Source organism: Quercus robur, chromosome 2, assembly GCF_932294415.1.
Source record: "Quercus robur chromosome 2, dhQueRobu3.1, whole genome shotgun sequence".
NCBI classification, from domain to species: Eukaryota; Viridiplantae; Streptophyta; class Magnoliopsida; order Fagales; family Fagaceae; genus Quercus; species Quercus robur.
In genome coordinates, this window is record NC_065535.1 from 35,335,450 (window position 1) to 35,402,624 (window position 67,175).

The 67,175-nt window shown below is 36.4% G+C and overlaps 3 protein-coding genes and 1 pseudogene across 4 annotated transcripts in view; 1 reads left to right on the forward strand and 3 right to left on the reverse strand.

The window, feature by feature from the left end:
- Positions 1 to 3,600: 3,600 nt before the first annotated feature.
- On the reverse strand, positions 3,601 to 6,984 carry LOC126713509 (GDSL esterase/lipase At1g29670-like). The gene is made up of 5 exons (XM_050413266.1): positions 6,479 to 6,984; positions 5,750 to 5,983; positions 5,289 to 5,541; positions 4,014 to 4,064; positions 3,601 to 3,858 (listed from the first exon to the last, which is right to left on the reverse strand). The coding sequence occupies exons 1-5, from the start codon at positions 6,887 to 6,889 to the stop codon at positions 3,677 to 3,679; spliced, it is 1,131 nt and encodes a 376-aa protein (XP_050269223.1). The 5' UTR covers positions 6,890 to 6,984; the 3' UTR covers positions 3,601 to 3,676.
- Positions 6,985 to 28,661: 21,677 nt separating this feature from the next.
- LOC126713503 (protein NRT1/ PTR FAMILY 5.10-like) lies at positions 28,662 to 35,469 on the reverse strand. 2 transcript variants are annotated; one of them, XM_050413261.1, is made up of 4 exons: positions 35,167 to 35,469; positions 34,856 to 35,073; positions 30,517 to 31,064; positions 28,662 to 29,562 (listed from the first exon to the last, which is right to left on the reverse strand). In XM_050413261.1, the coding sequence occupies exons 1-4, from the start codon at positions 35,429 to 35,431 to the stop codon at positions 28,746 to 28,748; spliced, it is 1,848 nt and encodes a 615-aa protein (XP_050269218.1). In that variant the 5' UTR covers positions 35,432 to 35,469; the 3' UTR covers positions 28,662 to 28,745. The 2 variants fall into 2 exon arrangements, with proteins under 2 accessions (XP_050269218.1, XP_050269219.1); XM_050413262.1 differs by lacking the exon at positions 35,167 to 35,469 and adding an exon at positions 34,608 to 34,743 and having other exon boundaries at positions 34,856 to 35,004.
- Positions 35,470 to 53,976: 18,507 nt separating this feature from the next.
- Positions 53,977 to 64,415, reverse strand: LOC126713507 (protein NRT1/ PTR FAMILY 5.10-like; annotated as a pseudogene).
- A 2,443-nt stretch (positions 64,416 to 66,858) lies between these two features.
- LOC126698256 (uncharacterized) overlaps positions 66,859 to 67,175 on the forward strand; it is a 558-nt gene continuing 241 nt past the window's right edge. Inside the window, exon 1 of the mRNA XM_050395363.1 lies at positions 66,859 to 67,175. This exon is cut by the window's right edge and continues 241 nt beyond it. Coding sequence (XP_050251320.1) covers positions 66,859 to 67,175 — 317 coding nt within the window.

The following is a 67,175-nucleotide window of genomic DNA, read 5'->3' on the forward strand; positions in this document are numbered from 1 at the left end:
GCCATGAACAACAAGGTTGAATATAAGGCTTTATTGGTAAGGATGGCTATGGTTCAAAGAATGGGAGGAAAAATAGTGGAGGTATTTTCATATTCAAGGCTAGTTGTAGGCTAGGTAGTGGGGGAATTGGAGGCCTTGGATTTGAGAATGCAAGAGTACCTGAACCAGGCTAGGCACTTGCAATCAAGATTTGACTCTTTTTCCTTATAGCAAATCTCCAAAAGTAGAAATACGCATGCTGATTCCCTTGTCACTCTTGTAACCTCCTCGGTGCAGAGTTTACCTCGGGTTATCCTGTTTGAGGATCTATGTAAGATTACTAAGATGAAAAGGGAGAAGGTCCAGGCATATCAAATTATGGTAGGACCTAGTTGGATGGATCCTATTGTTCTGTTCCTTAAGGATGACATCTTGCCTAAGGAGAAGGTGGAGGCTGATAAAGTGCGAAGAAATGCTCCTCAATTTTGGCTATTCGAGGACCAAAAGTTGTACAAGCGCTCTTTTTCTGGGCCATATTTGCTATGCATCCACCCTGAAGCAGTAGAGCCACTCCTAAAAGAACTACATGAAGAGATTTGTGGAAATCATACAGAAGGCAAATCCTTGTCTCACAGGGCCCTTACTTAGGGATATTAGTAGCCCAATATGCAGAAAGAAGCACAAGACTACGTGAAGAAGTGTGATCAATGTCAGAGATTTGCTCCAAATATTCATCAGCTTGAGGGCGTTTTTAACCCTTTGTCTAGCCCCAAGCCTTTTGCTCAGTGGGGCTTGGACATTGTAGGACCTTTCCCCAAAGTACTAGGAAACAGGAAATGGCTTTTGATCTGCACTGATTACTTTACCAAGTGGGTTGAAGCTGAGCCACTAGTAAACATTAAGGATGTGGATGCCAAGAGGTTTGTGTGGAAGAACATTGTCACTCGGTTCGGGATTCCTCATACCCTCATCTTAGACAATGAACTTCAATTTGATAGCAAGACTTTCAGAAGATACTGTTGTGAATTGGGTATCAAGAATAGGTACTCCACTCCGATTTATCCACGAGGGAATTGACAAGCCGAGGTTGTCAATAAGGTTATAGTAAACTGACTTAAGAAGAGGTTGGATGATGCAAAGGGCAAATGGGTGGAAGAGCTTCCATATGTTCTATGAACATATCGGATTACCCCTCATAGGTTAACTAGGAAGACACCCTTTTCAATGACTTATAGGGCCAAGACTGTGATTTCTCTGGAAACTGGATTCCCAACACTAAGGAAAAGCTTGTTTACTCCAAACAACAATGACAACTTACTACAAAGGAGCTTGGATTTGGTTAAAGAGCGGAGAGAAAATGCCATGGTTCAGCTAACGTACTATCAGCAAAAGCTCAAACAGGGATATGACTTAAGCGTAATGTTAAGACTCATAGCCCTTGGGGACTTGGTATTAAGAAAAGTTGTAGGTACTACAAAAAATCCAACATGGGGAAAGTTAGGGTCCAATTGGGAAGGGCCGTACCGTATCACTTCGATGGCTGGCATAAGCGCATATTTCCTAGAAGATCTAGATGAGAATGTTGTACCACGCCCCTAGAATGTAAATAACTTGTGAATGTACTATTATTAATGAAAATGTACTATTATTAATGTTGTACCACAAACTTGTTGCTGTAAAGAAAATATTCAAGAGGTTCTTGAAGTCGATCTGAGGTTCATGTTGTACCATGGTGAGTCATCTGTGAAGCATCCAAATAATTGAAGAATTATGAGGTTTTGAAGTAATGAAAGGTTTTTACTAAGTTGTCTACAGGTCAATATATTCTAAGAAAAGGTTATTCATGAGATTGTAAAACTTCTCTTAATTACAGTGGATTGCTTTGTTGGGACCTTGGAGTGTTCTCCATCAATTTTTCACATTGTCACTATATCACTGTCTCTTTAGAGATTAATTTTGTGTGATTGGTGATGCCTTATTTTACATGTCTAAATTATTTACATGTGAATTAGAAATTGACATAATTGGATTAATTAAAAACTTGGTTAATTCGCCTTTAAATCAACTAGAATCTAAAACTTAGCAAATGCTAATGAGAGAGGATAGAGTTTGGGGAGAAAAGAAAGAGAGAAATCACCCTTTGTTTGAAAAAATTTGCCTAGCCCAATGCTAGTGCTCTATGGAAAATTATATACCTAAACCATTTTATGATCCAATCTAAAACACAAAATTTTGCCACCCAAATCCCATTCCATTCTCAAAACTTTCTCTTCTATTCATCTTTTTCTCAGGAGTTAAACCTCTCTCTCTCTCTCTCTCTCTCCTATAGATTATAGCCACCAACCAGTCATAGGCCAATCACTAAGATGTACAATAAGGTAATTAGGTAAATCTCTTTTGTCTCTTAAAAAAAATGTTTGGAGTTTGAGGGCATATGTAATGTGGAAATTGTTACTTAAGAGTTTATCTTTGGCCATTGGGTGCAGCTCTCTTTGTTTGGAAACCATACAAACATAAAGATCCAGAACTAGCAACCAAGAACAAGGGAAGAGGATGAAAAACCTAAAATTACAAGCATAGTTGTCAGTATTGTATGATACACAGTACGTATCGTATCGTGTGTAAAAAATTATGTATCGTATTGGCATATCGTAAGTTCTCATGAATCATACAATACAGTATGCGTATCGTATAAATCGTATCGTATCGTAAAATCGTACGTATCGTAAGTTCTTATGAATCATACAATACAGTGTGTATATCGTATGAATCGTATCGTATCGTAAAATCATATCTATAGTACGATACATAGACAAATGCTTTAAAATAAGATTTTTTTTGTTAAAATTTGTACTTTTATTTGAATCTAACAAATTGTTAGACTTGTTTTTAACACACAATTATTAGTTTACTTAATTTTACCTACTAAAATAACATATTTATAAGTTTTTTTCCCCTCTCTCTTACAATTAGACTACACAGTACACACTTACCTTTCACTTTAATATTAAAATTTTTTAAAATTTTTATTTTTTATTTTTATCATTATTGTTACAAGTCCAAGAAACTAGAATGCCAAAAAAAAAAAAAACTATAAAAAAATTATTAAAATAAAAAGAACAAGAAGAGATAGTAAATGTTAATGATGAATGACGATGAAGAAAATTTTAATAAAGAAATAAATTTGCAAAATTATAAACATGATGATAGCGTAGACTTAGATGGAGTTGACTAAGTAATTTGATGAATATGATGAAAATAAATTATTATTTTTGGGCCATTTGTAATATATTATCACTTTTGAATTTAAGTAATTTGAATATGTATGTTATGAACAAATGCTAGTTTGATTTATTTAGTTAGCTTATTAAATATTATTACATAAGTGATGAATAAATTAGTTCTTAGTTAAATATATTCAAAATTTATAATGAATATACCATTTATATATATATATATATATGTATATTTATAAATTTTTATAAATTTTATTAAGTGTTTGTGTATATTATGATACACGATATGATACAATACACGATACGAAAAAATTAAAAATTGATTCACAATTTGATTCACGTTTTGACAACTATGATTACAGGTCACTGAAGTACAGCCTATATATTGTAGTGAACCACTATAGGTTTCTAATCCAGGAACTTGGAACCTAGACTAGCCAACACAGACGAAGATAAGGAGCTTAAAGTTCTGCAAGTTGTTTAACATTTATGGGATAAACCTCACTTCCAAGATTAGAAGCATAGGCCTTAGTTGCTATTTGAATATTCACAGCTTCAGATGGATGTAAGCCATCAAAGTACACGTGAGTATTCCTGTCTGCACACACTTGGCCACCTCTTTCACATGAAACTCCAGTTCCACCTGCAATCATTTGATGCACTTATGCATTAAAGAACTTTCATTCAATGAAACTTGCAGAAAAATAGAACCTTCATAAATCAATCAGCCAAAAAGAAGAGAGAGAGAGAGAGAGAGAGAGAGAGAGAGAGAGAGAGAGAGAGAGAGAGAGGTAGAACCTTGCTCTGCTGACTTCACTTCACAACAAGCATTGGTTGTGTCGCTGAAGCCTGTAATCAATGAAATGGAATTAGTACAAATGCTTCCAATTGATGAGGTAAATGACATGGGTTTGAAATAGTTCTAGATAATTTGCAGTGTGATGGCTTCAAGGATCTTGCAAACCAAATGAAATTAGAGCCAAATTCATTTGAATAAAATGTAAAGTGCGATCTATGCATGCGACAAACAAGGTCATGCTTATAATGTAACGCAATGGAGACGTTACATTATAAATTTGTAAGTACACATGTACAGACGTTCCGTACACAATGGAGACATTCTTGTTAATTACAATACATGTACACAGGCTTTTTTTTTAATATTCATTTTGCCTACCTTCTCTTTATTGCTTTGTTTGATTGTATCCTCTCTCTTCTCCTCTTATTTTCGTGATTTTTATCCTTAAAAATCATGGGAGTACACCAAGACAATTGAACACAATTTTTCTATTTTATATAGTAACTAATTTTATTATAAATATTAAAATATGTTTCTAATATTATAACATATTTAACTATATAAAATGGGTCCAAATTATACTTTTTTTAGAATGTAGATCTTTATGAGATCCACGGCTAGAAAGACACTACTATCCATATATTTCTATTCTTTTGTAGAAAAAATAGTACAAGTTATTTTAGACTGAATATATATATATATATATATATATATTTACATATATATATTTTTTGTTCATTTCAGTCTTTTAAGTTTTAGATTTGTTCAATTAAGGCCCTTTAGTCAACTTTTGTTAAAATTTTTTGAAAAAAAAAATCTGAAAAGTATTTTTCAATCATTAGTTGAATTTTTTTAATTTAAAAAATTGAAGTAAAATTTTAAAAATTGAAAAATTAATCACAATATAAAACAAAAGTTGATGGAAAAGCCTTAATTGAATAAACTTGAAGAAATTGAAATGAATGAAAGCAAAGTTAAAAGACTAAACTAAAATATGAAGAAACTTAGAGGGTCAATTTTGCATTTGTAGCCTATATAATATTTAGAAAAATTGTAATATAGCCTAATTTAAAAAGTCATAAACATAGGAGAGTTCATGGTAGGCAGCCCAACCCCCAATTTTTATTAGAGAGGCTAATTTCTAAACTTGAACTTATGACCTATCGCTTTTTGGGAAAGGCACTTGCCATCGTACCAAGACCCGACCTCTTGTAATATAGCCTAATTTGTGAATACAATTATATTATGTAACACGAAGAAGGTATAGTGTTTACCTTTGGAGGTTGGATTGTCAATGATATCCTTTACAATGTCATATGTGTTGACAACAACAAAATTGGAACCAGGCATTCGAAGCTTTATGTCTTCCACCAGAGACTTCAAGTGAATGTTGTAGACAGCAGCCGCTACTTTCAAAGCTTGTGAGCAGGGACCGCAGTTAGGCTGGTTCAAATTAACCATTGGACTGGACCCAATTGGATATGTTGTTGTAAGAACAAATTTCCGAGCTCCCAAATTGTACAAATTCTGTATCAATGAAAAAAATTCGTGGTTCATCAATTACAAAATTTACTGATAAAGTAAAATGTCCAAGATGAAACAGTCTTAATTCATTCTAAGATACAAAATTTGTTACAAGAAAATAGAGTTTGTTGATACTTTTCTTATTTAACAAATATTCTGAGATATATAGAAGTCTCTAGCTTACTATATACTTGATTTAAAAAGTCTATACCTCGAGTTGCTTAGATAGAGAGGATATGAGATAGCTAGTGAAGCGTTCAAGACCAACTGTGAGGAAGGTTTTCCTCAAGAAATAGTTGAAAACGTAATCATTCCCCCCAATTCCAATGACAAATATGTAGTTGGGGAGAGATTCACTGCTTTTGCACCCCAGCTGAGCTTCTAAATCTGGCAGGGTCACCTCCTCAAAATTCTTGATTTGTTGATTCATACTAGTCGCATTGCCCTGAAATGCAATTCCATGTATGTCAGCTTCAATTAGTTATTATTTGCATTTTGTTAGTCTATCAGCTCTTTGTTTTTGGAAAAATTAACAGTGTAATCCTTGCTTCATTCCCTTTTCTTTTATTTATTTTTCCTTAAATGAACGAGGACATTGATCATATATAATACTTGTAATATTTGTATTGCTTAAACAATACATAATATTTTTACAACAAATTCTAAATGATAAGCTCTTACCCGCTATTATTAGTTGATAATAAAATAATTTCAATAATAAAAAAGTATATACATATATATATATATATATATATATATATAAAGAGGTGGATCTACAAAAACACGTGAACCTTGATAATGGAGGAAGAGAAACGGACTTCAAGCTTGATGAGGAGAAAAAAACAGAAAGGGAAGAAGAGAGAGAGAAGTAGAGAACATTCAATGATGATAAGAATGATGATAATCATAAAAAGTAAAAAGAAGAATGGTTTTGGCTTACCGCAACTGAACCGGTATCATCTAATATACCTGCAGAACCAGAGGCATGGTTGACCCCCTCAACAATTCTACTTCCCTTGGTTGCTGGGTCCATAAATGGAGGTATTAAGGAAGGAAGCTTAAGCTGTTCACCAAGAAGGTCCACCACATTTTTCCCATTTGTGAATCTCCCAGATGAACCGTTAGGAAAATCTATTCCATAAGGCAAATAGTCAGCCTTAGACTTTGTATCCAAGAAGTTGTTGTTCCCATTGTCCACCAGAGAGCTTCCAAACACAAACATCCCTTTGATCTCACCATCCCTAAGATTCTCTGATGATGAGAACCTACAAAGAGACTTGCATCGATGGGTAAAACAAGCAAGGATAAGGAAATACAAAATCACAAGTTCCAAATGTGTTTTCACAGTCATGGTTGTAAATATGGCTTTGCTTTGTCTTTTCCGTGGGTATCCGTTGAGGTGACCCGGTTTGGGATGGCTTATTTTGGTTGGGGATGGAATGGCCAATTTATATGGAAGAATGGTGGCTTATTTTGGTTGAGGTGACACGGTTTGGGATGGCTTATTTTGGTTCTTATGTCATAGCTGACATGACATAAGAACCATACCAAATACTTCAATATAACTGATGACAAGTCAATTTGTAAAGTTATGTAATAAAAATAGTAGTATTTCTAGCAATACACATTTTTGAGTCATATATAAGACTAAATTATAAGTTATATCCTCTAATTATGACTTTTTATATTCAATTATTCCATTATTTTTAGTATTTTGACTTTTATTTTTTATTTTTTTTAAATTGATGATACACGGCCAGAATGGGCATTTGCCTTGTTAGAGTACATTTTTTTACACCTAATTTTATTTGAGTACCACTTATTCATTTTCAAATACCACTGATAAGTTATTGGGTTTTTCCAAATATTTTTTGTTCTATTATTATGTTAATCACAAATATTTCATATCTCATTATCTAAATTGGGTCATGATATAAACTATCACAAAAGCCCAAAAACTCATATTTTATCCAATTTTATTATAATTATTTAGCTAAACCCAAAACTGGCCCTATGAACCCAATAGACACATTCTATTCTATTTAAAGCCCAAGAATACTTATATTTGGAAATATTTGAAAAGCCCATGATTCAAGTCCATGGCAAAACAATTTTATTAACGGAATTCAAATCCATAATCAAAACTCATGATTTAAACCCATGGCAATTTATTTATCCAAAACCCAATTCACATTAACAATATCAAAGCCCAATTTTCATTGGCAACATCAAAGCCCAATTTTCATAGATAATATCAAAACTCAGTTCTCACTAGTAATATTTAAAACCCAATTCTCATTGGCAATATCAAAAACCCAACCTACGTTGGCACTATTAAAAGCCCAAGCTAATTACTTGACACTATTTTATCAAAAGCCAAGGTTATTAATACTTGGCAAAATACTATATCATAATTGTTTCACTTAAAAGTCCAATAATGAACAATACTTTAGATTCTTAAACCTGTTACTATAATATTACAAGCTCATGGAATTTATGAATTATTTATTTTCAAAACCCATAGCAATCTTCTTATAAAAGCCCATGGAAAGCCCCTTTTCCTCTCCCTTTTGTGTGTGTGTGTTTGTTTCTTAAAAAAAAAGAAAAAACAAAAAGCCCATGGAAAGTTATGATTATTTATCTTAGACCCATGACATTTATTTATTTCATATCATATTATAAACTCATGTTCATTATCTATCTTACATTACAACATTCATAATATTTATTTCCAAAATTCATGGTAATTATTCATCCTACATGTCCATTATGATTATCTGTAGAAAAACTCATGAGAATATCACATTATTCCATTATAGTGGATATTGCCTCTATTTAAAACCCATGGTAAATATTATTCTCAAGAAAATATTGGAGGTCATTATTTAAAAAGCCCCAAAGAAAATATCATTTATAAAGTAATCCATAGCAAAAATTATGAGAAACTATACAAGTTGTTATTTAAAGCCCATGGAAATTAATACCCAAAACCTATCATAAATATTTATTAAAGCTCATGGATTCATTTTATTTCTACTAAAACTAAAACCCATGTGGAATAAAAAATTCATGGCAATATATGATAGCTTGGTTCATTTTGTAGGGCTCACAATGAGAAAGCCAAATGATAGGCCCAAGTGGAGAGAACCACCAAGTCAGAGGCCCATCAAAATACTCAGCCCTCATGGCCAAGCCTAACATGAAATCTCAACCAAAACAGCCTATGTGTGCAAACTGACCTCGTTGGAGAACTCCATTCAATTCTGCCTTCTGCTGGAGGTCATCTCAAGAAGCAACCAAGCTCCCAAACCAAATTAGGAGCTGGCCACCTGTCCCATTGCCAACTCTGACGTGAACAGTACCAGAGACTAACACCTAAAGGCTAATGGGCAATAAATACCCTTCTTCTCCAATTTTTGGTCACAACTCAAGGAAGCCATAACCAAGACCCTCAAGCTCATGAAATCCTCAACCAAGTAGTTTATTTTATTATTAAAAATGTATGTAATTGGTTCATGAACCAAACCCATGAATCCTAAAGGGGAAAATTTGGGAACATGTGGTTTGGAGGGCATAAAGGGATCTCCAGCGAAACCCTTTGAAGTGGACTTAAACTTTGACACCTGGCTTGGAGTGTTGAATCCTACTTCCTAGGGTCTAAATCTCAGTTGCAGCACTAGGATTCTTCCTTAATACTTGCCTTAATCTCATTGGCTGAACACAATCTCAGCAAGCTTAGCATTTAATGCAAAATTACCCCAAATACTACCCATGTGTGACATTGCCCAAAGAAGCAAAACAACCCTAAAAGCAAATCTCCTATTTTTAGGCCAAATCTAGGTTATTAATTCAACTGTCCTGCTCCCCTGAATCAAACCTACGTTTTTTTTTTTGGATTTTAGCTAATTAATGCTTCTCTAAACTCCATTATAAAAGCATAAGCACCTCAGCCCACAAACAGACAGCTATTCCCTCTGAAACTTTCTGATTTGTTTGCCATTTTGCTTGTAATTCAGCTCTCCTCAAGCCTACTACTCACTAAAGCCTTAACCTCAGTATTAATTCCATCACACTCACTCAAAATAGCCCACATTGCCTCATTCATGCCTTATGCACACATACTCACCAAAATCTTAGTTTCATACTTGCTGCACTGAGCTGGGATCTCTCTCTCCCTTCATACCATGCAAATAACTCATTTTTCATCACTATGCAGCCACTAATATTTACTTATTGTTTTACTATGGGAGGCTATAATGTATTTAAAACTTTTTTGGAATTTTTTCTTCATATTAATGTAATGATGGCTAAGAGTACTGTGGACCCTATTAAACAAAATACACAAGAATTTCCTAAAGTTAATACTTTATTAAATTTATTTAATAATTGACTATAAATTACCCTACCGCTAGATGACTGATTTGAACTATGATACTGTAAAAGGACTAATAATATAACAAACTAACAATAATAACTTGTTTATTGGGTTTTATTGTTGTCTTCTTGTCAGGGTGCAGCCTCTATCTCTTGCTTGGGCGGGCTTACACGACACTGAAATCCTTTGGGCTTTATTTCAAGAGCTCATCGTTGAGTTTCGGCTTGGCTACCTCATATTCTATTTGGGAACATCAAAATTTTACCCCCAACATTTTGGCGACTTCACTGGGGAGCCAACCATAGTGAAAGTCTATCATGCCCTCAAGGTTGCATAATAGCCAACAAGAAGCAAGTCAACATGATGTATATTCATATGTGTGTGTATATATATGTATGTATGTATGTATGTATGTATATGTAAGTGAACACTCTATTTTCTTTCCTTCAAAAAAAAAAACATTTTTTTTTTCAAAAAAAACCAAAGAACACAGCAGCTACAGCTGGAGGTGTTCTTTGCCATGAATAGTGCAATATCTTCGCATGAACGGTTAGGAAAAACATGTGCATGCATAAAAAAAGTAATAATGGACAACCTCTTTTATACAGAAAATTTCTTTTAGGCATGAACCTTTTACAAAACAATATCCATAGTTAACTAGTCATAGTTATGCAAAAAAAAAAAGAAAAAAAAAAGGGCATAGTAGCTACGGTTGGAGGTGTCCTCTGCTATGAACAGTGCAATATCTTCACATCAACAGTTAGGAAAAACATATGCACACATAAAAAAGTAACAATGGGCAACCCCTTTTATGCAGAAAATTTCTTTTAGGCATGAACCTTTTACAAAACAATGACCATAATTAACTAGTCCTTCTTTCGCATGTAATATTGGTGCTTACAATTGAATGACCTTTTGCACAAGTAATAACAACACTTATAACTGAACAAATCACAACTAAATAACTTTTTCTATAGTTGAATGAGTTCAGATACATGAATAGTAACAGTGCCTACCACTAGGAGAGTTTTTTTTCCTCCTGTTACATGGAAAAAAAAAAGTCTTTATAACTAGAGAGTCTCAAAACATGTAGTAACACATTAGATACATATTACATCCCAACAGAGTTGCCCACTAGAAAAATAAACTAAAGCATGAGTAGCCTAATCTGATAAGCTGTCAAAGGTTTCCGTGGAGGAGGAGCCACCGTTGGTGGGTAAGGACAACATGATGGAATTCTTTTGACTTGTCAAAAGGGATAGTTCCGTTGACTTTGCTGCAATTTCTTTCTCTAAATCTACAATCTTCCCTGCAAGCTCAGCCAACTTCATCTCACCATCACGAATGATGCAGGAGGCAACATATAGAGCTGGTTCTTGAGGTTGGTCCTATTATTGCACTTACAAGATTCCATATGATTTATTCAACCATGGCCTACCATGTCTTGCTTGGATCGCCATGGCTCCACAAATTTAAGCTTGTATCACCACTGACATGCAAAGGGGAGACTCAATGGTAAGCCTATAAACATCCCAGCTAATCTCACTCCATTTGAACCATCTAAAGCTCACTATAATGAAACTAGTCTCTATGATGAACTTATCTCATATGGGGAAAATTCTATCACAAGCCTCATTGGAACTCCATTGCCAAATTGAAAGGACATCAAGGATGATTCCAAAATAAGTTTGAAAGAAATTTTTTGATCCAAAAGAAAGTACAAAGAGGAATCCAATAGCAAATCACAGCCACAATGTGAACAAACTTGGCTACTAAATGTAAGCATATATTGTTACTTAACATGACACGTAAGGCTTAGTTGCCTCAAACAAAAGGTTCCTAGGCCAAACAAAGCTAGTAGAATACTTATAGCTGTATTCAAAAGAGAACGCATCTAAAGGAAGAAAAATTCTTATCCAACGGTATAGCTGAACCATTTATAGAACCTCTAGCAATACCCAACCTATCTTTTCCATCTAACAAAGAATGCATTGATGTCCTCGCTTGGAAGTACAATATGATGCTCCATTCAGATCCGTATTTGGTGATACATGCTCTCAATGTCAAACCATGGAGAGACTTATCATGGCATATGGACTCTCCACTGCTGTACTCATGTCATCATGCTACCGGACTGCCATCAGTTCACTGATATATGGCTGGAGCCATGAACTTTTAAGATGAGTCACCATATCACTATCTTTAAATTTATATTGAATATATGTTACTCTACTATACTCATATCACTCAGTACAAATTACTTTAATATTATATCACATTCATCATTCAATTAAAACTATCATGTTAAATATATATTACATTATCTTTACCATTATTGCAACCATTGATCGAAAATTATTATGTGAAACATATTGTTTGTTTCAACCATTGTTATGCTTCTTATACTTTGGAATTTGTCTATTTTGTAGGCATGAAACCCCTGATCATAACTCCTTGCAACTAAAATCATCAATATTATCCTAATCGCTAAAAGAAATCCTTCTTGTACCAACCGCTAAACCAAGTAGATTGGCGGTCATCCCTTAAAGAAGCTTTGTTGCCATTGAAGCCATGGCAACCCCACGCATATTCAAGACCATGATGATGATTTCAAAAACACTTGGGGGCTTTGATCTAAAGTGCCTAATCAATCTGACATCCCTACATCCAGGGACATTCGTCTTGAAAAAGAAGTCTATAACAACAGCTATTATTGTCTAGCCATGGTAGAAGGCAAAAATCTCATGAAACCTATCAATGGCAAATGGTTGGAGCTATATTATACTTAACTCAATAATCATATTTTCTACAAAGTGCTCTGGAAATAGAGAATAGGCGTTATCTTTACTCTAAGACATGAATATCTTACATTTATTTCAAAACTATAAATATTTTAAGATACATTTTTACATAGATATTTGTATTTCAAACTTACTTGCAAGGACAAACCTTTTGCAACTTGACATTTTCAAAATAAATTGTTTAACTTCCATGACTGTATTTTGGCTCAATTATATCAATCTTTCAATGATCAAAACACTTTTCATATTTCAAACCTTTACATATTCAAAATTGAAGATAGCCTTTATGGTTGGGACTCTTCAAAAATAAAATGGTCATAGCAAGTGATTTCAAAAATAGATATTACCTTTATGACCATACTTTAATTTTTTGAGCATAAGAATTGTAATTTTTTGACAATCAAAATATCTTGACAAAAGAAAATTATGGCTAAATAAAACACAGTCTACATGGCTGAACCGAGTTCAAGTTATAAAACACAACATGCATGACTAGAACCAATTTTCAAAACATCACATATAATACAACATTTACGGCTATATAGGTTTACAACATACTTCACATTACATAGTGATTACATTATGTAGTAATTACATCAAAATATATCACAAAAGTAAATTTTTGAATAGAAAAAAAAAAGGCACATGAGAAAATATAAAGGTCTACTCACCGCTAAAAAAAAAACCGTATGATCTCATCCCTTTGATTAAAGGATAAAGTTCAGTCATCATCAACGCAATATTCTCCTTAGATCAACTATCTCCATCATCACAAATAGTACATGATTCAATGGCACAATAAATATGACTGCAGCTAGAGCAATAGTCCTCTCATAACAACACCGATCTTGCATCTAACCATGAAGTCGGAATGTTTCTTTACAATATCTCCAAATACACTTGACGATCAATCTTTTTAAGAGCAATGACAACAAATTTTCCGTGCACCGCCATAAAGTAAGAGACCCTAGTTAAATATCTAGCGGTAACAACAAAAGAGCAAATGAACAGCATCAAGCCATAATTCCTTCTAGCATGTATGAGCAATTCCAGATCATACTTGGAGATTTTTTATTCTAAGGAACATCATGAAGATATGGCAGAATCACAGTTGGAACTCTTCAAAAGCAATCTCTCAAGCCGTAACAGAATCAGTAAAGCTTTTGTCAATTTCCAGTATGTCTTCAACGACAAAACCTAAAGTGAAAATGCATCAACAGTAAATATACATGATAAGAAAGAGGGAAGGGGCATAAAATTACCAAAGTCTGTATCTGTATATCCTCAAATCCATCATCATACTTCCTTAGTGTTGAGGACTCTTTTTTCGACCCACATGGCATTACTTCATTGGCAACCCATGCCACATCAACATATTTTTTAGTTTTTGGGTAAATCTATTTAAAACCCAAAATAAACTCATATCTCATTCAACTACATGGATTGAGCTCACATGGCCCGTGAGATCCTTACTCCAAGAGGCGGATTCATGGTCTGATTTCATTTTCATTAATTGGGATCATAACCCATGACATCATCAACATCAACATATGGATCGGGCTTAAGCAATGAATCAAAACTCATGGTCCATATTACCTCTCTTACACTCATGGAAAACGGCTTCTTCAACAAGAGCCCATATTTACACAAAATGACAACAAAACCCGGTACGTCATCTCATCTTCGGCTTATGATCTAAGCTCATAAGCCTCTTTGGGGAAACTTTGGGAGTCATGATTTGGAGGGCCAAGAGGTATGTTCAGTAAAACTCCAGCGGTTTAAAGTTGATAAAAAAGACATGTTGCTTGGCGTGTCTTCTCCAACTCCCTTAACTCTGACGAGTCTGTGTGTAGCGGGTAACATATGGTAAGCATCTCTTATCACATAACACTTTAGATGTTAAAATTTCTCATTGCTCTTTTCCTAAAACTTAATATTCATCATGTGACAAATATTCAATATCTCCAGCTATCTAACTGCTAAGAAAATAACTACGCATTCAATTCCCAGCTATTCCTATACAAATTTAGAAACTTCATTATTTTATTTTACATAAACTACATTACTTCTTTAAGCTAAAATCCAACTCAATCACATGGCCTAATCTCATTGGCTATCTTTAATCTCCAACTATATACAAAATATTCATGATATCTCTAATTCTCAGCTGCTGTCTGCCACAATCAAACCATATATTTCTTTTCCAACTACTAGAGCAAAGCATTAAACACTCTTCTTGCTCACCAAGATTATGTCACAACACAATGAGACTTTAACTATATCTTTAAAGCTTCATTAACTTTCAACCAATCCTTCTATTACTTACTAGAAATGTATTGTAATGGAACCTTGATCCAAAAACACAGACACCCAAAAAAGGGAATATTTCCAGCTAAACCCCAACAGTGTACTCAGCACTTGACACCTGGCTGGAAGTGATATCATCAGCCATTTAATGCTGAAATCCCTGTAACCACCTGCTATATCCAAAATAGCAAGATACCCTTTAAAGAGATCTTACCATATTTCAGCCAAATCCATGAAATGACCTCTCCAACAGTCTGAAATCACCTAACTGACCTCATTTGCTTTTGCCCAAAGCAAATTGCTATCTTATGACAGCTGTGACAGCTAACCCAGCAGCCTGAGCATTACTGATTTTTCCATATTTGGCTAAAACCAAAACCAACTAAAGTAACTATCTTTTTTCTTGCCAAAATACTCCAAAGTCACCAAGGTGCGTACTAATTTGATAGTACAGACATAAATAACCTAAATTTACGACAATCTCAAGCTAGAATTATGATTTTAGACAACCTTAATTACCTCGTGTGTGTGTGTGCGCGCGCTAGCTAGTACAACTGCAATCACATGGTCGACATGTTGTTTATTATTGCACTTCATTGTTGATTGTATTATAGGCTCATCTAATGGTTGCCTGTAATTAACAAGGCCTTTAAATGAAAGGGGACAAAGCTTAAACCATTGCATTGAAGCGGATTTGGGTCTCTTGTGGAACAAATTAACGAAGTGGTGCTGGACCATTTGGGAATAGAATTTAAGTATTACAAAATACAAAAAAAAAAGCTTAATAAAATAATTATTCCTATGCATATATTTTTGGTGATAATATATATATATATGAATAGAACCATAATTTATATTACACAATCTGGTATATCATAATATGATAATGTAATGGAATCATATTGGATTCAAATCATATTGTTCTCGAAAACCTTGGTTGGCTATTGCAACTTCATAATGGGTCAGCTTTGATAGGACTGAAAGTGAGCATCTTTTGTATGTGTTTAATTTTCAAGACTTTTCTTTGTTAAACGATCTGATTTTTTTTTTTTTTTTTTTAGAAGGATCTGAATCTAATTTAATTCTCCCTTTTTTTGGTTATTACTTTTTTTTTTTTTTTTTTTTTTTTTTGGGGAGGGGAAACAATAGTAGATTTTATTAATTAAGAAACATGATATACAATAGGGAAGAGAAAGAGGGACATATGACCCCCTTTTTCTCTTTTGCAACACTAGCATACGCTAGAATAGCACGATTACATCATAAACAAAGAAAGAAAAGAAACAAAGAAAAAAAATTCAAAAACCAAACTATTGTAAGAAAAACGAGTCTTCTCTTGAATGCCCAGAAAACCTGAAAAACTACCAAACAACATCTTCTTGATATACATGGACATTAAAAAAAAGAGGTTTTTTTTTTTTTTTTTTTTTTCATGCTCGGCATGGCTGCCCTGCAACCTCCATCGATCCTATAGTTGACACAACACCTTACTCATTCTCCACAATTCTATGTTTCTTTTTTTTTATAACACCCGTAGCCTCCTTAATCAAATTTTCTGCTTGCTTCCTTTTATGCCTAGGTTCCACATCAACAATTGAAGAATTAATAAGAATCTAAGATCTTGTGGTAAGCCTCTTACAATTCTTCATTGTTTTTGGGCTTCCAATTGTAGACTCCTCCACGGACTCAACTTTTTTTGGGCTATACAAAGATTGACTCACACCTTTATCTTGATTATCAATTCTTTTGGGCTGGCCCTTACCAGTTTTCTTGTTTCCATGCACGTTACCACAACTAACCTTAAAACCTATCTCTGATCCCTCAAAACCTGATGGAGATATTTGCTTACCTTGTTTCCCCATTAAGTCACGATTGAGGATGACAGTATCCTCATCCATGACTACCACCTCAATCAAAGTAGAGGAAATCATGCTATCAGTTGGAGTCACTTTTGAATTTGAAAAATCTGAATCAATTTGATAGTGCCACTGTGGTTCATTCCCTTGATTCTTGGCCTCCACATTTATGGGTTTTGATGGTTCAATAACTAGTCCTAGCATGATTATAGAGTCAGGCAGTAACGCACTTGGAGAGGATATTATTGAATCTTTATGAAATAAATGCTGTTGCGCAATTGTCGGGCTTTCCATTCCAATTTCCTGAAACTTCACCATTTCCTTATCTGTATTCATGCTCCGTTTAGGCCTAGCTATCATCGGCGCAATATCAGTTTGGACGTTTGGCTTTCCTTGTCGACGTGGGCTTTGCTGGTCAGTTCTTGAAGTCTCTGCTCTGCCCCGAAATCCTGCTTTCATCCATTCCCCGTATGGTCTGTTTTCAGTATCATGTGTACTCACTTTTCGACATTCCTTTAATTCATGCCCAATTCTTCCACAAGTGAAACACCACCCTACCAACCGCTCATATCGAAACACAACTCAGACTTCATCTCCCTCCGGGCTAACGACCAGTCCCCCCTTCGTCAAGGTTTGTCCAACGGAATCTCAAATTTATATGTAGTAAAATTATAGTATTATATAATCTTTAGCTTCACTCTTTTTGGATTGGACCACAAGCACTAAACAATTTGTCAGTGGAATTGTAGGGATCTGCGTAGTTAACGGTTACAGCCACAAGCCCAGCTCATTTATTGAGGTTTTGAAGTTACAGAGCTACTTCATAATCTTTCAAGATGAGTAAGTAGGACATTTTCTATTTTTGGCACAGCTAGGGAGTGGACCACAAATATCAATATGTTATTATTAGCAGGATCTTAAGGTAGGGCATACAACACGTATATCTTTCTTCTTATCATACTGTCAATTTATCATGCTTTACGAACCTAAATCAGAAGCTTGAAAGTCGAAAGGTTTTTAATTTGGAACTTCTTAATGTAAAGTGTAATTAATGATGCCCAAAAAACAAGCAAGAGGGAGACAAAGTGGCACTTTCAGGCCCCAGATAATTTCCCACAACTCGAGGTCTGTAGAGAGTAGAGACAAGACAAGTGCTACCCATACCCATACGTACAGGCAGTGGGTAGGGAGGTAGGTTTTACAGCCAAATCATTGGCCAAAATAAGCATTTGTTCCTTTCGCCCAAAACAAATAGTAAAATGTCCCTATTTTGAAACTATTTAACTATATGTTCCTATTTTAAACTTAATTTTCTAAAAATCGAATTTCAATGAAAAACTCAATTTTTAGAAAATTGAGTTATAGGCAAAAAACTTTATTAAAAAAAAATTACATGGAACTCGAGTTCCATGTAACATTTTGTAAGTAACTTGATTTTCATTAAATCGAGTTTTTCATTGAAACTCATTTTTTTTTTTTTTAATCGAGTTTCAAAAACAGGGGCATTTTGGTAGATAGTTTTAGAATAAGAGCATTTTGCTACCTATTTTGGGTGAAAAGGGCAAATATCTTGTGCAAATACCAAGTCCAACCACAAGCAAAAATTGAACCAGGTAGCGGTCCCATGACTTCCCATTTTGGCCACACCTATCCTATGCAAATACCAAGTCCAACCACAAGCAAAAATTAAACCAAGTAGCAGTCCCATGACTTCCCAAAGAAATAGATTGCAAATTTTTTTTTTGGGGGGGGGGGGGGGGGGGGGCTGAAGATGTTGGAAATCAAAGACTCTAATGCCTAGATTATATGATTTTCCAAAAAATGGCAAATCAAAATCTCAAAACCAAATTAAAAGTCTAAAAGACGAATACATGTATAAACTGAACACAACCTCTCCAACCATTCACAACAATTAGAAACACACTCATCATGTGCTGCTAATAATACATCTACAGTACTTCTTAAACCAGTGGGCATAAGTGATGGAACTTGGATTAGAGGACAAGAGAGCTCGTACAATTTATATGAAGTTTTCAAAAAAAGCTTCATTTTCATTTACCCAAAAGTTTCCTAGGAGATCAAATAAGGCTTTTGGGGGGTCTTTTATGTGTTTTCATGACTTGGTTATGAGTGTTTGTTGTTCTTTCCTAGTTGAACTAAAGTTTTTATATATGAATTATTCTTTTGACATTGACCTGCATCGGATTTATATATATATATATATGATAGGAATACTAAAGATTTTTTTTTTTTTTTTTTTTGGTATTTCAATAATCCCCCATTTGTGTGTTATCCAATATATCTCTTTGGATATAATAGCAAATAGAACTTAATAGTTTAGAGTGGCCAAAATTGGCAAATGCCCCTTTCATATAAATTTTCCAGCATTTTGCCCATTTTCCAACTAATTAGGGAAATGTCCTTATTTTAAAACTCGATTTTCTAAAAATCGAGTTCCAAATGTAAAACTCGATTTTTGGAACATCGAGTTATAGCAAACGTGGACTTTGAGAATTTTTTTTTTTTTTTTGAAACTCGAGTTCCATGTGAAGTACTTGAGTTCCTAGAACTCAAGTTCCATTTAAACTTTTTCAAGGAACACGAGTTCCATGAACTCGAGTACTTCACATGGAACTCGAGTTCCTTTTTTTTTTTTTAATTTTCAATTCGCTATAACTTGGTTGTCCAAAAATTGAGTTTTAAATTGAAACTCGATTTTTAGAAAATTGAGTTTCAAAACAGTGGCATTTCTCTAATTAGTTTGGAAAATGGAGCAAAATGCTGGAAAGTTTATGTGAAAGGGGCATTTGCCATTTTTCTCTAGTTCAGAGTAATTAACTATACAAAATGTTTTGTAGCATAATTTTGTCAAATACCACACTTTCTTAGCAATCGAATGTATATATATTGTGATTGAATTGTCAACCTTAAGAATATGTTCTGGATTCTCTGAAAGAAGTGGATATAAATCTTTTGATATTTTCGGTTGCTCCTATCTTAATGAAGAAGTTTTTAAATGTGTTCATTGATTGGTTAGATTGGAGAGGTTAATTTGACATGGAGGAAATTTTTGAACCGTGTGAACTTTATACTGTTGAGAACAAGAAAAATCTTAGGATTTTTGTTTTTGTTTTATTTATTTTATGGTTGAAAATTTTAAGTACTTTTTTTTTTTTTTTTTTGGGGATAGTTACTATATACTATTAACCCCCGTAGCTTGAACCTTCTCCTACACCCTAAACCCCCAAGTATTTTGTGTATAAGAAGGTGTTAATTAAGCTACAAGACTCTTAGCAAATCTTAAATACTTAAAGCTTGATACACTCAAAGAATCACATTAATTGATTGAAGGTTTTTTTTTTTTTTTTTTTTTTTTTTTTTTTTACAAGATAGAATTTCTACTTTAGCATAATCTAAGTGTATATGTGTGTAAAACTCCTTCCTAGAGATTTGAACCTCTGCCTTTGCCCTCTACACCCTATAAGCATTTATACTTGTGGAGTGACCACCGCACCAAGGGTGCGCATTGGTATTGATTGAAGTTCTATTTTGCTAATCACAATGTAATATTCATGTTATTACTGTTGTTGTCACACAAAGAATGACATTTATGTTGCTTTGTTGTTATTACTGTTGAGCATATTTTTGTTGTTGTCACACAGAGAATGAAATTTATTTTGCTTCGTTGTTATTACTGTTGAGCATATTTTTGATGAAGTGTCTCATTTGTGAAATTTGATTGTAATTAGTTTACCATTTTTGTTGAATAGAATGACATGACTATTTCTTTTTGTTATTGTTTTAATGCAAGAGAGTTCCACTGACCCAACCAATAACATAATGAAAACTTCAAAAGAAAAATAAAAATTACAAATAAAAATTGTTAAAATCTGTTAGGTTCTAAAGTTTAGGACTTTATGTATTTAGAACTCTAATTTGTATTGTTTGCAAACCATGATCAAAACAATGTGTTTAGAAGTGTTTAAAGCTAGCTCAAAGTTGTATGTCAATGTAAAGTTGGAATCGAGTGTAAAGCAGAAAGTAGTGTGGCTTTCGGCCTGGCTCGATCGATCGAAGCTTAGGCTCGACCGATCGAACGTCGGCCAGATTGCTTTTCTGCAGAATTTTTCCAACTCAGCCCTAGTTGTTTTAAAACGTTTTTAGGGTTTCTTATTTGTCCTAAGTATAAAAGGCAAACCCTAGCCACGTTTTAGTGTTGCTCATATTGCGGTTTGTGTAAATCTCTTGTGAGATCTAGAGGAGTTTTCCTTTACACAAACTAAGGGTTTTCAAGGAGGAGATATTCTCTACACCTTGATGATCAAAACAGTTGCTGCCATTAAAGCTTAAAGAATACACAAGCAGGGGTGCTTGTAGCTGGTGGGAATCCAAAGAAAGAAGGAGTTCGTGGATTCGGAGCTTGCACGTGGTCGTGTCAGTAAGTTCTACTGGTTGGTAGCATTAGGAAGTCGAGCGGGGGTGCTTGTAAGTCCTTTTGTATGAACTTCGATTCTTTCTGATAGTGGATTCAAGTTTACCTTGAGGATAACTAGGTCAAATCCTCCCCAGGTTTTTACCGGTTTGGTTTCCTGAGTGATCATATCGTGTGTTATTTATTTTCTGCTGCTTTGCATGATTTGATATTTATTATTGTGATAACCTAGACTTGTTTAATTGGACTAAGTAACAACTTGGCTAATTTCCTAGGTTTAATCTATTGTTTAAGGGGTCTAAAAACTATTAGGTGGTATCAGAGTGGGTAGCTCTTTTTGTTTTTGATCCCTTGATCTCTGAGCTGATCCTTGACCCCTGTTGTCATGGAACACGGACACTCTCTAGTTATTCCTCCTCACTTTGATGGGAATAATTATGCTTACTAGAAAGTAAGGATGAAAGCTTTCCTGAAATCCATTGATGAGAGGGTGTGGAATTCCGTTGAATACGGATGGGAGAAGCCCACTACTCCTGTTAGTGAGTGGCAAACTTCTCAGAAAGAAGCAGCTTCGTTTAATAGCAAGGCTATGAATGCGATTTTCAATGCTGTTTCTATGGAGGAATTTAAGAGAATCTCGAATGTTGAGATCGCTCATACTGCTTGGAATATCCTCCAGACTGTGCATGAAGGCACAAAGGCTGTCAAAATAAATAAATTGCAACAATTGACTTCTAAATTTGAAAGCATTAGGATGTCTGATGGTGAATCTTTTGATGAATTCTATGCTAAACTGAATGATATTGTTAATTCTGCTTTTAACTTGGGTGAAATCTATGATCAACCTAAAATTGTTAGGAAGATTCTTAGATCTTTGACTGAAGACTTTAGACCCAAGGTGACTGCCATTACTGAAAGCATGGATGTGGACTCCATCCCTGTTGATGAGCTTATAGGATCTCTTCAATCCTATAAGTTGGATCTACCCAAAACTTCCAAATCCAAATCAATGGCTCTTAAGTCAGTTGATGATGTTGATAGTGGTGGATTTGATGATGAGTTCTCTGCTACAGAGATTGCCTATCTTGCCAAGAATTTTAGAAATTTTCTCAGGAATAACAATAGAAAGGCAAGAGGCACAAACACTGCTGAACCTAGAAATTTTAGGAAGTATGATCCCACTAAGGTTAATAACAATGATAAACCTAGAGAAAGAATACGTCAATCTTCCAATAATTCTTTGGGCTCTCAATGTTTTGGATGTCAAGGGTATGGACACTTGAAATCTGAATGTCCAACCTATTTGAAGTCTATGGGTAAGGCTATGGTTGTAACCCTTAGTGATGGTGAAGTTTCTGATCATGATTCTGATTGTGATGAGGATGGAAACTTCATTGCTTTCACTGCTACTGCTGTAGTTGATGAGAGCATATCTGTTGAAGAGAACCCTTCTGATGGGGAACTCTCTGAAGATGCAGATCTTCAAGAGGCCTATAACAAACTTTGCAAAGTTGCTGCTAAGAATGCTATGAATGTTGAACTGGGCCTAAAGAAAATTGAATCTCTTGAGCTTGAAAAGAAAAATTTGCTTGTTAAATTATTTGATACTAATGACCTTTTGAACAATGTGAAAACTGAAAACATGTTTTTGCTTGATAAAGTTAAATCTTTGGAACTTGATTTATCTGTTGCTAGATCTGCTAGTTCTAAACTTGATCAAATGCTGAGTGTTCAAAAGTCATCTTTTGACAAAACTGGTTTAGGTTATGTTGATAGCATCTGTGTGTCCGCTCCCCATTCCATTAAGTTTGTTCCTTCATCTTCTTCTTCTGAACCTTCAGTGAGTGAGATAGTGAGTGAAACTGTCAAACCCCCTGTGAGTGAGGTTGCTAAACCCTTAGAAAGTTCATCAACTAGGAAGATTAGGGTTGATCTGAAAGAATCTAAGCCTAAGAAGCCTACCCTATCTAAGGACAAGACACATGATAAACCTGCATGGGTTTGCCATTTTTGTGGAAAGACTGGACACATACGTCCAAATTGCTACAAGCTGCAAGCTGCAAAGAGAGCAAACAAACCAAAAGTACCTGTGCCTCAAGCACTTGATCCTATGGTACTTATTGGTGATTTGGTAAAGGCTTTAAACCTTTATTCTAATCCTGGAGTTGGAAATCATTCTCAAGTGAATAAAAACTCCAATGCTCGTGGTGCATCTAAAACGTTTTGGATGCAAAAGACTCGTCCTAACTGAGTCTTTCTGACATGGTCCTTGTGCTTCATTGCTCTACCCTTTGTGACCATTGTTCTTTGGTTGTTTTTTCTGTCTCTAGGATTTGCATTGCATAACATTCATGCATTTCATTCTAGTGTTTTTATTTGTAATAAATAAATAAATAAATAAAAATAAAAAAAGGAAAAGGAAACACATTTTGTTTTTGCACTATTCTTCTTGGTTTTTGAGAACAAGGTTGGTCAATTTATTTTCACATAACATGTTTTTCTTGTACCTTGTTTAGTTTTGATGAGCTTATTTATTGCACTCTACTAGTTGAAGATTTGTAGTGCATGTTGTGTGGGAAAGATGTGTATGGTTTTTGATTACTATGACTTAATCTTGAAGTCACTTGTTTTTAAATGACGGACTTGAACTTTTAGAGAAAGACATAAATAACTATCTCACCACTGTTCACTAGTCAATTATGAACACCTTAGTGCATATCATAAGATTTTGTGCTCGAGAAAGTGTAGGACATGCACAAAAAGAACATAAGGTGAAGCCTCGGTAAAAGTGCTTAATTCTTAAAATCTAATTGGTGTGTACTATTAGGCTTGATGCCAAACTCACATAAACTTAAAATTGGAATGTATATTATGAGGCATAAATACAAGAAACTTACATGATTGCAAGCTTATGATCTAGGAGATGTGGGAGCTATATGATGTAACTTTTTAGGTGATAATCTCTTTTAAATTCTTTGTGATGAATTTTGTAGACTTTGTGTTTGATTGCTATTCACATATCACCTCACATGTATCTCTTGTCTTTGCTAGTCGCACACACTACACGAGTTACTCGTTGCTAAACATTGTACATGTTATTGTGTGTGTTTATGGTCTGACCAACCAAGTTTTTGCAATCACTTTGAATTATGTGCAAACTAAATTTGTTGCTTGAAAATTTGTGGAGAATGCAAAATTTTGTTTTTGGGAATATTGGGCTTAAAATTCTTGTTTGGAAAATCATATCATCTCATACTCATGCATTTTTATTCTTGAATTTCAATGCTTTGAGTTAAATCAATTTGTTTTTCAAAAATTGTGTTTTTCCAGAAAAATATGGTGAGCCTTTGCCTGATTCGATCGGTCCATTCTATTTTTCGACCAATCAAAATTTTTAAAATTTTAAAATTTTTAAGAGAGGGAGCCTCTGTCTATTTCGACCGGTTGAGACTGTTTTTTCGACCAATCGAAACTCGTGTATTAGGTTTTTTAAAAGCAGAATAGGACTTTTTCAAAGTCACTATTCAAACTTTTTCAAACTTCTCTCTCTCTCCACGTTGGCTCTTGGCTCCACCATCAATTTTTGTCGTTTTCCTTCAAGATTTTGCAAGGTTTTTGTCCTTAGAAGCCGGTAAGACCCTTTTACCCTTCTTTTTCAAGTTTCTTTCTTGTTTTCATGCATTATCATGGGTATTTTCGGCACTTTCAAAATTTTTGGGGTTTTTGATGATTCAAGACTATTCTTGTGTAATTGATCAATGGGTTTTTGTGCCATGATGTTATATTGATGTTCCCTATAGTTTAATTTGATCAATTTGGTGGTTTTTGAAAAATTGAAAATTCTAGGTTTTTGAATTTGATCCGAATTAGGGATTTTGTCAAATTGGCTTAGATTGATGAAATTGGCTTCTCCAATTGATGTAATTGGTCATTATTGTTGTTATTCTATCATGTGTAATGATCAATTCGTCAATTTTTTAAAAAATTGATCAAGTGGTTTCTTTATTTTGGGGTTTTTGAGTTAAAAATCTTTATGTGCAAGCCAATTTTGTAATTTGAATCTTTTTGATTAAATTCACTGCACTAGCACATGCATCATGACATTTAAACTTGTTCATGCATCATATAGATTTTGATTCTATTTTTTGTTTTTGTGCTAACTTGCAGTCTGCTTTTGGTTTTGGTTTGTGGTTTTTGCTCTTCCGCTCTGTGTTTTGATCCTTATCTTAGCACCATGCCTAGGAAAACTAGAGCTAATAGGACCACTTCCACTTCCTCTGAGTCTCCACCTAGAGTAGAGCTGTTTAAAAATGATAAGTGTAGAGAAGCTTATGACACCTTGAACTGTAGGCGTAAGATCTGGTCTGAGCGAGCTATTGTGTTAGATGCGCTTGATCCGGCCATTAGGGCCAATTTTGAGTCTAGGGGTTGGTTGCCTCTCGTACAGATAGATCATCCACCTCCGACCGCCTTGATTAGAGAGTTCTACTCGAACCTCTCTTGCCACATCTATGATTCCAACACCCTTGTTAGGAGTTGGATATGAGGTGTAAAGTTCACCATTACCCCTTGGGTGGTGGCTGAGGCTCTTGGGGTGCCGGTAGTTCAGGATGCTGTCTATCCCTATGATGAGTCACCCTCTTTAGATGTAGTCATGTCTTACATCATTGGGTCTTCTATCCAGTGGGGTTCTTATCCTCGGATCACGTCCGCTGAGCTTACCGAGACTGCCTATCTCTTCTTTAGGATTGCGTGTCATTCCTTGTGGCCTATCTCTCACTTCCACACCATCCCTTTAGAGCGATGTGTGTTTTTGTACGCCTTTGCTTCTAGAGTGTCTATCAGTTTTCCTCATTTGTTCCTTTGTTCTTTGAACGAGGTTCATAGGAGTTCTGCCGTAGGGCATGCGCTGATTCATCCTATTTTCATTCATAGGATTCTACTCTATTTAGGTCTAGATGGTTTTCCGTCAGGTGAGTCTGTTCATGTGATAGCTCCCATAGGTGCCACCTTTCTTTGTCAGAGGGCTGCTCAGTTGAGGGTCCCTCCTTCTCGTCCTAGAGGTGCATCATCTAGTAGTGTTCCCCCTCCTCCCTCTTCTACAGGTACAGCTGCTGCTGAGCCTTCAGGTGCTGCTGCTGATGCTGATGCTGATGCTGCTGTTCCTCCACCGACTGCTACGGATGATTCAGACATTCGTCGCACGTTGGATCATGTTTTGACCATTCAGGCGGCTCAAGGACAGATTTTAGTGGACGTGCTTGATGAGGTCCGTGCCTTGCGTGCGGATTTGGCGCAGTTTAGACCACCTCCCTTTTGATGATGGATATCTTGTTTGCCCTTTGGCATTCCGTCACAAAAAGGGGGAGTACTTGTAGAGTTTTTGCTTTCAAGGGGAGATTTTTTGTTTTTGGTTGGAGCTTGTGGAGTTTTAGATTGTATCTAGGTGCTTCACTGTGTACTTAACATTTTTAGCTCTTACCTTGTTTTTGATGGGATATTCATGTTAGGGGGAGTTTTATATTTTTGTTGGTACTTTATTTGTTTCTTGTTTCAAACTGCTTATTGATTTATGTTTATGAGTTATTCATTGATATATGTCTTTATTTGTGTGTTGTTTGAAATCAAGAAGTTATTTTGTTTACTTGTATTATTTCCACACATGCAGTTATGCATTTTGTTTAGTGTTTCAAGAAATATACAGGTTGATTCAATTGAGTTGCTGTCTACACTTGCAACTGATGGATAGTAGTTAGGATCGAACGTCGGGCAGATTGCTTTTCTGCAGAATTTTTCCAACTCAGCCCTAGTTGTTTTAAAACGTTTTTAGGGTTTCTTATTTGTCCTAAGTATAAAAGGCAAACTCTAGCCACATTTTAGTGTTCCTCATATTGCGGTTTGTGTAAATCTCTTGTGAGATCTAGAGGAGCTTTCTTTTACACAAACTTAGGATTTTCAAGGAGGAGATATTCTCTACACCTTGATGATCAAAACAGTTGCTGCCATTAAAGCTTAAAGAATACACAAGTGGGGGTGCTTGTAGCTGGTGGGAATCTAAAGAAAGAAGGAGTCCGTGGATTCGGAGCTTGCACGTGGTCGTGTCAGTAAGTTCTACTGGTTGGTAGCATTAGGAAGTCGAGCGGGGGTGCTTGTAAGTCCTTTTGTATGAACTTCGATTCTTTCTGATAGTGGATTCAAGTTTACCTTGAGGATAGCTAGGTCAAATCCTCCCCAGGTTTTTACCGGTTTAGTTTCCTAGGTGATCATATCGTGTGTTATTTATTTTCTGCTGTTTTGCATGATTTGATCTTTATTATTGTGATAACCTAGACTTGTTTAATTGGATTAAGTGACAACTTGGCTAATTACCTAGGTTTAATCTATTGTTTAAAGGGTCTAAAAACTATTAAAATCTATTATATGGGTTGGAATTTACTTGCGCATCGTGCCCTCACGCTTGTATTATATAAAATGATAATTATGAAATATATTTACAAATACATTTAGCTCTAGTCGAGCCTTACATCCCTCATGCTACTTACCATGAATAATGATTATACTGCAACAATATGAGAGTAGGGGTGTGCATGGGTCGGGTTGGGTCGGGTTGAGGGGATTTTTTGACCCAACCCACCATGGTGGGTCAAAAAAAATTCAACCCAACCCAACCCATCACATAAGTCCAACCCAAACCAACCCAACCCACATGGGTCGGGTTGGGTTTGGTTGAACCCATGGGTTTGATAAATTTTTATTATTATTATTATTAAATTGAGTAAAAAAAAATATAAATATTAATATATTAAAAAAAACTTAAAGATTAGTATCAATGTAACTCCATAAAGGCTCAACACTAATGACTAAACAACAATAGTAATTTATTAGGATTTGTGTGAACTAATTGGCTTTTATATAGGATAGGAAGAATTGGTTATTTAAAAAAATTTGTTAATTATATAATATATTTTTTATATATATTAAATTAGTATTAGTAGGAGGAATTGAGAAAATGTTGCTCTACAGCTTGTTTTTTTTAAAAATTATTAAATATATAATATATATTTAAATATATATATATATATATATATATAAAAGTGCCCTACAATTGATTTTTCTTTTAAAAATTTATTAAATATAAAATATATTTTAAATATATATTAAATATGGTAGGTCGGGTTGGGTTTGGTGGGTTTGTAAATTTATGACCCAAACCCAACCCGACCCGCTATAATTTTTTTTTTTTATAACCCAACCCAACCCACCAAGCCTTAAAAACCGACCCAACCCGGTGGGTCGGGTTGGGTTGGGTCGGGTTTGGCGGGTTGATGGGTTTTCTGCACACCCCTATATGAGAGTACACTTCACTCTTATGTATTAGCCCTCCCTTAATTGCTTACTATATATTACAAATTGAAGTAAACGTGGGATGACCGTACCTATGTTGTACTTTTCCTATTATAAATATAAGATTTTGCAAAATATACATATGCAGCCAATGCTATTGCACTGAGTCCTGCAAGTAGCCAATAGAAGTAATCAAGATGTGCCCGATTAAGATTATCAGCAAACCAACTATTTTTGCCATCCCTGCCGGTCACTTCTTCAATGACAGAGATGAGAAAGCTACTTAAAAAATTCCCGACCCCAAAAATACTGAGATAGAGGGCGAGGCCCACACTTCTTAATTCAATTGGGACCTGATCATAGAAGAATTCTTGTAGGCCAACCACAGTGAAAACATCAGCAATTCCTGACAGAACATATTGAGGAAGAAGCCACCATGCACTCATTGGAATAGTCACATTTGGCATATCAACTAGCTCATATTCTTTGGCAATTTTGAGCCTTTTCATTTCAACTAGAGCTGCAACTACAACGCAAATGGCAGAGAAAAGCATCCCAATTCCAATTCTCTGTAACATCGTGATACCAGAGGGATTTCTAGTAAAAGCTCTTGCTATAGGAACAAAGATGCGATCATATATAGGAATGACGAGAATAATGGACAGGTTGACAAAGAACTGTAGTGAAGCAGCTGGTATCTCAAAACCAGGAAAAATTGTTCTGTCCATAGTAGCACCTTGCTTGGTAAAGAAAGTTGAGATCTGAGCATACACAACAGCATATCCCAAGCTCGTAACCCATATTGGAACAAGCCTAAGAACAGTCTTTGCTTCTTCAATGTTACTGAAAGAACAAACCTTGCCTTCTTCTTTTGAACCATCTGGGGACAACAAGGCCTTGTTAAGAAACCTGCAACATCAGAGGATTCAGATGGCCCTATAAGAGGACTTGTTATCTAATTTAAATATTTAATTAACCGATTCAAAGTAGTTTTAGTGAGTCAACTTCTATTGCAAGTGGAAGACTTGTCCAGTACCTACGAATCACATTATGGCATTCTTAATATAAGAGAAGTTCCTTGTACTATTTTCAAATTTGTTTCCCTTTCTTTGGAAAAGCAGAAGTCCCTTTGTGTCATGCTAAAAAGTTGCATCCTAAAAAGATGTAAGAGCCCTCTAATTTGGGACCAATGTCAGGTGGTAATTGGTATGTGTAGCTTTAGGTAAGCAAATAACCACATAACATGGATACTGAGCCCGCAACTTATTGTTTTTGGTGGAAGACATTTGCCATTACATGAAAACCTGATCTCAATCTTAAAAAGCTTGCACTTAATACACCAAGATCCCATTTTTATAATATTTGGGAGATGTGATTAATAAGCAGCCTTACTGCCCCCTCCTTTTTCTTTTTTTTCTTTTTTGGCAGGGTCTTATTCTTAAGGAGTGTCAAGGTCAATGGCTGTTTATAAAATCCTATAGAAGCACAAAAGAGAGTCCGTTTGGGAGTAATTATTAGGTACTCCCGGAGTATGAAAAATGATGTTCCTTCTTCTAACATTCATGGTGAAGTCCACTCATTAAATTTATGGTGAGATCCACCATGAATTTGAGAAGAGAGTGTGTCATTTCTCTGTACTTTGAGAGTACCTAAGAATTTTCCTTCGTTTGGAAGCCTCTTGATAAATTAATTTTACTATTTCCAAGTTCTTTTGAAATTGTCAAAGACATTGCGAGTATACTGAAATAAAAGCTTATCTAAGACTTCAAATGTACCATAATTAGTTACTGTTCCTATATTGCTACTTTTCTATTTCCTTTTCCTCTTAATTTATCAGCATATGATGAAATGCACTTATCTTACTTGAATTGTTCAGAGCTATGGTGTGGCAGGGTTGCATGAGCTTCCTCTTCAATAATTATTGGCAAAGGGGTAGTCCGCCAATTTTTAACAGCAGCAACAAAGACTCGACCAATCCTGAGAAATGGGCTTTTCTCATCCCCTTTAACACTATATCGATAAGTCTTGGTACCGAGCAAGAAAACGCCCAATGCAGCAACCATTAGAATACAAGGAATTCCAAATCCCAGACCCCAACTAAGGTTTTCTTGTATATAGCATGTGACCAAATTTGTAATAGCAGCACCCCCACATATACCAAAATACCACCAGTTGAAGAATGAGCTTTTGGCTTTGCACTCCTCAGGATCTAGTCCATCAAACTGATCAGCTCCAAAAGCCTGAACACAAGGTTTGTGTCCACCTTGCCCAACTGCAACTAGATATAGAGATAAGAAGAATAAGATTACTTGGAGCTGACAAGTAGAACGTAACATAATTTTGTTGGCGTCTATGTAATCAGAAGTGCTTAGAGAAGGAAGCATAGCCGACACAGTCAACAAGCCTAGTCCCTGTGATTCATCCCAATCCAAGTCAAAGATTATTTAACAGAAAAATATGACAGAAGCTTCTAACACAATGCTAAATAAGGCATTTCTCTCAAAGTCAAGATTACGTATAAATTAAGGTTCAACATGTTGGGGTTTATGCCATAAAATCCAATTTATTGATATGTCATAAATAATTAAATTGTTTAATTATATGAGACTATTTATAAATGAACTAATGGGACATTATCATAGTCCTTGAGATGTATTGTATGTGATTTAGTCACAGAATATATAAATCACAAATTCCTTGTAAATTCAAAATATAGTTTGTAGTCAGTGATGAAATTAGGCGTTTCATTTGTGAAGACTATAACACATCAACTAAGATGGTTTGTCTTGATCATGGAAGTGGAGACTTCTAGTTAATGTGTTGATGTGTCTTAAGTGTTAAGACATAATGAACTGGACCGCTGTGAGATTAATTATTCAACCAACAACTGTCACCTGAATAATTAATCTCACGACTTATAATTTCATAGACTCTCAATCCTAAGAGGATAGTGAACCCGATTATGAAATGTAGGTTACTTTGATATATCTAGAGTCAGATCTAATATTCACAGTCAAAATCTCAGTATATTAGGTAACCACATGTAGTGTTAAGGGAACACATATTCTCAAGATAGAATCCATAATCTCTTATATAGAGACACGAAATATCCTTTTGATATAAGTTTAATGGAAACTGGTTATTCAAGGCGCCCACTTTAGTAAGGAGTTACTAAAGCTTATATTTATTGAAATTAGATTTCAATAAACCGGGTAAACCGGGTACTCAAGGATAAAATAGTTGTTTACAAAGTGACAATTCCTTATGACTTTGTTCACTATGGATATTTCATGGAGGGTCAAATGATATCATTAGAGTCTTGGGATATAATTTATTAATAAAGTCTAGAATGTAATTATATTTATATAGTGCTATTAAATATAATTAATGGTAACTTTAGACTTGTTAAGAGTTGATAGAAAAGCCCTAAGCCCATTGAAGCTAAAGTCTTATTTGTTCTCTTTGGTCCCATCTCAAGCCACAAACTAAAATCCAATCGGGTAGGCCCAAAAGGCTAACCCAATTAGATAATCAGTTTTTATTTAATAATAGTTATTAAATAAAGTAACTACTAACGTAGTTAGTATGTACGTATGATAAAAAAAATAAAATAAAAATAAAACAGTTTTTCTCTACAAGGAGGAGAAGAAGAACTTTCTTTGAAAATCAACATACAAAAGGACTGATTGAGAGACCACACTTCTTGGGCATCATGTGGAATTGAGATGTTGATTAAAGGTATTCTCAAGTCTTGTTTTGAATTTCACTGCATCAAGGTACACTTTCTATTCTTTGTTCTAGAATTCAGGGTTACATGTTATCTTTCATGAATGAAGTAGATTTGTGTTTGTTGCTTCTGTTATGTGTTTTGTATGAGATACAAAACCAGATTTTCCAACACAACATGTGTCTTTTATTTAGTGGGCTAGCACAGTAAATAAATAAATAAATATATATATATATATATATATATTATATACGGGTTAATAATTATGTACAATGTTGACTGTCTCAAGAGCATTCATACAAGGTATGAATGCTCATTAGACCATCAACATTGTATATAAGATGCCATATATGGGAACTTGTGCCTAGGAAAGATATTAGAAAAATGTTAAGTATTGGACGAGGTTCAATTTGGTCTCTCAACCATTAATTTCAAAACCAATATGATGTCATCCTTGAGTCTCCCTCGCACTAACCATAAAAAAAAAGTCTAATAGTTGAAATTGACTTGATTTTTGAATTTTTTTTTTTACATGTTTTACAATAACCGTTTCATGTGTGCCCAATTTGCCATATTAGCTAGTTTTGTATAAACTTAAAAGGGAGGGAAAAACTAAGGACCTAATCGATATTGAAAGTTGAAGGACCAAATTAAACAACTAAAAACTTTAAATTTGACATGTTTTATCAACTTCTACAAATTTCTCTTTCAAGGTAAATAGGCTATAGATTAGAAAAAAAATATCAATCAACCAGCAAATTGGAGAAGCATTTAAGTTCAAAATAGCTTTAGTCTATTTGAAGCCCATTACAAATGTATCCTTACAAAGTTAGACCCTAGATTTATTCAACTTTAATTCATGGCCATCAAATGGAAAGGATCCAAATCCATAATGAAGATGTTAATATATTTAAATGTATTTAGGCTTTGTATTAGGGGGTGAGGGGGAGTTTAACTTGATCTTTCAAGAGGGGCAATTTCACAAAATAAAGCATAGTCTAAAAAAGTAATAATAATTATAAACAAAAACCAAAAACGTCCAAATTTAAAAAACAATCATATATTAATATTCACGTTGGGGAGGGGCAATGAGTCAGAAACTTTCACATCTACTTTCAAACTCATTTTTGTCATCATCCACTTCTCCATTATGTCACACATGCTAGGCTCATCCACTTTCAAACTCATTTTTGTCATCTTCAACTTCTCCATCATGTCACACATGCTAAAACTCATTTTTGTCATCTTCCACTTCTCCATCATGTCACACATGCTAGGCTCATCCACTTTCAAACTCATTTTTGTCATCATCCACTTCTCCATCATGTCACACGTGCTAGGCTCACACGGCAATGAGCCAGAAACTTTCAAAAACAATCATATATTAATATTAAATTAGGCTCATTCACTTCTCCATTATATTACGTTGGGAGGGGCAATGAGTCAGAATGAGATGGAAATTTTCCAAGGCTTTGTCATGTCACATGTGCTAGGCTCACCAAACTAAAAAGCAAAAATAAAGTTGAAAGAAGTCATCTACATTAAACTGAAGGCAGAAGAACATGAAGAACGAAAGAAGAATTGAAGAAGCAGTGAAGAAACAAAGAGGAAGAAGGAGCTGCATCGTTTGCAAACAAGATCCGAGCAAAATCTCCTCCAAAACATCAATTTAGCGAACAAGATCTGCTACTTTCAGCTTCTAGCGAACAAGATAACCCTCTCAATGATGAAGGATTCAAAACTTCCGACAAGTTTTCAGTGAATATTTTCAAACAAAAAGCCCAAGTCAGACCGGAAAACCCGTGCACAGTCTAAAATGTCCATTTCATTGCCTTTTTAAGGTTCAGATACAAAGGAAAGTAGGGAACCGTGAGAAGCAGTCTGGTCACGGTTCTCAAAACCGTGAGGTCTGACCGCGATTCACACGGGTCCCTACTTTTTTCCCATAAAGCGATTCTTAAGGCTAAACGAATCGTAAAAATAACGGTTCGAGGTTTTTCCGGTCGAACAGTACAGTCCGATCCAGGTTTCAAAACCTTGCAGTCTATAGCTAATAGAGTTGGGCTGCATGTCATTCTTATCCCACATGTGTGGTTCTTACATACACGGTTTTACAAGTGTGGATTTTACATAAGAGTTGTTTCAGGAAGTGACCACGCAAATGAACCCAATACTATTACTTCTTTCTTATTTTAAAAAAAAGAAAAAGAAAAAAAAGAAAACTTACTTGAATAAATAAAGTCCTGGGCACAAAAGAATAAATTGGCGATGTACAAGACATTTAGCACAAGCAGCTATTTAATTCCATGGTCCCAAAGTTCAAAGCAAAGAACAAGAAGCTATTTTTAGAGCTCCAAATTATTCTACAATGGTTATTAGTAAGTGAAAAAAATGAAGTTAGTGGAACCCAATCGAGAAAATGTTAGTATATAAAAAAAAAAAAAAAGTGTGGTTAGGAGAGGGACACAGACGTACCAAGATGTAGATAAGAGAAGCAACGACAATGGTGCGGTAGCGACCCAGAAATGAATCAGCCAGGAATGCTCCCAAAAGAGGAAGCAACGACGCTGTTCCAGACCATACGTTAACGTTCTCCGCCGCAGTGGCTGTGGACTGACCCAGCGGTCCCGTCAAGTACGTTATCAAGTTCGCGCTTATCCCATAGTATGCAAACCTCTCCGCCACTTCCACACCTATATATAACAAATCTATCACAAAACGCACACACAAAATATATGAAATAATTAGTGGATACTGTACTCATGTATGTAGTGTTAAAGTGTTACCTATGATGAAATATGCTGACCTCCAGCCACCAGTGTTCGATCGGAGGACTGGGCGGCCTTTGTGGTCTACGGCACCATCCACAGTGTCTGACAGTGACACAAGTGGGGTGTCCATGTTATGGCCGCCTATCTTCTTTGCTTTCCTACTACGTTGGACTTTCCCAACACTACTGAACCTTAAAAAAGAGTTTTTCCTAAAAGCAAGCAAGCAAGCAACAACCACGAAACCAACGTAAACATATTTCGTTTCGTACATCATCACCATGTTCCTTCCTTCCTTCCTTCCACCTGTTTCTTCTTTTTCCTTTTTTTGTCTTTTTCTTTTTGTTAACATCGACCACTTTATTATGTGTTTTGATATTAAAAAAAAAAAGAAAAGAAAAGAAAAAAATTGAAGGAATAAGCAATCAAACGAGGGAATATATTATTAGTGTTTTTCTTCCTTTACAATTTAATTTAACATGGACCATTCATATTAGCTTTACAAATTTAGTTGTACAATTTTAATTTTCTTTGCACGCTCTTTTTTTTTTTTTTTTTTTTTTTTTGCAAATTGGTATTATTATTATTGTGATGTATGAAAACTCATAAGTATTGTTATTTTAAATATTGGGTAGAACTGTAGAAGTAACCTTTAACTAAAAATATAATCATAATCATAATCATAATCATAGGGGGTGTTTTTTCTTATCTATGCATACATGGGTTTAAAATAGTGATATGATAACAATATACAATCTAAATTTGGATATAGCAAGGAATTTATTTCATTGACTACTAATTTCTTCCAAAGCATTCTGGCAGCTCAAGGATCATGCAAAATCAAATGTTAAATTTAGCTGTTTGAGGCCATACAATCACTATACTTAAAAGAGACCTAAATTATCACCTAATCAAGGAATTTTTAGATAATCCTAACAAACTATATAATAAATCCACTAATATAAATTTATTCCCAAAAAGGGAATATATCTCCATTAATTTGATAATTTCTACGTTGATGACATTTATTAAAAAAAAAAAAAATTCTATCATATTTCCTTATATCTATCAATCATGTTTTCTTTCATTTTTTTATATATTAACGTTGATTCGAAATTATAATTTCAATAGGATTTAAACTCTATAATTATATCAAATGAGACTCAACATATACATATATATATATATATATATATCATTTTTAATTTCAATAGGATTTAAATTTTATATCAAATGGACTCTACCAACATATTCATCCTTCAAAATATATATATATATATATATATAACCAAATTTGATTAGGAATCCATATCCCTATATTATATTATAAATACTTTTTTTTTTAGTCATTATTTGTTACAATTTCAACTCAGCTTTTCATTCCTATATCATTCTACACTTTCAACATCACTCTGCTATACAATCTCTTGCATTGATTTTGGTTCTTGGAGCGCCTTCAAAAAAAAAGGTATGTAAATTTTTTTTATCAGGTTTAATGTTAACATATATGAGAGATATTTTGGTCAATTAGAAAAAGTTTGATGAAACATAAAAGGAAAAAGAACTAAAGAATGCACAATCTGAAAAAAATAAAAATAAAAATAAATAGTGACTGTATTAGGTAGAGGCTTTTGGAGATTGTTGTTTTCATTTTTGGAATTCTTTACATTCATGTGTATGTATGTATTGGGTTTAATTGAATTGGAATTATCTTTGAAATTTTGGTTTTGATTGAATAATGAAAATGACAGAAGAAATATGTTCCAATATTTGGAGTCTACTGTATATGTGTTGTTGTAGTTTAAACTTAGTATTTGAATTGTTAAATTGTTAATTCACAGTTTTATTGTTCATCTATTAATCATGAATAATAATATTGCTACTTGCAACCATCATGATATGGTATCAATGATGTGATCATTCCGAATGCTTCCTTTAAAGTTTAGATAGAGTCTATTTTATGATTAAAAAATTTTACAATTAAAAGACTTTTGAAATTATATTTTTTTAAGAAAAAATTATTAGACACATTGGATCTTAAATGACTTCTATTAAATTTCATCATTTACGGCATCATTAAAAAAGAAAACTCATATAGATAGGTATTAGGATATTATTTGGAATTATCATAATAGACTAACGTATTACACATGGTACGAATCTAACTATAACATCCTATACTATAAAATAAAAATTGGACTTATGGTTATCTTCTCTTTGCAAAAAATGGTTAAATTCTCATTAATTGTGATAGTTCACTTTTAGATAAAATAGAAACTCTATTAACTAAGTTTTAAGAAATTTAAAATTCTATTTCAAAAAATTTCTAGAAGATTAGATTTTATTTTAATTATTTTAATAATTTTATATTATAAAAGAATAAAATTTATACATTACATATAATTATTCCTTCAATTAACTTCTAAATGATGGAGGATATGAGAATTCAATTTGTAAATCTACTATCAAGATAATATAGATTAGATTCGGGGTGGATAATAAATTTAATTGCAGTTGGGTATTGTGTGAAGTCATCACTATAGAATAGCTCATGCCGGGATGTGTTATGCGGAACCAATGATATGAAAGAAAAATAATTTTTCTAAACCATTATATTGGACAAAAAATTACTTATTTTCATTCATTTTCAAGTTATACATTTTTTTTAAGTCAAGTCATAGACCTTTAAGCAAAATAAATACTTTTAATTTTTATTTAATCATCTCATGCATTGCACAGGTTAACGACTAATCAAGTCATAGAGCTATCTATATGCATATATGTGACAAACAAGCTCATAATTATAATTTTACACAGTGGAGACGTTCTATACACCACCTAATGTGCAATGGGATAATTTGATGTCCAATGTTCTTCCAAATGGTTAATTATTATTAATTTTTGGCTAATATAGTTTGGAGCTATACTACACAAAATGTTTAATTATTATCATTTTTTATCTAGGTTGTGATCGTCGTAGCCCATGAACTAGCACATCAGTGGTTTGGCAATCTTGTAACAACAGAATAGTGGACTCATTTGTGGCTGAATGAAGGGTTCACAACATGGGTACGTATTTATTGCATTGGGTTGTAATTGATCCAAACTGAGCTGTTTATCAAAATTTCAAGATTGGTTTATTTAAAATTATATTTTGAACATTAGCCAGGCTTAATTTTATAACCAAGCTAAAAAAACATGTTCATCCTTACTACATCATTTATTTTGTTCATTAAGCTGAAGCTTGTTCACACATCTTTTGATTAAATTATTTCTTTCTCATATAAAGTCATGGTTAACTGTAAAAAATACATGCTTACATATATTTTTACTTGATAGACAACTACTCTTCATTTATGGCTCTATAAAAAGATTTTTTTTTTTTTTTTTGATTGAGAATACTAAGTTCATTAACCTCGCATTCACACATAACTTTTGACCATGAATTAGATTATTTATATGACCAATTGAATAAGTCAAAAAACCGATAATTTTATATTTCTTATGACCTTATCAATCTATCTATATATATATATATATATATATATATATTAAGAAAGCTAAATTTTATATTTTATTATATATATACAAGTAAAGCCTCAACCTTAGGTTCATGAACTTGTCCATTAACAATTTCATAACAAAATCTTAGGTGTCAAACTATTATTACTTCTAATCTGGTCCAAACAATGACATTACTTTTTACCCATCAATAACAACTTGTCATTTAAGATTTGTTATGATAATCATTCGAAAGTTAGAAAATTTGAAGGCCTAACAACTTGTTACCTATGATTTTTTGTGATAATTGTTTGCCTCTTTTGTTATCTCTCTCTCTTCTTCTTCTTCTTCTTTTAAAAAAAAAATAAAAAAAAATAAAATTTATCAATTGGGTATGGTCTTGGAGTTGGGTGTATGTTTTGGGTGGAGTATACTTTGGTTATATTTTATATTCAATTGAATGAAATCCCTTGATTCAAAACTTGATTAAAACTATATTTTTGGCTAAACTGATTATGAAGTCAATTGTGAATCAATTTAGGTATGATTTTGGTGTTTGGTACACAAAGAATCAATTCATGTGATATAGAATTGAATTTGTTATTGAAGGAGTAAAAATTGGCTTGACGGACCTTTGTTATGTTCGGCTCGACGGATCCTAGCCCATGGGCCGACAATGGGTAAGCCCAAGGCACAGTAGAAACCCTGACTTGAAATACTTGCTACACACGCCTGAATCCTCGTAGAATCCCAAAGGAAATAGGAATCCTAGCACAAGAAGAATTCCGAAAGATACACGCATTAATGAAGACCTTCTCTACAAGGAAAAGTCTTGTCCATCACATTTTGGATTATTCAAGGGGATTCCTATAAGGAAAAGACTTCTACATCAAGGAAGAGAGGCCAACCTTCTACTACTATAAAAGCCCCAATACCCTCACAAATCAAGGTACGCATAATTCACCCCTCTCTAGCACTCTAGAGTTGAGAATAGTTCTAACTTGACCTTCGGAGGGTATTTGGCCGGCACCACACCGGTGCTCTCTGTTAGGTCACTTCTTTCTTCTTACAGGTCACTATTTCAAGCGTGTGAGGATCGTGTAGCTCACTGGTAATTTTTACGGCTTCATCAGTTGGCGCCGTCTATGGGAAAGATCGAGTTTAGCCAGACAATCACTTCCCAGACATAAGAGTTGCATGGTACTCACTCGCTTGATGGCCACCACCAACAACGTTCAAGGAGACGAGTCGCCCCGACCCACTGCGTTGGAAAGACAGGTCCAAACTCTCATGGCAGCGGTAGAGCGTCTCACGAAACAAAACCACGATCTGGAGGAACATCTACGTCAAAGGGACCCAAGACGCGACGTTCAAGAGGAAAACCAAGAAGGTACCAGTGCCGAAAGAAAGGACCAAGAGAGGCCAGAGGGCAGTAATGCCCCAAGCAGGCCGGAGCGGCAGAACCTGAGCCTTCCATCTCTCATGGAAACGGCACCACCACCTATTGTTGCAGAGATGTAGGCGATGAAGGAACAGATGGAGGTCATGATGAATGCCCTCAAAGGACGAGTGTCCAATGACCTTGATGAACTGGTAAACAGAATCGACTCACCATTCACTGTCCCCATCAACTCCTTCCCACTGCCACAGAAATTTCGCATACCCCAGGTTGAAAGCTACGACGGGGTCAAGGACCCCGTCGATCACCTAGAGACTTTCAAGACCCTGATGCACCTTCAAGGAGTACCAAATGAGATCATGTGTAGGGCCTTTCCTACGACGCTGAAAGGTCTTGTGAGAATTTGGTTCAATAGATTAACGCCGAACTCCATCAATATTTTCAAAGAGTTAAACGCCTAGTTCACCTCGCACTTTATTGGGGGACATAGGTACAAAAGGTCTACCGTGTGCTTAATGAGCATCAAGCAGCAAAAAGACGAGACGCAGCGGTCCTACATAACTCATTTCAACAGGGAGACCCTTTCAATTGACGAAGCGGATGATAAGATACTCGTAATAGCATTCACTAACGGGTTACGGAAGGGTAAGCTTTTGTTTTCTTTATACAAGAACGACCTAAAAACCATGTTGGACGTACTCTACAGAGCCACCAAGTACATGAATGTGGAAGATGCATTGTTGGCCCGCGAGGAGAAGCCCATAAAGAGGGAAAGGCAGGAGGACACACGACAAGATAAGGGGCGAAAGATGGCTAGAACCGGAGATCAACGAGATGAAAGGCGCTCTAGACCCCCCGCTGGGAAGTTCACGAGCTTCACCCCATTAACCGCCCCGATAGATTAAGTCTTAATGCAGTTCAAAGATGAAGGAGCACTGACGTTCCCTCGTAAGCTAAAGGGAGATCCCAACAAAAGGCCAAGGGACAAGTATTGCCGCTTCCACCGTGACCACGGGCACAACACAGCCAACTGCAACGATCTGAAACAGCAGATTGAGGCTTTTATCAGACAATGAAAGCTACAATGGTTCGTCAACAAGGAAAGAACCGATCCGCCCCAAGAGCAGGCCCCACGACAGGAGAACGAGCGCCCTAGACCCCCTGTAGGGGACATAAGAATGATCGTAGGGGGCACAACTGCTGCCAGATCTTCCAAAAAAGCCCGCAAAACCTACCTCAGAATGGTCCATAACGTCCAACTTACAGGATCCGTACCTAAGGTGCCACGAATAGATAACCCTATCATCGGATTTTCAAAAAATGATGCCCGAAAGACTTCACAATCCGCATGACAATGCACTTGTGGTCAGCTTGCAAATAGGAGATTATAACATGCATTGGGTCCTTGTCGACAACGGCAGCTCAGCGAACATCCTATGCTACCCGGCATTCCAGCAAATGAGGATTGACAAGGAACGGTTAACCCCAACGAATGCTCCACTCGTGGGATTCGGAGGAACGACGGTGTTCCCCTTGGGCGCAATCACACTATTTGTGACGGCAGGTGACTATCCTCAGTAGATCACTAGGGAGGTAACGTTTCTCGTAGTCGACTGCTCGTCCGCCTACAATGCCATTCTTGGACGGCCCACTCTCAATTCTTGGAAGGCGGTGACTTCAACATACCACTTGATGATTAAATTCCCGACGGATTATGGGGTAGGAGAACTGCGGGGAAATCAAGTGGCAGAGCGGGAATGCTATATTACCATGTTAGAGATGGAGGATCAACAGCAAACGATGTGCATCGGAGAACAACGAGCACTAGCAGAACCAGTGGAGGAACTGGAAGAGGTGAACCTTGATAACTTACGGCTGGAACGGACGACTAGAATTGGCACACTAGCTAGTTGGCCGATACGCCAAGCGCTCACGACTTTCCTCAGAAATAATCAAGACGTGTTCGCCTGGAGTCACGAAGACATGCCAGGAATTGACCCATCAGTCATAGTTCACAAGTTAAATGTATCACCTTCATTCCCTCCAATCCGGCAAAAGAAACGAGTGTTCGCCCAGGAGCGGGACAAGGCCATAGTGGAGGAAGTTCGAAAATTGCTAGACATCCAAGAAGTATACTACCTCGATTGGTTGGCAAACGTCGTCATGATTAAAAAGGCCAACGGAAACTGGCGGATGTGCGTAGATTTCACGGACCTCAACAAGGCTTGCCCTAAAGATAGCTACCCGCTCCCACAGATAGATACCTTGGTAGATTCAACTGCAAGACACTAGCTCCTAAGTTTCATGGACGCTTTCTCGGGCTACAACCAGATCAAGATGGACGAATCTAATCAAGAGAAAACCTCCTTTGTTACAAGCTAGGGACTATTCTGCTACAAGGTGATGCCTTTCGGACTCAAAAATGCTGGGGCAATATACCAAAGGTTAATGAACAAAATGTTTGCGCACCAGATTGGCAGGAGCGTACAAGTTTATGTTGACGACATGTTAGTAAAGAGTCTGCGTGAAGATGATCACCTAGACGACCTCAGGGAGACCTTTGACACACTCCAATCGTTCAACCTGAAGCTGAATCCAAACAAGTGCGCGTTCGGAGTGACAGCGGGGAAATTCTTGGGCTTCATGGTGTCCCAAAGAGGTATAGAGGTCAACTCGGAGAAGATACGGGCCATAATGGAGTTGGAACCACCAAGGACAGTTAAAGAGGTCCAAAGTTTGAATGGAAAAATCGCGGCCCTGAACAGGTTCGTCTCGAGAGCGATGGATAGATGTCTTCTGCACTCTAAGAAAATCATTTGAGTGGACGGACGAATGCCAGACGACATTTGACAACTTAAAGACATATCTTTCCTCTCCACCGTTGTTCAGTCCATCCAAGCCAGGAGAAGAGCTTTACCTGTATTTAGCCGTTTCACACGCCGTTGTAAGCGTAGCTTTGGTGAGAGAGGAAGACAGAACGCAAAGACCAGTCTACTTTACGAGCCGAGCGCTTCGAGGGGCAAAAGAGAGGTACCCTCCGATGGAGAAGTTGGCTTTCACGTTGATAATCGCAGTGCGAAAACTCAAACCGTACTTCCAAGAACACACCATCGTTGTCTTGACGGACAAGCTCTTGAGAAAAGCCATGAGTAGTTCGGAGGTAGTAGGAAGAATGGCTTTATGGGTAGTAGAGCTCAGCAAGTTTGACATACAGTACCATCCGCGAATGGCTATGAAAGGGCAGGTAGTGGCTGATTTTATCGCAGAATTCACCCTCGGAGATGGCCAGGGGGCAGAGGAGAAAAGACAATGGAATATTTATACAGACGAATCTTCAAATAGACGAGCATGAGGAGTCGGCGTGGTGATCCAAACCCCGGAGGGAAATAAGATCCGTTGTATGATCCGACTGGATTTCCCCACAACCAACAACGAGGCAGAATATGAAGCCTTGGTGGCAAGGCTAGACCTCTCAAAAGCTGTAGGTGCGAAAAACATAGTCGTACATTGCGACTCACAAGTAGTAACGAGTCAAATTAATGGCGGCTATGAATGTAAGATTGAAAGAATGAAGAGGTATCTAGAAGAAGTGAAGTACCGAATCGATGACCTTGAAGTCAAATTCGTTCAAATCCCAAGGGAAGAAAACGAATGTACCGACCATCTAGCAAAAGCTACCTCAACCGAATTTATGCTCGTCCCCGAACAGGTGTTATCCTTTGTTCAAGTCTCCTCACTTATTGATAACAGTACAAATATGAAGGTAGTTGACACTGAACACAATTGGACTACACCATTGATATCATATCTGAGAACCAGCATGTTACCAGACGGGAAGGACGCCGCTAGAAAGTTAAAGGTCCAGGCATCACGATTTACGCTGATAAACGATGTCTTATACAAAAGAGGGTTCTCTCTACCATACCTGAGGTGTCTAGGCTATGAGGAAGCAAACTATGTAATGAGAGAAATCCATGAGGGCATCTACGGAAACCACTCGGAGCATGGTCGTTAGTACACAAGATGATCCAAACAAGATACTATTGGCCCACAATGTTGAAGGACACGCAAGCCTATGTCAAGTCCTGCGACAAGTGTCAGAGGTTCAGCAATTTCATCAGGCAGCCATCCAAAAAGCTGAACCCATGACGGCACCTTGGCAGTTCGCTCAATGGGGGCTAAATATCATGGGCCCATTCCCGACAGCGATCAGGCAGCTAAAGTTTTTGGTTGTTGGCATAGAATATTTCACTAAATGGGTAGAAGCGGAGGCCCTAGCAACTATCACAGAGAAAAACATCCGAAGTTTTGTCTGGAGAAATATCATATGCAGGTACGGGATACCCAGAGTGCTGGTCTCTGACAACGGTAGGCAATTCGACAACAGCGCATTCAGAGACTTCTGCTCGGAGCTAGGAATCAAGAATCACTACTCGTCGCTCGCACACCCACAGGCTAATGGGCAAGTTGAAGTCACAAACCGATCCTTGCTCAAGATAATCAAGACCCGGCTCGAGGGGGCAAAGGGTATCTGGCCAGATGAATTGCCAAACGTTCTGTGGCCATACCGGACTACAGCAAGAACACCCACTGGAGAAACGCCATTTCGGCTTGCATACGGAAGTGAAGCTGTCATTCCCGCAGAAGTGGGGCTCACAAGCTACCGGGTGGAGAACTACGACAAGGATAAGAACGAAGAGGTCATGTGCCTTCAGCTCGACCTAGTGGACGAAGTCAGAGCGGCAGCAGAGCAATGGTTGGCGCGTTATCAAAACCTCATGGCAAAACACTACAACTCCAAAGTAAGGCATAGAGACTTTCAGGTCGGTGATCTTGTACTACGGAAGGTAATGGGCGCCACTAGAGATCCTTCGCAAGGAAAGCTCGGCCCTAACTGGGAAGGACCCTACAGGATCGCGTCATGGTAGAGGAAGGACACCTACCACCTCGAGACGCTGGACGGACAAAAGCTGCAGCACCCATGGAACACGGAGCATCTACGAAAATACTACCAGTAGAGATAATATGAAGAACAGCGACAATCCCTAATTTCCCAGTTTATTTAATTTTAGCTACAATTACTAGTCTTTCTTTGAGAATTTTTGCTAACAATACTTTGTGCCTTTTTAAGCCCAAGGGGGCAGGTACTTTTTCCTACAAACGCATTTTTATTTTTAAAGAGGAATATTCAGACACAACCGTGTTTTTCTACTTGAATTCTTACAAAGGTTCATAAGTGAACTAGAGAAAACAACGTCCAAAAAGTGGACGGACCACCCATAGGGTGGAAACAATTATCAAGTCCACAAAGTGGACAGATCACCCATAGGGTGAATTCATTATCAAGTCCGCAAAGTGGACGGATCACCTATAGGGTGAATTCATTATCAAATCCACAAAGTGGATGGATCACCTATAGGGTGAATTCATTATCAAGGCCACAAAGTGGACGGATCACCCATAGGGTGAATTCATCATCAAGTCCGCAAAGTGGACGGATCACCTATAGGGTGAATTCATTATCAAATCCACAAAGTGAACGGATCACCTATAAGGTGAATTCATTATCAAGGCCACAAAGTGGACAGATCTCCCAAAGGGTGAATTCATCATCAAGTCCACAAAGTGGACGGATCACCCATAGGGTGAATTCATTATCAAGTCCGCAAAGTGGACGGATCACCCATAGGGTGAATTCATTATCAAGTCTGCAAAGTGGACGGATCACCCATAGGGTGAATTCATTATCAAATCCACAAAGTGGACGGATCACCTATAGGGTGAATTCATTATCAAGGCCATAAAGTGGACGGATCTCCCAAAGGGTGAATTCATTATCAAGTCCACAAAGTGGATGGATCACCCATAGGGTGAATTCATTATCAAGTCCGCAAAGTGGACGGATCACCTATAGGGTGAATTCATTATCAAGTCCGCAAAGTGGACGGATCACCTATAGGGTGAATTCATTATCAAATCCACAAAGTGGACGGATTACTTATAAGGTGAATTCATTATCAAGGGCACAAAGTGGACGAATCTCCCAAATGGTGAATTCATCATCAAGTCCACAAAGTGGACGGATCACCCATAGGGTGAATTCATTATCAAGTCCACAAAGTGGACGGATCACCTATACGGTGAATTTATTACCAAGTCCACAAAGTGGACGGACCACCTATAGGGTGAAAACTATTTCTACAAACTGGACGGATCATCCTAGACGGGTGATATTTGAAGTCCACAAAAAATGAACTAAAAACAGATAAAATCCATTAGACGAACGAATCATCCCTGACGGATGAAAATCTCTTAAAGCATATAAAGTTAGACGGTCAACACAGAGTCCACAAGATGGACAAATCATCCCAAACGAATGAAACTCCTTAAATGGATGGATAACAACAAGTTCTTTAAGATTCACATAAATGGACGGATACAAGCCCACCAATTACCTAGATAAACTGCCTAGAATGCACAAAAATGAGTGGTTCTCCATAAAGCGAACAACTGGAGAAGACGGAGACTTGTACATCTCATTCAAATGATAAAAATAGATAAGGCAGGCATAAAGTTGTGAAATAAAGCAAGTAACATTGACGGATAAAACCCTCTAGGGGCAATTGTTCAATACACAAAATTACTGATGGATTGTTCTAAAAAAAAAAAAAAAAAAAATATCACCCTTTAGGGTCGGCATCTTGAACATTCTTTGCTAGAACTGACTCTCCATCGCCTTGAACTGCTTCCTCAGTGAAAAGGTCATCTGTGTTCTCTGAGGTGACGGGCATAGCAGACGTCTAGGCTTGATCGTCAACATTTACCATGGACACATCCAGGGAAGGGTAGGCTTTCTTAAATTGACGGAGCGCATCATCAAAACCTTGCAAGAATGAGTCTCCCAGCTCGGCTAATAAGGCGTTAGAGTCACGATATTCTCGGACCGCTACCTCCTTAGCCTGACGGAGCTTTTCCTTCAGGTCTTGAATCTCTTTATCTTTGACCTCCAAGGCTTTCCTCGCCTCATCCGTCTTTTGCTCAAGCTCCTTCCTCACCTGCTCTGAAAGATCAAACTTCTTCTCCATAGTGGACTTCCACTTATTAAGTTGACCCAGCTCGTCCTCCGTCTGCTCTACCTTTGCTCGCACACGTTCTAGAGCCGTCTCACGGTTAAGGCACCGATCCATTAGGCCCTTCACCATAATCAGGGACTGAAACAAAAAGCTAGAAGGGTTAGACAAAAACTAGGTGGAGTGGACGGACGTAAGTCGACGGACAAGGATTACCTGTGCAATAGCAAAGAGACCCGTCTCCCCCATGGCCTCCGTCGAGTGATTGCCTATATCCTCGTAGTCCTCCATCGTGATGATAGATGAAAGTTTCTCCAGGGCATATTTTGATTCGTCACGGAGGAGGAGAGGTGGCTTCTCTTGATTGGTAGACGGGGCCTTCATTAAGCCCTTGCTTGACCCATGCTTTGCTGGGGTGACAGTCTTTGCACCCTCAGCCATCAACCCTACGACGGGTTCCAGAGGGACTTTTTGTTGCTTATGGGGACGGTCCCCTTTGAACGGTTGTTTCCTTTTTATAGACGGAGCCGTCCCCTTGGGAACCACCTCGCCGGACTCCTTTCGTCTGGCTGCCTGTGTTTTGATCAATGCCCTTCACTTAGCATCATCCATCTCTATAAAGAAGGACGGATGCAATTATTAACTAAAAGTTAAAGCCATTTATGCAAAATAAAGGTTGACGGACTTACGTATGTGAATTTTGGCATTATATCTGACGGCTTCCAGCGTGGGTTCAGGACCGTCACAATACCAATGGATCGTGCCTGGATTTACTAACTTTGCCCAAGTCCTTTCCTTCGGCTTGGTCTTTGAAAAAATCTTCTCAAGAAAGCTAAACTCCTCAATACTAACTTGTGGACGCCGTCTAACTGCAAAAGAAATGGACGGTTAAAAAAGATGGAAAAATTATAACTGAATGAATATAAAAAGAATCTACAAATTAGGATGGATGCATACTGGACGGATTTAATACTCCCCAGGTTGTGTCGACGGGCATGTATTCTGTCTCCCCTGGACAACCCATCCACTCGTCACCCTCTAAGAAGAAGTAACGACTCTTCCAATCTCTATTTAAGTCGGGTGTTTCAAATATGACCTTCAACAACGGGCTTCTACTAGCGAAACTATACATCCCCCTTGACCTGTCTATTTTGTCTGGACGATAGCAATGAAGGAATTCACGCACCGTCAGCCTCCTAGCGCCGTCTGTCATAGCACCATAAAGAATCTCCATTGCTATGAAGACCCTCCAGGCATTCAGGGATATCTGGGTGACGAACAGACCCAAATACTTTAGAAGCTCTCTATGCAAGGTACTTAGTGGAAACCTAAGTCCCGCCTTCAACATCTATTCGTACACTTCAACACCTTCTACCCCCTTGTAATAACATTTCTCTGATACATAGGGTAGACGGATTGGAATGTTATCTGGAATTTGAAAATTAGCCCTAAATGTGTTGAAGTGTTTCTCCTTGATGACGGATGTGAAGTTATGCACCATCCACTCTGGTAGCATAATGAACTCCCTAAATCCATCAGCACCAATGACGGATCTTAATGGTTGATCCTCGCCGTCATCAGAAATATCTTCTGGTTCAGCCATCTCCATATCCTCATTTGTTGAGGACGAGGAAGAGGCGGATGGACTCCTCTCTTTGCCTAGACTCTCTTGGTCTTTATGACCAGACGGGTATACTTCCTCGTAATCTACCCCATCACGAACGACTGACTGATTACTTAACGCACTAGACATTGCCTACACGTGACGACAAACCTAAGACTGATGGGTCTAGAAGTGATGACGGGTGTGTAAAAAAGGTCTAAGAAAATAAAATATGCATTTGCAGGACTTATGAAAAGAAAATACTCACCAAGTTTGAATAAGTGAAGGTCGACGGTTGTATCGATGACGGGAACAACTATTTGATAGATCGCTCTCTGACAAGGTTGACAATGACGCTCTGACAATATGTTTCAGTTGAAAAAGTGGAGAAATGAAAAAGGAGAAGTGTGATATATATATATATATATATATATGAAATGCACGGAGGACGAAGCGACACTTCGATCCGGGGAAATATCCAATCAAAAAGCGACACGTGTCGTACCTTATAAATGCTTGACAACCTGTCAAAAACTATCGCAATTCGCGTCGTCCTCGTTAAGAATCGTCAACCCAAGAACCTTAAACCGTCAACCCTAAGAATATTGAACCGTCACCCTATTGGTCTGTCCACTCAAGCATGATGAACCATAGGGTGAAGGGGGCAATTGAAGGGGTAAAAATTGGCTTGACGAGCCTTTGTTATGTTGGGCCTGACGGATCCTAGCCCATGGGCCGACAGTGGGTAAGCCCAAGGCACAGTAGAAACCCTGACTTGAAATACTTGCTACACACGCCTGAATCCTCATAGAATCCCAAAGGAAATAGGAATCCTAGCACAAGAATAATTCTGGAAGATACACGCATAAATGAAGACCTTCTCTACAAGGAAAGTCTTGTCCATCACATTTGGGATTATTCAAGGGGATTCCTATAAGGAAAAGACTTCTACATCAAGGAAGAGAGGCCAACCTTCTACTACTATAAAAGCCCCAATACCTTCACAAATCAAGGTACGCATAATTCACCCCTCTCTAGTACTCTAGAGTTGAGAATAGTTCTAACTTGACCTTCGGAGAGTATTTGGCCAGCACCACACTGGTGCTCTCTATTAGGTCACTTCTTTCTTCTTGCAGGTCGCTATTTCAAGCGTGCAAGAATCGTGTAGCTCACTGGTGATTTTTACGGTTTCATCAGTTATAATGAAGTTCACAAAAAGTATTGCCTAGAAACATCTAGTTCTAGTAGTACGCACTCCAAAGTAAACTGATTCCTTACTAATATTGAAACTAAGACTTTGATTGTTATTGCATAATGATGGTACAACCGTAGGCGTAGTCCCAAAACCAAAAGGCAGTTAGCAATGGGCAAAAGTGACGAAAAAATGAAATACAAAAGAATGCTATTGAAAATATATACATAGGTACTTGATCTTACAAAATCTTATTTTTGAAGATGAAATTGCGTAAGAATGATAATAGAGGAGGAGAAGAAGAAAGACCCCCAAAAAAAAAAAAAACTTCAAAGATGATAATTGGATAAGAATGAGAATAAATTAAGGAAGAGAAAGAATAGATTGCTTTCTTCTTTCTATATATGTCAAGCTTAAGCTTCAATCTCTTCTTCATTCACTCAACTGCTCATCTATTTAAGATTAAGAAGCTGTGTCTATCCTTACAATGGTAAGGTAGCCTTCAAATCATTAAGAAAAAGAGACAAAAATCTGTGACTTTGAAATTGATACATAATAACATCTTCTGAGTTCATTGTTTTCTCCAATTGGGTAACTCTAAAAAGGAAAAAGAAATTGCGTTCTTACTGCCACCGGGCTGGGGATTGAGCCTCTTACTGGTGGGAGCCAGTGGAGTCGGTATCACAGCTGGATCCATACTTCGTAATACTAGCATTCTTTTGTATTGAATATAATGGTGGAATGAGATTTTTTTCAGGTGAGTATAAAATAATATAAAGAAATAGTATCTCTGATTAAGGTATTTGTATTACATGTATTTTCTATTATAACTTATAAGTTACATTTAGGTTCAAAAATGTGTAAAGTAATGGTAGTGGAAAGTGATGGTCATATCATAATTACTAAGTTATAATTAGTTTTTAGAACTAGTAAAGGTATAATGCATTAGTGCATACATTAATATTTATATGCATATTTTTTTAAGAAATGATGGAAAGAAAATGATAATACAGATATAGATGAATCAAAGGGGAAAAACCCTATCAGAGTTGTGCTTGGTCACAATGGTCTAGCTCCTTTGGAGCCAGCACAACAGCTCTTGGGCAATGAAGGGAAGAATTGGTCATCATGATGGCTATGCAACAATCAGGGCCGATGGTTCCACTTTGACTCTTTCGAGTGAGAGACAAGCTCTATATCCTTCAATCTCATTTTGCTTAATATCCCTTTAAAGTTTAAACAACATGACTAAACAGAAGCTGTGCATGATTTAGCGACAACGAGAAGCAAGACAACCACAGATAAGTAATTTATAACATGAACCAGATGACAACACAACCTCAGATGGAAAACCATTTATCAATGCTGCTCTAGTTTGAAATCAATTAAATACCACCAAAAGCCTTGTAGTTGGTTAGCACCTCCAAGTATTTTCAAAGGAAAGATTCAGTGTTCAAATCTCTCTCTCTCCCGACTATTAAATTATCCACAAAATAATAAATAAATACCAACTTTGCTATTACCAAAAAGAACTATATCCATTATCTATCATCTAATGTTCCACATCTTCCAAAACAGGGGCATCCCCTTGTTCCCCTTTTATCACTATATTTCCCATTAAAACTTACAAAGCATGACAGTAACATCATAAACAAAGTCACACTCTTAATGTTAATTACTTTGACTGCCTCAAAATTGTTTTGAGAAATTGCAAGACAAACCCTCGCTCAAGAACCAGTATATGCTTAGACCTGTTCAAGAAGGGTCAACTACAGGGAGATCCACACAGAAGCCTCAAAGTCCATGCTCAGGTGCATAAATTGTATATAATGGATTTAGAAAACCTTTGATGAGTTCAACAATTTCAGCAAACCTTTCAGATGACTCTGGTTTCCAATCAACCTGTACAGATGGTTCCCTTAAAAAATCAATTGAGCATAAGCTGAACGATGCAAAAACATCTGAAGGGTCGCAATCAACACTGATCTGATACAACTTGTCAAACATCTTGAAGTATAGTGATCCATTGTGGTGGAAAAATTTAATCCTTCAATAAGAACAAGAAAATCACAAAATGATTCAATTGCAATAAGTGTCTAAGGATCAGATCATCATACTGAATCCCATCCCCTTAGAAGATTGCATGTACATAAAACACCAAAGTCTAGTATGGAAAATATATATATATATATATATATGTATGTATGTATGTATTCTAAGACATCCTTATGAGGCTTTAAAAGTATAAATAATACAAGGTTTCCTTTCAAATCACAAAAAGACTTCTTTGAGTTCTTTCTACAGGCAATCACAAGGCTTAGAGCAAATGCTTGAGTGCTGACCTTGAAGTTTAAGCATCATAAATTTCTGGAACCCCCGAAAAATAAACAAATAAATGAATAAACATAACAGTTATTGACCAATCACATTTCCTATCAATATAACTGATTACGTTGGTCAATATTAAGAATTCTATTTTAGAATTTTTCTCAGCCCAGGGAAAATATTGTGGAAATTGTTTGAAAAATAAAAAAGTAAGAAGAAGATATCATGGAACATTATGTTATTTTAGAAGAAAAAGGGTCACAAGTCAAGGGAAGAATCAAATCAAACTAATTTTTATAACAACCTACAAAGGGGCAAGAAAAGAAAGCAAAAGCATCTAAAATTACATACCATGTCACCAGGTAAGCTACCAAAACCTGCCAAACATAGAACTGAAAACCAGAGAGTTAAGGCCACTAATGCAAAAAGTATTTTTCAATTCTTGATAAATACATATATTAAAAGGAAGAACGATCATTTCTTAAATCTGAAGAATATATAAATTTGATATTCTGAAGAAGTACATGTAATCTCTCTTTTCACATTTCCCTTTTGGGTTCCGCTGGATAGTATTGTAAGGACCCCATTCTGAGCTCAAGTAGAGGATTGCACTTCTTGTCAAACACAGTTGCCTTAGCGGGCATAAGTATAATTAGTTAAGGGGTACAATAATCGTGCCAATAATTGCAAAAGAAGATCAATAACAGCTGAAAAACAGAACATAAGGATACAAACATATGCACAGCAATACGCATCCAAAATCAAGAAAAGGAAAATCCATCCAGAGAGTTCATAACCTTGGTCATTGCCTTGACTATAGATAACCATTAGCAGATGCATGGCATGTGCTTAATAAATGAGGATCCACCAGTGGAGGTGCCTCACTCCAGATATCATCTTGGCCCCACTAGAATTTAAATAAAAAAAAATCATAATAAAATACAATTAAAAAATAAAAATCATGCATTTTCTCAATCCAGAGCTCTATGACTTTATTTTGTCCCACCAGGAGGACTATGAAATTTTTTTAGAAAATCTCAATAAAAAAACCTGAACAAGATCATAATTTAACCAAGAGATAGACCCTTGAAAGGCAGTGAAAATCTACTAATCACCAGCACACCAGACATGGTGGTTTTAAAAATATACAACATAAACTCAAGATATTGTCACTAGGTTCACCATATCTGCTTATTGGACAGTTGTTTCTCTGAAAATTTTAATCTAAAAGAGAAAAAGGATACATCCCAAAACAACAGAAAATTATAAACCAGAATAAGACCACTGAATGTCATGAACAGGCCCCTCTTTACCAGAAGTTGAGGAATTATGAAGGGAAGAAAAGAGTCAAAATGGGAGAGGAATGGTTGGAAGAAGAGTTGAGAATTAAAGGCATTAATTGGAAACAAGTGACATGGGACAACAAAAGATTGGCAAAGTTAATTGGCAATGCTCTAATATTATATAAAATGATGATTGTGAAATATATTTACAAATACATTTAGGAAAAGGATAAAATATTGCAAATAGATATACTTGGCTGACCTCTCTAGACAAGCCTCACATCCCATATGCTACTTACCATGTATAATGATTATACAGCAACAATATGATAGCACACTTCACTTTTATGTATTTTTTTTTATCTTTTGATGAACACTTTGATGTATTAGCCCTCTATTATTTGCTTACTACTTGCTACAATTTGAACTCTGAAGTGAAAACGAGATGACTGTACCTATGTTGTACTTTTCCTATTATAAATGTAAGATTTTGCGAAATATACATATGCACCCAATGCTACTGCACTGAGTCCAGCAAGTAGCCAATAGAAGTAATCAAGACGTGCCTGATTAAGATTATCAGCAAACCAACTATTTTTTCCATCCCTGCCAGTCGCTTCTTCAATGACAGAGACGAGAAAGCTCCTTAAAAAATTCCCGACCCCAAAAATACTGAGATAGAGGGCAAGACCCACACTTCTTAATTCAATTGGGACCTGATCATAGAAGAATTCTTGTAGCCCAACCATGGTGAAAACATCAGCAATTCCTGACATGATATACTGAGGAAGCAGCCACCACACACTCATTGGAATAGTCACATCTGGCATATCAACTAGCTCATATTCTTTAGCAGTTTTGAGCCTTTTCATTCCAACTAGATCTGCAACTACAATGCAAATGGCAGAGAAAAGCATCCCAATTCCAATTCTCTGTAACATCGTGATGCCAGAGGGTTTTCTAGTAAAAGCTCTTGCAATAGGAACAAAGATGCAATCATATATGGGAATGACAAGAGTATTGGACAGGCCGACAAAGGACTGTAGTGAAGCAGCAGGTATCTCAAAGCCAGGAAAAATTGTTCTGTCCATGGTAGCACCTTGCTTGGTAAAGAAAGTTGAGATCTGAGCATCCACAACAGCATATCCCAAGCTCGTAACCCATATTGGAACAAGACTAAGAACAGTCTTTGCTTCTTCAATGTCACTGACAGAACAAACCTTGCCTTCTTCATTTGAACCATCTGGGGACAGCAAGGCTTTGTTGAGAAACCTGCAACATCGGAGGATTCAAATGGCCCTATAAGAGGACTTGTTATCTAATTTAAATAACTGATTCAAAGTTGTTTTAGTGAGTCAACTTCTATTGCAAAAAGAGGAAGACTTGTCCAGTACCTGCGAATCACATTATGGCACTCTTAATATAAGAGAAGTTCCTTGTACTATTTTCAAATTTGTTTCCCTTTCTTTGGGTAAGCAGAAGTCCCTTGTGTCATGCTAAAAAGTTGCATCCTACAAAGATGTAAGAGCCCTCTAATTTGGGACCAATGTCAGGTTGTATGTATATTTAGTTTTAGGCTAGTGAATAGCCACATAACATGGATGCATAGTTGTCAACTTCCAGAGTAACTATTTTTTATATGGAATTATCTGAAGTCTCAAGGTAATGCATCTGAAGCATCAAGTCAATATCTAAGATACCCACATCCGATAAGTATCTGACACAGGTACATCCATGTTGAAGGAATTTTTTATTTTTTATTTTAATTTGGATTCATTTTGGACATGGCTTGGACACGGAGGAGAAAAAATTTGAAAAAAAAGGTGAGATTTTTTACAATCCAGCACAATCTATCTCTTTCTTGCTTTGGAATGTCGGAGATTTCTCATCGCTTTTCGATATGCAACTCATTGATGCTGAACTTGGCTTGTTGGCACTGCTCTGTGAGGTACGGCAGTGCTCTTCCTTTGCTGTTTTGTCGAGCAACTCTTGGACTCTCTCAGTCTCATCTCTCTCGACCTGTATTTACCCCAAGACCCTTTTTATTGGCTGGATAATTACACCCCTAGGCCCTAACTAAATGACAACACCCTTTTTTCTTTGAAGTATGAAAAATTCTAGGACCACAACCTATTACTATTGTTTTTTCACCCTGTGAAGATTAACAAATTAACATTAACAGTTCTACAATTTTGTATTAACAGTTTTATAATGTTTAATATTTGTAAAATTGGTTCAATTAACAGTGTACTTACAATTTATTTTACCCTAAATCCATGCATATTATAATTTATTAATTTTCTTAAAATGTTAGAATATTTTCAAATATTTTTATAGTTCTAAATCAAAATAAATATTTAATATGAATCAAACTATATAGAATACACCTAAAAATATATATTAATTAATTAATTGTTGTATCCCCAACGTGTTGTATCCTAGTTTTTCAAAAAATGCCATATCCCTGTACCCTGTAGTATCATGTTGTACCTGTACCTAGGCTAGGTCAATATGCATCATATGTAAGTTACAAGTATAGTGTGTTACCCTCCTCCCAAATGATAATTCAAACAATTGGATATATATGACATAAAAAAATAATGCCATATCAAAGCTCTCACTTTTATGGGGTTTGTGAGAGGTGACTGGTAGACAGTCTTACCTTCAATTTTTAGAGAGGTTAATTCTTGACTCGAACCCGTAACTTGTTGCATTTGGTAGAAGGCACTTGTCATTACACAAAGACCCAATCTTAATCTTAAAAAGCTTGTACTTTTTTTTTTTTTTTTTGAGAAACTTAAAAAAAAAAAAAAAAAAAAGCTTGTACTTAGTGTACCCAGCTCCCATTTTTATAATATTTGGAAGATGTGATTAATAAGTTGCCTTAGAGCCCGCCCCCCCCCACCCCCCCCCCCCCCCAAAATTTTATTTCTTTTGCGTTGCAGTGTCTTATTCTTAAGGAGTGTCAAGGACAATGACTAAACCTCAATGATATCCTAAAGAAGCACAAAAGAGACTCCGTTTGGAAGCCTCTTGAAAACTTGATAAATTAATTTTACTATTTCCAAGTTCTTTTGAAATTTTCGAAGACATTGTGAGTATACTGAAATAAAAGCTTATCTAAGACTTCAAATGTACCATACTTTGTTACTGGACATATATTGCTACGTTTCTATTTCCCTTTTCCTCTTAATTAATCAGCATATGATGAAATGCATTATTCAGAGCTATGGTGTGGCAGGGTTGCATGAGCTTCCTCTTCAATAATTATCGCCAAAGGGGTAGTCCGCCAATTTTTAACTGCAGCAACAAAGACCCAACCAATCCTCAGAAATGGGCTTTTCTCATCCCCTTTAACACTATATCGATAAGTCCTGGTACCAAGCAAGAAAACACCCAATGCAACAACCTTCAGAATACAAGGAATTCCAAATCCCACACCCCAACTAAGGTTTTCTTGTACATAGTATGTGACCAAATTTGTTACAGCAGAACCCCCACATGTACCAAAATACCACCAGTTGAAGAATGAGCTTTTTGGCTTTGCACTCCTCATGATCTAGTCCATCAAACTGATCAGCTCCAAATGCCTGAACACAAGGCTTGTGTCCACCTTGACCAACTGCGACTAGATACAGAGAGAAGAAGAATAAGATTACTTGGAGCTGACGAGTAGAACATAACATAATTTTGTTGGCGTCTATGTAATCAGAAGTGCTTAGAGAAGGAAGCATAGCTGAAAAAGTCAACAAGCCTAGTCCCTGTGATTCATCCCAATCCAAGTCAAAGATTATTTAACTGAAAAGTATGACAGAAAGAAGCCTAAAACACAATGCTGAATAGGGAATTTCTCTCAAAGTCAAGATAATGTATAAATTAAGGTTCAGCATGTGTCATTTATTTATAGGGCTAGCACAGTAAATAGCTTGACTTCCAGAGATAGGCTAGCTGGTTGGGGTTATAAAGGGGATTTGATGTGTGTTTCTTAAGAAGGATGTTTTGAGGTGGTGTTTATTTCTGATTCTGACTCCCCGTGAACATTTATTTTTGAGTGATTTCTCTAAGAGTTTATGGAAGGATGCTTTGAGGTGGTGTTTATTTAATAGGTAGTTGGTTCTTGGGACAATAAGCTTGCTTAGGCTGTGAGGAAATTGAAGAGAAAGAATTTGCAGAATTGCAAGGTTGTTGTCATTTATCACATTCAGCTGGATTAGAATTTATGCACGACAAAGTTGCAAAAGGAACACTTTTAGTAAATAAACGAGAAAAATAGAAAAAACCCTAGGCTTCACCACCTAGAGTAGTCTAAACCCTAGGCTTCACCACATAGAGTTGCTCGGAATTAGCAACATCAAGCACAAGAAGGAAAATCAGAAATCCCCAACCAAATTTTTTATTAATCTATATTAAGCCTTCCACAATAGTGGATTATGGGACCTTTAAATAGGATTCCCAAATTACACCATTGAAGGAAAAAAAAAAAAAAAAAAAATCATAATGGGTTTATATATATAAATAAAACAAAAAAACAAACAAAAAAAGAATCAAATCCTTCTAATACATCAATCAACATCAAGCTGTAAGGCAGGATGTTTGGGTGTAGGTTGTACTTGTGCAAGAATGTAAAGAATAAAGATTACTATACAGAATCTAATTTTGTGCAGTTTCAGGAAAGTTTCTGTTTCTGTTTTTTATACGGGTTAGTTCTGTTAGTTTGCTCTGTTTTTTCTTTTAGCAAATAGCATATCAAGCAGGAACAGAATAGGATTGAAAAATATAAATTTTGCACCTTTGGCCTTTCCACATACTTATGTACAATGTTGACTGTCTTAAGAGCATTCATACAATGCTCATAAGACCGTCAACATTGTATATAAGATGCCATATATGGGAACTTGTGCCAAGGAAAGATATTAGAAAAATGTTAAGTATTGGAAAAAGTTCAATTGGTCTCTCAACCATTAATTTCGAAACCAGTACAATGTCATCCTTGAGTTTCCCACCGATTTATCTTTTAATGGAACTAGTAGTTGAAATTGACTTTATTTTTGAATTTTTTACGTGTTCTATAATTACCTTTTCACGTGTGCCCAATTTGCCACATTAGCTAGTTTTGTATAAATTTAAAAGGGAGAGAAGAACTATGAACCCAATTGATATTAAAAATTGAGGGGCTACATTAACATAATTAATAATTAAGAGGCTAAACTGAACAACTAAAAACCTGCAATTTAACATGTTTTATCAACTTTATGTAAATTTCTCTTTCAAGGTAAATAGGCTATAGATAAAAAATAAAAAAATAAATAAAAAATAAATAAAAAAAACTCTCAATAAACCAATTTGGAGAAACATCTGAGTTCAAAATAGCTTATCCAAAGCCCATTACAAATGAAGTACCCGTTTGGATATTGATGATAAAGGCATCGTCTGCACGTTTTGGCTTTCTTTTCTTTTTTTTTTCTTTTTTTTTTTGAGAAGTGCGTTTCATGCTTTTCTAGTGGGTCCCATGCACTGTTCACGAGACCCACAAACCTCTTTTTTAGCAAAAATTTCATTAAAAATGGGTCTCATGGCACTATTCAAACAATTAAAAATTATTTTACTATAGTGTTTTCAGTTTTCAGTAAAATAAGTGATATCCAAACGCACCCGAAATGTATTCTTACAAAGTTAGACCCAAGATTTATTCTACTTAAATTCATAGCCTTGAAATGGAAATGATCCAAATCCATAATGAAGATGTTAACATGTTTAAATATATTTAGGTATTGGATTAGGGGGTGAGGAGGAGTTTAACTTGAGTCTTTCAAGAGCGGCAAGTTTCACAAATTAAAGCATAATATATAGGTATAAGGTTCATGAAGTTACCACACAAATGAACTCAACACTATTACTTATTTTTTATTTAAAAATAAAATAAAATAAAACTATTACTAAATCGGTGATGTACAAGACATTTTAGCACAAGCATAAATTTAATTCCATGCTTCCAGAGTTCAAAGCATAGCACGAGGAAGCTAAAATAGTTATACCACTCGTATCAATGATTGTATAATAGAAAAATAGCCCACATGTGAATGTATAATTGTGTAAATTTACATGTTTACTATATTGATACTATTCATTTTGCATTTAATTCTTTATTTTTTTTATACAAAACCTAATATAGCATATAAGAAGAGAATGAAGGGTGGTTGTTGTAGTGTGTTTTGAAAGGTAAGTATATAAAATAGAAAAAGTAGATTTTTATGCTAATTTTTGCGGCAAATGCTAAAGGAACTTGTGAAGCAAGCAAAGCAGACTACACATACCAAAATGTAGATAAGAGAAGCAACGACAATGGTGCGGTAGCGACCCAGAAGAGAATCAACCAGGAATGCTCCCAAAAGAGGAAGCAACCACGCTGTTCCGGACCATACGTTAATGTTCTCCGCCGCAGTGGCTGTGGACTGACCCAGCGGTCCCGTCAGATACGTTATTAGGTTCGTGCTTATCTCATAGTAAGCGAACCTCTCGACCACACCTATAATCATCACAAAACGCAATTTACTTTTACCACCGAAAAAAGATAAGAATATAATAGTGGGTACTGTACTGACTGTAGTGTTAAAGTGTTACCTATGATGAAATAAGCAGAGCTCCAGCCACCTGTGTTGGATCGGAGGACTGGGTGGCCTTTGTAGTCAATGGCAGGGGCGGAGCTAGGAATTTTGATTTAGGAGCCGAGGTTAAACAAGTCACAATTCAAAAAAAAACTCAAAATTCTACGTATATGTTTTTGTGCATTAGTTTAATCAATGCAATTCTTATTAGAGCACTAGCACTAGTGATGCTAAAAAGTTATTTTTAGCACTACTACATATTAGCTTTTTAGCACCACTACATATAAAAAGAGTGTTGCAATAGTGGAACTAAAGGTAAAAATTTTACCTTCATTGCTACAGTGCACAGCTATATATGGTTGTGCACTGTAGCTAAGAGCTAGAAAAAAATCATTTTTTATTCTCCATTCGATTAAAATAATATTTTTTTCTATTCTTTTATTCTCCAATCGTGCAAGCTTCTGAAGACAAAATAAGATTTTTTTTTTTCAAAATAACAACTATTCTCAAAAAATTTTGTTAGTTAGCAAAGTTTCTAAACTATTTAGGAAACTAACAACTCGAGTTTAATAAACTCGAGTTTACTGTAGCAAATCAATTCTCTAATACTTGATTTTGGAATAAAATCTTCCTGGAACTCGACTTTTTTAGACTCGAGTTCCAACCGGTCCCTTTCTTCCTTCTTTTTTCCTTCTTTTTCCTTCTCCAAACCAAATCATACCCAACCTTTGCCATGGAAGTTCAGAGAGAAGAGGTTGAGATCGGACCACCGCCATTGTTGGAGTCTGCACCACTGCTTCACTATCACTGCCTGGGTTTGTTGTTACTTCGTTGTTTTCCATGGAAGTTCAGAGAGTGGTTGAGATTGGACCACCGCTGCGCTGCCTGGGTTTGTCACGTTCGTTGTTTTTCTTGCAAGTTCATTCTTTTTCTTGCATCACCATTTTCTCCAAAGGTTTGTTGCTGCTTGCTGCTGTTTTTCTAGTGTCGTGTTTTGTTTCATTCTGGTTTGCGTTGTGGGTTATGGAACTCAAGTGTTTTACTCTCAAGTATGAAACTCGAGTGTAGAATACTCAATTTCCAACTTAAAATCATTGGAAATCGACTCCTTTTCACTCGATTTCAAAGAGAAAAATCGAGTCCCTTGGACTCGATTTGTTAGATTCCTAAATAGTTTCCAAACCTTACTAATGAAATTGTTTGAGGAATTTGGTTATTTAGAAAAAAAAAAAAATTCCAACAAACGACTCAACTCCCTTAAACTCACTCTCAACTCCCTCAAATGACTCTCTCAAACTCACTCTCTCAAAGTCTTATCTCTCTGTCTCATCGCCAACGGCTCAACTTGCTCCTCACCGTCATTGACCCACCGAAGCTCAACGTCACCGACCCACCAGCTAACCCACTTCATTGAACTCCCAAGCCGACCCAAGCCCCAAGCCACCAATCAATGCCTCTGACCCATCTCGGCCTTCTTTGATGCTCTCAACTCTCTCAAACTTTCACCTCTCTGTCCCGCCGCCATCGTCGTCGATCCACGCTTCCAACCCGACTCGCCTTCAGGTGAGCTATCTCTGTCTTCTTCATCTACATGCTTGAGATTTTTGGTTTGGGTAATTGGAATGATAAATTTATAATATTTGTTGAATTTAAAGATAAATCATTGAGGATTGGAATGTATTGGGAATTTTCTATTTGCAGGAATTTATGTTTTTGTTTTTAAATGTTAGTTTGGGAATTTTCTGTGTGCAGGGAAGGCTACAATTTTTTTTGTTTCTGTTTTTGCTTCTTGCTGATTTTCTGTTTGTTGATTCTAATTTATTACAATAAATGTCATGTTGGAAATTGTTTTGGGAATTTTCTGGTTGCAGGGAAGTTTATGTTTGTTGTTTCTAATCAAATCCTTCATGACTCATGTGCCTTCTTAATCATTATGAATTCCTTTAAAACTCTTCCTAATCACCTATGTTGTCTCTGTTTGAAGAACTTGCTAAGCACTTAGAAACTGAAGTGTATATGATGCTGATCAATAAAAAACACAAACTTAGACTATATATTCATCTAATATAATTTCATACTATTAGGTCAATACTCAAATGAGCAAAACCTTCCAAAACCTCAAGCAATTGTATGATGAATAGTTGATTGGTGAATCTTTGGAATTAATTTATGAGGAATTGATTTTTTGATTTCGAAATTCTTACAAACAAACTTGAATCATGAATTCTAGTTTTAATGAGAAATTGTTAGTTTGGTTTTGAGATGCTCAAAAATGAATTTGTTGTTTTCTTTATCAGTGTGATTATGCTACATGTCAAATTAAGTATTTATGCATAATCATGTTCTATTGTTATACTTCTAAGTATTTTAAGTTTTGATATAAATGTTAGTTTGTGAATTTTCTGGGTGCGGGAAAGTCATGATTGAGAGGAAAAAAATTTGAGATGCAATATATGTTAGAGGAGGAGAGAATAATGATGAAAGATACAAGTGCCTTGACTGGAGCACAAAAAGCTTTTTATGAATAACTCCAAGAGGAAATCATGGCAAGACAAAGTTCACATAATTAATGGGATTGACTGCATTTTGGATGTAGCTTAGGCCTTTATGTATTTTGTAATGTTAGGAAAAGGTTGGCACATTTAGGTGATACTTTGGTAGTGGCTTATGATAGGCCTTTATGTATTTTGGTAGTAACTTATGAGAGGCTTTCATGTATTTTAGTAGTGGCTTATGTCACTTGAATTTAATCTTAAATTAGATGTATGTATAAACCTTTAAATTTATTGTTCATCTTGTTTTTGTTGTGCCTGTGCGTGTGTGCTTATGGGTATAATGGTTGCTTATGGCACCAAAAGCATGGATTGGTTATGTTTCTTGAGAGTTATGGACGCATTAGAGATCGAGAAATTCATTCTCAACTCCAGTTGGACCTCATTGAACATTTATGGCAATTGCAAGGTGAGTCGTAGGAACTTTTTTTTAGTCAAAAGATAAATTTGTATATATATATATATATATATATATATATATATAATTTGGGGTTAAAACAAAATATTATTGTTACACTAGATGATTATTTGCTATCATGATGATTGAGAAATTGTTTTAGTAAAAAAAAAATGTATAAGTATAATTTGGGGTTAAAAAAATCACTTGTTAACACTAGACGATTATTTGCTATCATGTGGCGGTGGCGGTGGCGGTGGCAGTGGTGGTGGCGATGGTGGCGGCGGTAGTGGCAGCGGTAGTAGTTGTGGTGGTTGTGATTGTTGTTTATTGTAGTGGATATATTATTTTATTGTGATGTTTATATTATTTTATTATGTTGAAAGCTAAAATAGATCCACTGCTGCTGGATGTTTTGTAAAGTGAACAGGTAAAATAAATAAAGTAAATTTTTGTAGTGCCAAATAGCTAATTTTTAGCTCCATTACTGTGGATGCTCTTAGCAGTTAACAAAACTAAATGACCAGTTAAGTATCTTAAGTTCATTGTCCCTCCTAAGTTTCTCTTAGTCCTTTTAACAAACCATAAGTTCAAACCATTCAAGAAATTAAATATAAATATAACAACTACATCTATAAGAAGATATAATATTTTTAGAAAATAAAAATACAAAAGCCTTATAAGCCAATATGAAATTATATATAAAAATACAAGATGACTTTCACATTTGGCTGTTTTAGTAGAATAGAAGCCAAAAATGAAATTTTGAATAAAGCTTATCGATTGGTTTATTATAAAAAATAAATAAATAAGTAAATAAAAAGGAGAAGAATACTCTAGTACTTCTCAAGATCTTAAAGTCATTTTTGCTAGTTCCAAATAAGCTCAGCACTCTTTGTTGAGACAAAATTATAAATTTTATGCAAAGAAAAGAAAGAATACAAAGCCAAAAGAATGGCCACAGCAAAATAGAGTAGAAAAAATAGAGCAAGAAAAATAGCAATAGGTATATTCAATAATATAGAGCAACATTTACTAGCAAGTAGCAACAAATGCGGACAATAATATCAGCTTACAACATAGAGCAATATAATGTATAAAAAAGAGCAATATTAGCTCGGACCAGATCAAGAAAAATATATTGAAGCTTGGGAAGTGAAAATGTAAAATTTCTAATCAAGCCAATGGTCTAACATGTGAAGAAGTTTCAATAGTAAAGACTAATAATAAATGAGGGAAAATATTAAAAGATGAAAAGCAAGTTTGGAAGGAACACTAACGTAGCTCCGCCCCTAGTCAACGACACCATCCACTGTTTCTGACAGAAATGGGGTGTCCATGTTATGGCCTATCTTTGGACTTTCCAAACACTTCTCAAAAAGCAACCACCAACCACCTATTTCTTCTTCTTTTTTGTCTTTTTTTGTTAACATCAACCACTTTATTACAGTATGTGTTTTGATATATAAAAAATAAAATAAAATTATACCCCCCAAAAAAAAAGGCAATCAAACAAGGGATTATATTTCATACATTATTTTATTTTATTTTGCTTTTTCTCTTTTCGTGTTTTTCTTCCTTTTCAATTCAATTTAACATAAAGTCATAGACGACCCGTGGCAAATGCACAAATTATAGAATCAGAATAAAAGGTTTTCTCTCTAGGTCTCCGTTGGAAACCTGGAGGTGAAAAAAGGCTGCCTTGTGCAAACCTTTTCTCCATCAAGGTAGAAAAATCCTAAGAGGACAAGGACGAGATCACAAATAGGTGTGCTGGGTTACGACTTTCGGTGAAGGAAGAGGCTGAAGTTGAGGTACTTTCCCCGACAGGGGAAGGTAGACAAATCCTAGTTGGAAAATTCTACATGAAAAGGCGGGTTTACTTGGAGTCGATGGCTAGGGTGTTGCTAGCATGGAAAACCAAGGAAAATTTTGAGGTTAGTGACCTGGGGGAGAATAGAGCTTTGTTCCTCTTCCATATGACGGACGATCTGGATAGAGTGCTACAACTAGGCCCTTGGTCGTATGATAAGTATCTTCTCATTCTTCACAAGCTGCAAGCCGAGGAATCTACTCAGAAAGCATGCCTCGATAGGGTATCCTTCTAGGTCCAAATCCATGGACTACCCATGATGAGCCAAACTAAGGAAATAAGGGCAAGCATTGGGGAAACTCTAGGGGTAATGGAAAAAGTGGGCGTAGATGACAAGGGTTTCAGTATGGGAGGTTATCTACGCATCCGAGTTTTGGTAAACATCACAAAACCACTATGCCAGGGCCGGAAAATACGGTTGGGAAAAGAGAATTTGTTGTGGGTAGACCTCAAATATGAACGAATTCCTATATTCTGCTACTAGTGCGAGATGGTGGACCACGATGAGAAAGAATGCCTGCAGTGGGTACGGAGTAGGGAGACACTAAGATCGGAGGAGAAGCAGTTTGGAGTGTGGTTGCAGGCTTCACCGGAACGAAACCAGAAGCCTCAACTAATCGTGGTGACGAGTCACGGCGACTGTAGGGAAGAAGGGGTGTTTGACAAGACAAATGATAGGGTGGCGAGCATCCCAAAGGAGCCTACGCAGATGGGACAAGTGACTAGTGAGCTGTGGGTAGGCAAATCAGAGCTCACCAACCTTGTAAGGAACGATGTGGACGATATGAGGCTGATGGAGAATTGTGCTGTGCTTGTAAAGCCGATTTCTACACTTGCAAGAGATTTTGAAAAGCAACTAGCAGAGATTGACGCAGGATTTCATGGTGAAGTTTCCCGAATGATGACAGGTGAGGGGTTTGGGAATGAAGTGAAGGAAAACAGCAAGGGACAATCCTATAAAGACACGCACACTCCCTTAGGCGTGACTAGTGATGGCATAAGCACCTGTCCAGTGCAGCAAGTCCTTGTGGGCCTCAATGATGCAAACGGGCCCAATATGTCTCTGGTTATGGACATAACTACTGAACGGGCTCAGCCTGAGGATGGGTTTAAATTTGCTTCAAATAGCCCAACACCAATAAACAGCATCAACACAAAAAAGCTATGTGATGAAGGCCTAAAAAAAAACAAGAATACGGACGTTAGCGAAAGGAAAAGAGAACATAGCTAAAACACCTTCAAACTCTGTAATGGAAGCCATAACAATTCAGGATATGGCTATGGAAGTGGATGGCACGGTGGCAGGGACCAAGAGGAGGCGCCATACAGAGAATGGAAATGGGAAGAGAGTAAAAGTGGAGGGGGAAGTGAAAGAGCTTCGAAGGATTCTGAAACAACATCTTGGATCGCCGGCGACTATGGAGCAGCCCCATTGGGAACAATGAGTGCCTTAAGCTGGAACTGTAGGGGGCTTGGGAACCCCCTAATAGTTAAAACACTCCAAAAAATAGTTAAGGAGGAAAATCCCACTTTAGTATTTCTAATGGAGACTAAATTTAAGGCAACAGAGATGGAAGGAGTTAAGAGAAAGATTGAGAGACAACATGGCCTGATGGTGCCAAGTCAAAACCGTGGGGGAGGTTTAGCTTTACTTTGGAGGAGTAGGTGGATCCTCTAACTTATTCACCACGGCATATTGACGTGATATTTAATGAGGAAGACGGAAAGAACAGGTGGAGATTTATTGGTTTTTACGGCATCCCAAAGACGAGCAAACGGGAGGAGTCATGGGCACTGATAAGGAATCTTAGTAGTAAATGTGAGCTACCGTGGGTGATCATTGGGGATTTCAATGAGCTTCTTCATGCAAACGAAAAAAGAGGGGGGTAATTGTAAGACCCAAGGGACAAATGAAAGTGTTTCGGGATACCATTGATATCTGTGGACTGCGAGACATGGGCTACAGTGGGTCAGACTTCACTTGGAGTCGAAGACTAGGAGCAAGAGGGTGGGTTCGTGAATGCTTGGACAGAGCATTTGTGTCAACCAACTATGCAACAATGTTTCCTACAACCAAGCTCTATCATGTGGCCAACTCAGTGTCCGATCATAGCATGCTAGTTCTTAAGAGTGCAAACCCCACTAGAAAGAGGACAAAGTTATTTTGCTTCAAGTCGATGTGGCTAAGGGACGAGCGGTGTTCAAAGGTGGTCAATGATGCATGGGA

Coding starts and splice junctions, on each gene's coding strand:
- LOC126713509 (XM_050413266.1), bottom strand. CDS start 6,889: ATGACTGTGAAAACACATTTGGAACTTGTGATTTTGTATTTCCTTATC. Junction 4,065..5,288: donor TGACAATCCAACCTCCAAAG/GTAAACACTATA, acceptor CATTGATTACAG/GCTTCAGCGACACAACCAAT. Junction 3,859..4,013: donor AGTGAAGTCAGCAGAGCAAG/GTTCTACCTCTC, acceptor AAATGATTGCAG/GTGGAACTGGAGTTTCATGT.
- LOC126713503 (XM_050413261.1), bottom strand. CDS start 35,431: ATGGTGATGATGTACGAAACGAAATATGTTTACGTTGGTTTCGTGGTT. Junction 35,074..35,166: donor GTCAGCATATTTCATCATAG/GTAACACTTTAA, acceptor TGTTATATATAG/GTGTGGAAGTGGCGGAGAGG. Junction 31,065..34,855: donor CTTCTCTTATCTACATCTTG/GTACGTCTGTGT, acceptor GATGAATCACAG/GGACTAGGCTTGTTGACTGT.